Below are 72,089 nucleotides of genomic sequence, written 5' to 3'. Positions count from 1 at the left end.
TACTAAAAATACAAAAATGATCTGGGCATGGTGGCACATGCCTGTAATCCCAGCTACTCGGGAGGCTGAGGAAGCAGAATCGCTTGAACCCAGGAGGCTGCAGTGAGCCGAGATCGCACCACTGCACTCCAGCCTGGGCAGCAGAGTGAGACTCTGTCTCAAAACAAAACAAAACAAAAGTAACAGGCACATTTTATATCCCACTAAACAAGAGCATCATAGCAGAGTGAAGTCTATTTGTTAATTATATTGAATACAAACAATGCAAGTGGCATTTTCTACTAAATAAATAAAGAATGTTACATATCTCTTGAAACGAATCGTGCAAAGCCAGACATTAAATCATTGATTCACACAATTAATGATATGTTTGTTTATTTGTTTTTCTGTGTGATTTTAAGGATTCTCCTGTGCTGTAGAAGTCATAATAACCCTTGATCTTCATAGATGACAGTCTCCAAAGTCTTTTTGCTCCATGTATTCTGTCTGTCACTTACAGGAGGTACAAATAAAGCCAGTACCTGGGCAGATAACATCTGACCCCCACGTAACTCCTTGATCTGATTTTTGTTCTTCTTGCAGTGGATGATCCTCTGAGTAAGGAAAAGACGAGTCACTATATGAGCCTTTCTGAGGATGTGAGAAATGTGGTATTTGGAGATGACCATGATGGTGCACCCGGGGAGTCCCAGAGAGCAGAGAACTTTGCAGCATGGGGAGCTCAGGCCTTCTCCTCTGGCAGGCATTACTGGGAAGTGGATGTAACCCAGTCCTCCAGCTGGATTCTAGGAGTCTGTAAAGATTCCAGGACAGCAAACACAAATCATGTTCCTGCTTTTGAGGAAGCATTTTTTCAATTTTCTTCAAAGAGAAACAGCCTTTATAGCCTCTCCAACACCTTTCTTCCCTTAACTCACTATGTGCAAAGACCTTTGGGTCGGGTTGGGATGTTTCTGGATTATGACAACACAGTTGTGAGCTTTTATGATGTTTCAAAAGGTTCCCTCATATACAGCCTTTTCCCTTTCTCTTTGTCTTCCCTTTTGACACCTTTCTTTTGTTTTGGTTCCCCATGAAAGTCAGGTTTCATTATGATTTCCTAGTGAGCTCTCTTGCCTGAAAAATCTTCTAATCTCGAGACCTTCTCATGTGAGACAATAGGACAATGTGTGAGCATCTTTGAGCTCACTGTAACTTGAGGAAACAAAATTATTATCTGGGTATGAAATGGGATAACCACATTGACATTATACATTTGTTTCCTAAATTTTACTTTAATAAAGAGTTGTGAAAAACCATAACTGTCTGATTCCTGGACATTTTATATACCCCAAAATGAAACCCAAAACTCTTTATCATTACTCTCTATTCATTGCGCCTTCCCCACCCACTCGACTCACAATCCCTTTTGTACTTTAGATCTTTGTGGATTTGTGTATTGTAGACACTTTATGCAAAGCAAATAATACAAAATATGGTCTGGATCATCAGTTACTAAAAATTGCAGATTTTTGTAAATGTGCAAAATATATTAGTTATAAGAGTAAACTGTACTGTCTTACTGACATATATGCTTAATTATAGTTCTTTGTTTCAATGGCCCTTGCATGCTTTCCAAAGTAGCATCATAAAATGTAAACTTAGACTGGAAAAGCTTTGAAGAAGTTTGTTTTGATGCAAATAATTTTTAGCTGAACAAATTCTTCTTCTTCTTCTTCTTTTTTTTTTTTTTTTGCTTCTAGCGTAGATTATTTATTTATTTATTTTATTTTATTTTTTTGAGACGGTGACTCCCTCTATCCCCCAGGCTGGAAATACAGATGCCTGACATGGGCTCACTGCAACCTCCGCCTCCCGGGTTCAAGCGATTCTCAGCCTCCTGAGTTGCTGGGATTACAGCAACCCCTGGCTAATTTTTGTATTTTTAATCGAGACCACAGGATTTCACCATGTTGGCCAGGCTGGTCCCAAACTCCTGATCTCAAGTGATATGCCCGCCTCAGCCTCCCAAAGTGCTGGCATGACAAATGTGAGCCACCAAACGCGGCTGATTCTTATCTTCAATATTCTCATAAATGCTGGATTCAGAAAAACCACTGGTTTATCAAAGTCATTTTATTATCAGCTATGTTTTCTTCAATGTTAACTTCAAATTGGGAGTCTTGGTAATAAAAGATCAGTAATTGTGCATTGTCTTTCATGATAAATTTGGTCCATCCTGACTATGTGCCATTCTTTGCAAAGGATAAACAGCTTGTGAGTCAGATCTGGAGTTAATGAAACCTTCAGATTCCGTAAGCAAATAAGTAGAGACGCTGTGTTTAAATTGTCTGAAGCCATCCTTGCCTCTGGGATATTTCCCTCTTATTGGGAAGCTAACTCATATGGCTCTAGAAATAGTGTACTCCTAAGTGTTGTTAAGAGTCTGCAGGCAGGTAAATCTTTAATGCTTTCAACGAATTTCCCTTTTCTTAAAAAGTCTGTGAAAACCATCCTTTAAAACTTCTTGCATCAACGTAATTTTAGAAAAAAAGATGGAACCAAAGCCAGAGGTGGTGGTAAAGGCTACAGCCAAATTGAAGGGTCACAGCAGCATAGGAGACAGGAGGCTCAGAAGAAAGCCAGGCAGAAAACATAAAAACCTCTGGAGACTATGCATGAGCCTTGTGCTTCTCTTGAAGCCCGACGCCAGCGGTGATTCCAGCACATCTGTGGTCCTTCAGTCTTGCAGTCTCCAGATCCCTCAGTCCCCTATTACAAAAGTTTCGGAATCTGTTTTCATTTGGATAGAAAAGAGGGGTCAGAAAATTAAGAACTTTACCAGGTTTGGACAGAGCAAGCTGGGATAGAGTGGTAGGTGTTGAAATTAGCTGTGGATACAGAAACTTGTACTTGGAGAATAGTGGTATTTGTTGTGAATTTCCAAAAGACAATATTGAACCAAGGTCATACATCCCAGGTTAAAAGTTTGTAAATAGACTATTTTACAGGACTCTCCCTGAAAAGTGAAACTTTGAAGAATGACCTGTTGGTGGTATTAGGAAAGAAATAGAGGCCATAGTGAGGGAAGGAAGGAGGGATGAAGGGAGCAGAGAATGTGAACTGGCATGCCAGACAGATTAAAAAATAATGAAAACAAAAGCAAAAATTACAGATTCCATACATTTCTCAAAGGAAGACATTTATGCAGCCATCAAACATATGAAAAAAAGGTCATAATCATTGATCAGTAGATGCAAATCAAAGCCACAATGAGATACCATCTCATGCCAGTTAGAATGGCAATCATGAAAAAGTCAGGAAACAATTGTGGCAATTCCTCAAGGATCTAGAACCAGAAATACCATTTGACCCAGCAATCCCACTACTGGGTATATACTCAAAGGACAATAAATCATTCTACTATAAAGACACATGCACACTTAGGTTTATTGCAGCACTGTTCACCATAGCAAAGACTTGGAACCAACCAAAATGTCCATCAATGATAGGCTGGATAAGGAAAATGTGGCACATATACACCATGGAATACTATGCAGCCATGAAAAAGGATGAGTTTGGCTGGGTGCCAGGCTCACGCCTGTAATCCCAGCACTTTGGGAGGCCGAGGCAGGTGGATCACGAGGTCAGGAAATGGAAACCATCCTGGCTAACACGGTGAAACCCTGTCTCTACTAAAAATACAAAAAAATAAAAAATTAGCTGGGCATGGTGGCTGTCACCTGTAGTCCCAGCTACTCGGGAGGCTGAGGCAGGAGAATGTCGTGAACCCGGGGGCGGGGTTTTCAGTGAGCCAAGATTGCACCACTGCACTCTAGCCTGGGCGACAGAGTCAGACTCCTTCAAAAAAAAAAAAAAAAAAAAAAAAGGATGAGTTCATGTCCTTTGCAGAGACATGGATGAAGCTTGAAACCATCATTCTCAGCAAACTAACACAAGAACAGGAAAACAAACATCGCATGTTCTCACTCATAAGTGGGGGTTGAACAACGAGAACACATGGTCACAGGGAGGGGAACATCACACACCAGGGCCTATCTGGGGGTTGGGGGATAGGGGAGGAATAGCGTTAGGTGAAATACCTAATGTAGATGACAGGTTGATGGGTGCAGCAAACCACCAAGGCACATGTATACCTATGCAACAAACCTGCACTTTCTGCACATGTATCCCAGAACTTAAAGTATAATTAAAAAAAAAAAAAAGTAAAACACAAGCAAAGAAACAAACAAAAACCCTACAGATTCCAAGACAAATTGGCTTAGGTATTTGATATGTAGGGGGGAAAATGCAGGGGAAAATTATCGTAAAGCGACATTAACTTTGGAGTTTGAAGAAATTGGTGGGTCTTGCTTTCAATATGTCAAGGATGTGACTTCTGAAGGTGTGAATAGCAACATCCCTCAATAAATCCGTGTGCTAATTAATAACAGACACTCCCACATTTTTATCATTAAGATCCCACCTAATCCTAATTCAGATACTCATTCTAATTAATGCAATCATCTCAGAATTTCAAAGATATTTGTTGGCCAGTTAGTGACTATTAGTTATCCTTAGAAAGAAACTATTTGAGAGGAACATTTAGAGGTACTTATCAATTTTTAAGTGTACATATATTTTAAACCTATAATATCATTAGTATGGAAATTTCCATAAAAATGCACAAGGATATATATATATTACGTATATTGTGGCAATATTTTCAATATAACAAGGGAGAGAATATAGTTCAACAAAACACTGCGTAATCTATTGTACTCTCTATAAATATGAACAACATCTGCATATACTCATAACCAGCCACTTGCTTAACTAAAAAAAAGTGATCTCATGGAATTAAAAAGTAAAACAGAGGATACTAGTGGCTAGGAACGGTAGAAGGCAGAGGGTATAGGGAGAGGTACAAAATTAAATATAATTAAATATAATGAATACTAAAAGAGAAAATAAATACAATTTAAAAATACAAAATTATAGGTAGATGGGAGGTATAAGTTGTAACGGTCTATAGCATTGCAAGATGATTATAATTAACAGTAATATATACTTTCAAATAGCTAGAATGAGGATATTGCAGGTTCCCTAAAAAAAAAGAAATGGTAAATGTTTGAGACAATGTGCTAAATACTCTGATCTGATTACTATGCATCATATGTATCAAAACATCACTATCTACCCTACAAATATGTAAAATTATGTGTCTATTAAAAATAAAATTTTAAAGTACTGATTCCTTGATATCCTCTGTACAGTGATAGCTTATTTTTCTAATATTCTTTTAATGGGTAATCAAACACAAAAAATGGTTTGACCTGCAAGATAACATAAGAATAAATGTAAAAATATATGAGTCAGGTTCAGAGTTGGAAATTTGTGTCCACAATGTCATTTTAAAATTAGCAATACTACATAGTTGATAATTGAAAGATATAATTAATCATGGAATAATTATCAGATGCATTTTCTCTCCAGGAATGTCTCTATAACAAATCAATTAGAAGGAATCAAATCAATCGGTTCTGTATTTATAAAATGGTACGTGACCTGATGCATTCATCTCTAGTGTAAGGAAAGAATATTTTTTAAATCTCATGGCACAAGACCCCCTCTATTTCAGAAAATATTTTTGAAGGCATTGCCAAAATGTGTGTTTTGTATAATGTTATTATATAAAATACAAAAACTATGCATTTAATAATCCTACCCCTCAGTAACATAAATGTAAATTATTCTATTTTAAATGGTCCAAGGAATGAACAGATTATTTATTCTATTTATTCTATTAAAGAGGAAGTAAAGAGAACCATTAAACGTTGGAGAAAATGCTTAAATTGATTAGTATTTCAGAAGATGGAAAATCAAAGAGTACATTACCGTAAATATGCATTAGATTGTCAAAAGTTAGTTATTTAATTGCATCCCATAGTAACCAATTCAAGTGACCTTTTCCAGCAAAACAGTGACAATATAAAAGATCCGGGTTTCGGTGACTTCCTCCAGATAACCTCCATCAGAAATGTCTTGGATATTTCTATATTAAGACAGAAAACTTATATTGTTATACTTACTTATTTGTATATCTGCATAATCTACTTGCAGTGACACAGGATATTAATATTATTTATCTTTGATATTGTGCAATGGAAGAAGTGTTGCACATAGACACAAATAGAAACAAACTTTATTCTTTACACTTACTAGTAGGAAGAGGATAAAGGTTCACAGAACTTTATAGGCAGTTTGGATGCTATGAATGGTAATCAAAGACTTAGAAACTAAGGCTTAGTTTTAAAAAGTGTTGCGTGAATTAAAAATCTTACATATTTATCTATGCAATTACAATTTCTGGTGCTCTTCAGTGTGTGTGTGTGTGTGTGTGTGTGTGCTTGTGTGTTCGTGTGTATGTATTGCAATGTGAGTCTGATTTTTTTCAGCTTTTTTGCGTCTGAATAAGGACTTTATTTTTCTTTGAAAAAATGTATTGTTTTGGAAAGATTTTCCTTGGGTATAGAACTCAGATTGACAATATTTTTCTTTATTGTTACTTCAAGGATGTTTTCCATTCCTAGTCACTTGCACTATACCTGACAAAAAATTAATTGACATTTTTTTCTTTTTTTCTGAAGATTATGTCTGTTTTCCTTTACCTCCCACCCTCCCTCCCTCGGTCCCTTTCTTCCTTTTTCCTTCCTTTATTTTATTCTTTCATTTTTTGTCACTGATTTTAAGCAATTATTAGAGTGGGGCATAAGTAATTGTGGTTTTTACCATTGAAAGTAAAGGCAGGCCATGCACGGTGGCTCACGCCTCTAATTCAAGCACTTTGGGAGGCTGAAGCAGGTGGACTACCTAAGGTCAGGAGTTCGAGACCAGATTGGCTGATACCGCAAAAACCCATCTCTACTAAAAATACAAAAATTAGCCGGGCATGGTGGTGGGTGCCTGTAGTCCCAGCTACTTGGGAGGCTGTGGCAGGAAAAATCGCTTGAACCCAGGAGGTGAAGGTTGCGGTGAGTGGAGATCGCGCCACTGCACACCAGCCTGGGCGAGAGAGTGAGACTCTGTCTCAAAAAAAAAAAAGAAAAAAAAGAAAAAAAAAAGTAATGGCAAAACCGCAATTACTTTTTGCACCAACCTAATAGATTATGATGAATATTGCTATAGCTCTAGTTTAACTTTTTTCCCCTTCCTTTTCTTCACACTTTGTAATCTAATACGATGCAAATCTAATCAGCCTGTAATCCCTGTCAATGTTGTTCTCATTTAAGAAGTTGTAGATTGTATGTCTCTTATACAAATTTCTCTTTTTACATCTACCGTATCTCTACATACTTTATTTGAATATAAAAAAATATAAAAAATATAGTTATTTCAAATGTTGTAATGTCCTGATCTGCTAATTCTAGCATCTCTGTCAATCCTGTTTTAATTTGTATTGATTATTTTTTTCTCTTTATGGGCATTTTTTTGTACTTCTTTACTCTGTTGGTAATTTTTTACTGTATTACAGACATAGTGAATTTTTTTACTGCAAATGTATTTTTAAAAATATTTTTGAGTGCTATTTGTGAGCACTGTTGAGTTTTTTGGAAATAATTTGATCCTTTTGGATCTCTCTTTGAGAGTTTGTTAGCCTAGTCTGGAACAAGGTTGAAAAAGGATCTATCTGGACACATTTATTTCCTACTGCTGTGCCAACTATTTTCTGTCTACTCTACCCATCATCCTAGAGAATAGTTATAAATAATTTTGGGTAATGTGTATTATTAATAAGCACACATTTATGCACTTTACTGAGGATACTATGCTGCTAAAAACTGATAAAAGAAATCTTGTTAATGTTTTTGAAATCATTTGCCACAGGAGAGATTAGTTGCGTTTTAGAATCTAAGCTCGTTTTTAAAAAGCACAGTGGTAAAAAATTAACAGCACCTTAATAGGGTCTACCTGGAATATATACACTCATATTGTGGAAAGCTTAGAAAGGCATTTCTTCCAAAAACTCTTCATGGCTAGAGCTGTATCTAGGTAAGAAACACTTCAGAATAGGAAGGCATCCAGATTTCATTATTCAGTTTTGGTAGAGTTGGGAAGTGAGTTTTTCATTTAAAATTACTCTTTATTATTTTCCCACGTTTTTGCCTTTTTTGTTTGAATACTATTTACAAAATTTTGTAAACTAAATATTAAAATGAGGAAATAAGCAATAATCAAAGTAGATGACTTGGGAAGAGTCAACGGCCTAGAAAAATGTGCATGTCAAAACATGGCTTCACTTAATTACCAGTATTCTTTCCACACAGCTCATCCTTTTGACTGTTAAACTTTTGGTAATAACTTTTTTGCAGACATCTTCTCATACTTGTAAACCACTACAAGGAAATAAATAGAGGCCCACATACAAATGTCCAAATGTTTAAAATGTATAACTGTAGCTAACAATCTGTCAATAAATATTTTGCATCCTTTTTCTTTAAAAAACAGTATATGACTTCCTCATAACACAGAAGGCTGTGCTGGAGTTTAGAACTGCCAGATTGTTATAGGACCAACAGGTTGTACAGTAACAGCCTACTGTGCAGTAACATGCCAACCACACTAAGACAGGAGATTTGCAGCAGATAATAACTTTAATGATCACAGTGTTCTGAGTGAGAACATTGGAGGAGACCCTCAAATCCATCTTTCCAAGGAGTTCTGGGCTGGAATTTTTAAGGGGATTGTGGAAGGTGAGGGGCTGGAAAATTCTGCTTGATTGGTCGCTGCAAGGGGGTATGAAATTATCAGGATGTGGACACTGCATTATTTGGCGAGTCAGTTGCTTCTGGGGACTGTCAGCACCACAGAGTCTGTAGTTTAATTGGGATGCAGGATAGAACAGTCGCAGAGAACTATAAACTGGGGTCTACCTGATTCTAGGAAATAGGCAATAAATGACTAGGAGAAAGCAGTTCAGAGATCTAGCTCACCTAATAATTTATTCTAAAAATGTTGCAAGCTTGGTTTATTTTTATTTCTCCCAGTCTCTTCTTCCCTGATTAATTTTATGGCGTTTAAAAGGATGGTTTCAAGACCTCAGCATGGAGCAATATTGGCTCATCTGCTCTGGAAAAACTGGGAAGAAAAAGGTAAGAAGCTCCTCGTTCAGACAGGGAATTTGGGATTTAGAATTCCAAGAGGAACTCTAGGAGCCAGAAAACCTCACAGCCTTCTCCTCCAGCAGGGTTAGATTGGGCAATTTTGGAAGGGCCATTAGGAAGTGCTCTATTGTGTTGGTCCCAGAGCAAGGGCCACTCTGTCTACCTTCACTCCTTCTTTCTGAAGCTAAGAGTTTGCTCTGTCCAGTGAGCAGTAAAAGCTTGCCCTTGCAACTTCTACTCTCTAACATTCCTTCTTCCAGATTTTACTTGGCTTCTTCTCCTGCTTTTGGATGGCTCTATCTACTGGTGTTGAAGAATTAGGAGATTTCTGCGACTTGAGGACTCCAAAAGATTATTTATCCCTCTGCCTCCACTATGCTTATGCATCCAGGTGCATGATCACTTGGATATTACAGAGATTGTTTGTTTTTAGTCTCTGCCTTCTGTCTTATCTCTGAATGGATTAATTCTGGAAAACTCCCAGATTTCAATGAAGTCCAGCAAACAAATAGATACGTTTTGGTGGAATCATCCAGATTACCTATGTACAAAGCGAGGCATCCTAGAAGCTCAGGCTCCTTCTCTTTCTTCTCTCTTCTTCTTTACCTTAACTAGTTTGCTACTTTTTATTTTCTTTTTTTGTAAGAGAAAGGTAAATATTTTTGAGAGCTGTCCCTTTCAATTTAGCAAAATGGACCAAAAAATAATATGATAGAACCATTCATCTAAAGACAATGTCTTGGTACTATTTAGTTGCAGACTTTTTATTCTATGTGGTTTATGCATTTATTTTAATAATATAGTTGCACCTATACATAACAACATCAGTATTTTTCCATATTGTCAGAAACTCATTATTATAATTCTTAACAGTTACTAATGTGCAGATATCATTCCTTGTTTTTGCCAAATTATGGTTTAGTTATTTACTTCTGTTTAATGGACATTTAATATATCTGATTTCTATGTGTTCTCTTTTTCCTTTTAAATTGTGTAGCTGCAAAGCCCCAGTGAAAGATTTGAAGGTAAATCTCCTTATGAAAACTTAACTAAAAAAAAGTCCTTCCCCGGAGTTCACTGGCATGTCTAGGTAAAGAATCAAATACAATTCCCCACTGAATTCAATGTGGGATTGTTTTGAAAATAAAAGAGCATCGTCTTTCAACCATTATGTTAAAGATTAACTTTCAAAATGCTCTAAAAGCTGATAAAGGAAAAGCATTACTTGGGTTCATAAATAAAATACTACTGTGTGTCTCAAAATTAAATCTGCAAGACATCAAAACATGATGTCTCTTTAGAATATGTAATCTATACATATGATACAATTCAACAGATTATAAGGTTGATTATCACTTATATAAAATGCTTGAGACTGGAAAAGTTTTGGATTTTTGATTTTTTCAAATTTTGGAATATTTGCAGTATACTTATTGGTTTAACATCCCTAGTACATATCCTAATACATATCCTAAAATATCCCATCTTTTAGGATATGCTAGAATTATTTGCTTAAATTAATGCTCCAATTAACATTTTCTTTTAATGTCATGTTGCTGCTCAAAAACTTTTAGATTTTGACCCTTTTGTAAAAAATTTCTTAATTTTTTATTTTTGTGGGCACATAGTAGGTGTATACATTTGTGGGGTGCATGAGATGTTTTAATACACGTTTTGGATTTTTAAATGACGAATGCTCAACTTGTAATAGAGAGAATAGTGAAAAGTAATTCTGATAATTCTGTGCCCTCATCATCTTGTCTTTATGCTTTTTCTGAATATCATATAGTTAACAAATATTTTTGGTACTCTAGTAAAAAAAGCATCTTTTCAGCATTGGTTGTATCCTCACAAGCAAGGAAGGGAAAATAAATATCTCAGTAATCTGGGATTATTTATTTAAACAGTACAAATAATTTATATTATTAAGGACAAAATTTACATTCAAATTATCTGAAAAATGTTTTCTTCATATACCTATAATAGATACAATTAAAAAGAAATGTTAACTAACATCAGTGTTGCTGAAAGAGACTTGGGAAGTTCTTGCTGTGATCAGTCTCTGAACTCTGGCATCTGCCTCTCCATTCTAGTGCATCCTATGCAGGGCTGCCCTATCTCAAAAGACCTATTTTTGACATAATAAGTTGGATTTGTGCTGCTCAGAAATGTCAGTGCATCCCTACTACCAACTGATTAATTACAACATACTCTGCTTAACACTGAAAGCCCTCCACTCTGTGACCCTGGCTTTTTCTAGTTTTATTTCATGTTGTTTTTAGTATCTATGTATCATATTCAGCCAAACAATTGAATTTTCAAAGTCTGATTTCTTTCTACCTTTGTATTGTCATTACCTTTACATAGAGTTCCTTATTTCCACTTTCATCTGGCAAAACTCTATTTATCCAGAATAACAATATTATGAGGCCATTAATTTTGAAAATGTTAAACATTTGTGATTAATTTATGCTTAATTCTGTGTAAAATCAAAAAAGTAGAACACAATTTGAACAACATTTTAAGATGGAAGGAAAAAAATACTTGGTGAGAATACTAAGGTAATTTCTTTAAAGTAGAATTTTGAGGGTAAACATCTGTGTATTAAATAGAATATCATTATATAAATATCAAATCCTGGGAGCTGATGTAAGGATACATAGAAAGATAAGAGTAGATGACCCAGAAATAGGTTCAGTGATATATAAGCAAGTATTAGTAACAAAGAATACAGCAAAAATTGATGGGGAAAGATTATTCAACTATAGTATTGTATAAGCTATGTTAGTACCTGCTATAAAAGTAAATTCAGAATTGCAGTTCACGTTGTATGCTAACGTAAACAACAGGTGTAAAGAATCCCTTTATGCCAGGAGTTCGAGACCAGCCTGGGAGACATAGTAAAACACCATCTCTACAAAAAAGAAAAAGAAAATTAGCCATGCCTGGTGATGTACCCCTGTTGTCCTAGCTACTTTGGAGGCTAAGGTGGAAGAATCACTTTATTCCAGGAGTTTGAGACTGCAATGGGCTACAATTGCAATGCTGCTCTTCAGCTTGGGTGACGGAGTGAGACTTTGCCTCAAAAACAACAAAAAGCTTTAAGTAGCCGTTTTATTTTAGAAGTATAATTCTTTCTTCTACAATTAATAAATTTACATATGACTAGGCCAGATGTATCAGACAGAGATTGTTCTCTACTACTTATATCTCAAGAAAAATGGAAGACACTTAGAAGGAAGCTCTAAGAAAAACATTTTTTTTCATCATTCTGGACTTTGAGATTATAATTCTTTAGACTGATTTTCTGTCTCGGTGGTGGATATCATCCTGGAAGTTAATTTGTTCAAAAACCTCACATAATCTGATATTTTAAAAAACATGAAATTCATAGGATCCATGAATTATTGTGCCTTAAAAGTCTTCAGAAATTCAGGGATAATTTCTGTAGGATCTCAGGCCTTCTGCATTGTTGGGACTGAGACTCACAGCACTGGGTTGCAGACGTCTGTTAACAGGTCTGGACAAGGAATGATGTCAGCCCAGATAATTCTAAGGAAGGCTTTCTGCTTTGTTATAAGGAGAGTAATCATTGAAGTCTCTAGACAAGCTCACAATCATCATTCCAGCATATGCAAATACATCAGAACAGTTTCAGTATGCTCCTGGTTTATGAATCTTCATCTGCCTCTTTTCCATATTCCTATTTATTTATTTATTTATTTATTTATTTACTGAGATGGAATCTTGCTCTGTCACCCAGGCTGGAGTGGAATGGTACAATCTCGGCTCACTGCAACCTCCGCCTCCCAGGTTCAAGCACTTCTCCTGCCTCAGCCTCCTGAGTAGCTGGAGTTACAGGCGCCCGCCACCATGCCCAGCTAATTTTTTGTATTTTTAGCAGAGAGGGGTTTCACCATGTTGGCCAGGCTAGTCTCGAACTCCTGACCTTAGAAGATCCGCCTCCCTGGACCTCCCAAAGTGCTGGGATTACAGGCGTGAGCCAGCGCACCTAGCCCTTTTTCCCTATTCCTAAATGTTTTCTCATAATTTGTTCCTTACATACTTCTTTGCTGGAATACTCAGACCCTTCTTTGCCACTCATAAACTACAATGAGGGTCCAATTCAAGTATCATAGGAATGGTTCAAGTAAACTTTTCTATAACTAGCCAAGAAAATAAATTGTTAATACACAGGGACTAGAGAAGCCCAGAGGAAGTGCTGCTAGGTCAATCACGGGCCCCAAGGCAGACATTCCATGGGTTATACTTAAAAGACACTCTATTGAGCCCAGACGGGGGGAGCTTTTCAGGCAAAGACTCACAGGTCCAATTGATGAGAAAGGATAGAACATGAAGTGCATTGGAGGAATTGCCAGAAACTGGGTAAAATTGGATCAAAGGAATGTGACCTCGTGGTCTCCCCATGGGACTGAGAATGTTAGAGTGCTTGTTGGAAAGACGCTATTCTGAAGGCAGAAAGACATTTAGATACCTATTGTAGAAATCCAGATGAGAGCATAGAAAATAAAAATAAAGTAATAGTCAAAAAAAATCATGAAAGATTTGTAAATCAAGAAAAACATGATTATGGAAATATTTTCTTATAGACAAGAATAAATAATTATTTAAGGTGATCTCCTATACTGTAACTTAAATCCCAGACAGATGACCTTGTTCCTCAGGTTTTGAGATATGGAATAAATGAAGAGATAAAACGCAACATGTTGAATGTAAATGATTATGGAATATACAGCTGATGATGATGTGAGATGATACGTTAACTACATGATGAATTGAAATGAGGTGAATGATGTAGGCACTGACATGAGCTTTAGGCTACTATTGACCTTCTGTTTTCATGAATCTGTGTTACTGTCCTTACTTGCAGTAAATGGCTTAGTGTCACTTGTTTTAGGGGATCTTTTGCTAAAATCTTCATATAGGTTCAATGCTTTCTGGGGAAACATGTTGCCATCCATTGGAACACATTTCTTGTTCATGCTTTCTACATACATTTAACGACCGTTTTTATAATCTTAAATAAGCACTTATTATACACTGCGGCTGTAACGTCTGCTGTTTGAAATGCAATGCAAAACTTGTTTGGATTTGTTTTTCTTCCTTCACAATTTTATGAGTAAAAGATTCAACCCACAACCTCAGCATATTTTTTTTCATTTCTTTTTGAGTAGAAAACTTTTACCTTTTCATTTAAAAGAAGCACTTTATTATGGCTTCTCTTTAGCATATTTGAATGACCAGCATCACTACTTGTGTGATTTGGGGACATTATTGAGTAAGAAATGAATTACTTCAACACAAGCACTGCCATACCATAGCAGTTGAATAAATTGATATCTGAGAGGTTACTGATGATTGTGCTGGTATAAATCATGTCCTAGGTGGGACAAAGTAGGACTGAAAAAGATTTCATCATGATATTCAGAACAGCAGGGAACTTAAAACTTAGAAACTGTTTATTTGTAGATTTTTTTAATTTAATATTTTTTGGCCAGGTTTTGATCCCTGGTAACTCAAACCTCAGAAAGAAAAACTGTGTTCTCATTGCACATGCACCCTAGAACTTTAAGTACAATTATATATATATATATATTTTTTTATATTTTATATATAATATTTTATATTTTATATATAATATTTTATATATTATATATAATATTTTATATATAATATTTTATATATTATATATAATATTTTATATATAATATTTTATATATTATATATAATATATTATATATAATATTTTATATTTTATATATAATATTTTATATATTATATATAATATATTATATATAATATTTTATATATTATATATAATATATTATATATAATATTTTATATATTATATATAATATTTTATATATTATATATATAAAAGAAAAAAGAAAAAATGTGGATAAGGGGGACTATTGCACATAACCATAGATACATTTTCTCCATGATTTGTATGTGGTTAAACATAAAATAAGCTGAGAAAATACATAAGCACTCTTGACTATAAGTCTTGTGGGGGCTATTGGCAAAGAATTCCTCTGTCAGAAAATGTTTGAGTAGCCGCTTCTGAAATCTCTTCTTTTTTTAATTGTCACATGACAACAAAAATATTTGTTATAGAAAGAAAAATATAATCCATCCCTATCATTTGGATTCTGTATTTGTGAATTAGCCTACGTCCTAAAAGTTGTTTATAATCCCCAAATTATTACATTGCATTTCTAGTCATCATACAACATCATGCACTATGTGGAGAAAAGCATTAAAATAATAATTTATATTTCACCCATGAGATTGGCAAAGTTTTGTAAATTCAATAAGAGACCTCAAATTAGTGGGGTTATTTGGTTAATCAGTGATTTCTCTTAGAGTGGTGGAAAATAAAAAAAGTTTTATCTTCCTGTTGGACTTCTCTGGGAATAGCCTATAAATGTACTAAAGCAGCATTTAGGGTTGGAAGAGGTGGTTTATGCCTGTACTCCAAAGCACTTTGGAAGTCCAAGACCAGAGGATCATTTGAAGACAGGAATTGGAGAACAGCCTGGGCTACAGAGCCATACCCTGACTCTATGAAAAGTTTTAAAAAACATTAGCCAAGTGGGATGGTGTGAGACTGTAGTCCTAGCTACTTGGGAGGCTGAAGCAAGAGGATCCCCTGAGCCTTGGAATTCAAGGCTGCAGTGAGCTATGATTGTACCACTGCACTCCACAAGGAGACAGTTTCTCTAGAATAAATAAATATGCCCTTAGAGGAATGCCTGCATCTTGGATGAAACTCAATAAACAGTATAAAATGCATCTTAGTTAATTTCTAGTGTATGTGTAATCTCATAGGATTTATGTTACATATGATTCACTTCAGTCACGGTTTTTTGGAATGAAGGAGTGATGATAATTTAATCAGTGGTGCAAAGGTGTGTTCTAAATACTGCATAAACCTAATCGTCTTATCCTCTACCTTTCTCAATACTCCACCCTGTTAAAGAGGTGGGTGTGGTCTTCACAGATTCTTATAAAAGGACATAGAAGAGACAAGCTCAGTTTTCTCCAAAGGAGAAGGAGCACACTTAGAGGGAGCTGTATTTTGGTGACCTCTAAAAGTCAGTACTGCGGTGAATGAGCTCCAGAACTTGAGGAGTACTTAACAGAATTATTTCTGGAAGAATCACTGTGGGAACCATTCAAAGAACCCAGCGGTGAGTGAAACTTATATTGATAAAATTATATCTTCTTTCCTTTATAAAATAATAAATTAGAGTGTTAAAAATATCTCATTATCTTAAATCTACACAATGATACCATTGTAATTCATATTCTTACTATAGATTTTATGAATTATGAGGATACTAATTGTTGTTATTTTGCATTTTCTATCTTCAATATAGTTTTGAAAAAATGGAAATATCTAGTGTTTGCTGCAACAGATATGTATGCATAATGAACATATGGAGTTGATATTAATACATATATGTGCACATAAGTGTGTGTAAATATATGTGTAATGAGTGCATTAATATTAAACAATTGAATTGAGAAGACATTAATGAATGTTAATTCATTCATTCAGCTTTTAGACATAACTTTAAATTAGCAAGGTAATGATGAGAGATGCAAAACAGTGAAACTGAAAAAAATGAGAAAGCTCCCCAAAACATCCTGGTTTGGAAATCAAAACAGTTTTTTGACCAAATAAATTTATAAGATATAATTTGATACGTGATGGTGGTTGCCATCTCACTTGAGTCTTAATCTTATTAAACTATGAAAAATTCCTTAAAATGACTTAGATGACCTCTGGAGAATATTTACAATTCTAAGATTTTTCATTTCTTTCACTAAAATTCAGCAGTGTTATCAAATAAAGGAGAGTAAAGAAAAGGACTTAAAATTGCCAAAGACCATAGTTTATATATTAGTCAGGGCTCTCCAGACAGACAGAATGATAGGATGTATATGTATACATGTAGAGATACATTCATGAGCCATTTCAGTCAACCACAAACCACACATGGTGGTCACATAAGATTATAATACCAGTGTGTTTACTGTACCTTTTCTGTATTTAAATATGTTTACATACTAAATAATTACCACTGTGTTACAATTGCCTACAGTATACCGTACAGAACATGCTGTACAGTTTTGTAGCCTAGGAGCAACAGGCTGTACTGTATACCATAGGTGTGTAGCAGGCTATACCATCTAGGTTTGTGTAAGTATAGTCTATAATGTCAAAACAATAAAACCGCCTGGCTGGGCACAGTGGCTCATGCCTGTAATCCCAGCACTTTGGGAGGCTGTGGCAGGCACATCACTTGAGGCCGGGTGTTCAGGTCCAGCCTGGGCAATATGATGAAACCTCGTCTCTACTAAAAAAAGGAAAAAAAAATGAAAAAATTTACCAGGTGTAGTGAGGTGTTCCGGTAATCCCAGGTACTCAGGGGGCTAAGGCAGGAGACTCGCTTTGACCCTGGAGGCGGAGATTGCAGTGAGCCGAGATTGCACCACTGCACTCCAGCCTGGATGATAGAGTGAGACTCCATCTCAAAAAGTAAATAAATAAAACCTCCTTACACATTTCTCAGAACATATATCTGTCATCAAGCTACACATGACTCTACCTGAGAGGGAATTCATCAGGAAAATTCGTTTGCTTGATTATAGAGTCTGAGCAGTTCTAATATAGGCTGTCTTTAAGCTGATGTCCTGAGGATACCGGTATCTTGACTGAGCTCAAGGCTGAAAGCCTCAGAACCAGCTTCAGGAGAAAGAAAGAGGAAATTGCCTTTTCTCTGGCTTTTTCCTTTTATCTGAGCTACCAGCTGATTGAATGGTGCCCACTCACATTGAGGGATGATGGTCCCACTCAGCTCACCAACTCACATGTCTCTCTCCTCTGGAAACACCTTCACAGACTCACCCAGAAACAATGCTGCACCAGTTCCCTAGGTATTGGTTAATCCAGTCACACTGATACCTAAAATTCGCCATCACACCATAGAGATGTAATTACACCTCTCTGAGTTTAACAAAAATCCTACTATATGTTAGTTCAGAGTTTGGGTATCCCTAGGAGAAGTTAATATAATCCACGAGAAAATAAAAAGGCCCCATATCTTTAATTATGTTTTTCTCTTCTATTAAACCAAAATTGGTTTAATTGCTGTTTTTTTGTTTATTTGGTTGGTTGATTGGTTTTTCTATTTTGTTTTGGTTTGGTTTTTTATTTTACTTTAATTTCATATTATTTTAAGTCCTAAGATAAATGTGCAGGACATGCAGGCTTGTTACACAGGTAAACATGTGCCATGGTGGTTTGCTGCCCCACTGTTGTGTCTCTAAAAATATGCCATAGGACCCTCTAGCCATCTTCTCATATTTCCTTGGCCAAGGCAGTTTTTCCCAGTCTTTCATACTCAGCAGTTACATGAAAGAAGAATAGGAACAACTACAATTTATTCTAGGCCACTTAGAATCAAACCCAATTTCCAGATCAACATTCAGAAAACGGGAAATTGAATAGATTGGTATTGTGTTACAGACAGGAAATAAAAGTATAAAGGGTTGTGAGTCATCTAGTCAGTAATATCTACTGTAAAGCCGAGAGACTCTCTCTGTGTGAGATTTTTATTTTTGTTACAGAATAAATAGTGTGCTGTGTTTTAATGAATACTGTCAAGAGAAGAAAATAGGGCTATCAGGTATCTCCACATGTTCCGAAACTTTTCATCGACCCAGACCCCAAAATGACATGTTGCTCTTTCTTCCTCAGAAACATGAATTCTGGAATCTCGCAAGACTTCCAGATGGAAATTACCTGCCCCATCTGCATGAATTACTTCATAGACCCAGTCACCATAGACTGTGGGCACAGCTTTTGCAGGCCCTGTTTCTACTTCAACTGGCAAGACATCCCAATTCTTACTCAGTGCTTTGAATGCATGAAGACAACATGGCAGAGAAACCTGAAAACTAACATTCATTTGAAGCAGATGGCTTCCCTTGCCAGAAAAGCCAGTCTCTGGCTATTCCTGAGCTCTGAGGAGCAAATGTGTGGCACTCACAGGGAGACAAAGAAGATATTCTGTGAAGTGGACAGGAGCCTGCTCTGTTTGCTGTGCTCCAGCTCTCAGGAGCACCGGTATCACAGACACCGTCCCATTGAGTGGGCTGCTGAGGAACACCGGGTAAGTGATGCCTCTGAAGATCTATTTCTATAAATGACACATGAAATTCCTGTGGGTCTATTTTCTTGGAGATTGGGTAAAGCCAAACCTGAGTCCCTTTAAGCAGCTCACTTTTGGGCTTTCTTAGCTTCAAACCTCTGAGATTTGACGAAGAAGAAGGGAAATAGAAGAAATGCCATTTCCTAGGGACTTACTTGTCTCTCATTCTCAGCCCGCTCCCTATGAAACGGTCTGCATGTTACTTTATTGTTTTCACTGGTGATTCAATTTATGGCTCTTTTGCAGGAGAAGCTTTTAAAGAAAATGCAGTCTTTATGGGAAAAAGCTTGTGAAAATCAGAGAAACCTGAATGTGGAAACCACCAGAATCAGCCACTGGAAGGTTAGTTCTGTACTACTCTACCTTCTACCTTCTCCAGGAACTTATGGTGGGCAAATGGGTGACTCTTAAAATAGGAACTTGTTATCAAACTCTAATGTTTCTGGGAGTCAATAAAAAAAAAAAAAGAAAACACTGAGAAAAAGTGACCTCATTTCTTATATAGAATAGTATGACTGTTAGAAAGGATTTCTAAGAAAACTACTGAAGTCACCCAAAGCATGCTGGTTTGTTTTCATACAAACCTGTAGCTATACACCAACAGATACCAGAAACTGGGCCATCTCACAGCATTCTATATGTGCTGGTTGGATAAATGCTGGGCACAAGATTCATTTGGCAGTCATGGAAAGCTCAAGTGAACCTTCTGAGCCTGGGTCAGCATTAATCTGAATGCTGGTGGACAAGTAGTATTTGGAATTGTATGGAAAATTTGAGGCAGAAAGAGTGACAGGGGAAATCTAGGGCAACCATGAAATTAAGAATCTCAACTAATTAATATTGAATACTACATAACATATGATGAGAAAAGTGGTGAGAAATATGGATTTGTGTCTTGAGGGAGACATGCAAACATGCTCAAAATATGGGAACTAGTATCTAAATATAAGGAAAACTCTAAGGACTTCAGAGAAATATTAAAAATGATTTTCTCTTTGTGGATGTATACTTTGAGGGTATGATAGCTAATATTAGTGTTTTGAAAAGTATTTCATAAGAACCTAGTCTATGTTGAATATTAAATTAGAAAATTTGACAGTATAGAAGAAAGAAAGCATCTTTGTCCTCACAAATCGTACAATCCAAATGAGAGAGGCAAAAATGGTCAACATGCAAATATGTGCAATACATGATGTGTTCGAGTGTGGTAGGTTCTTTGTTGGAGAATAATCAAGCAGGGAAGTAGAAAAGGACAATAGAGGCCAGAAACTGGAGATTAGTGTCTGATTTTTAAATAGGGTGGTCAGAAAAAAGACTCACTGAAAAATTCAATTTGAACGAAATTTTGAAGAGGAGAGGGAACACGAATGTGTGTATGTATATACATATATGTGGACCATGAACGTGTATATATGTATATGTGTGTGTGTGTGTGTGTGTGTGTGTGTGAAATTCTAGTTGGAGAGAACAGCATATGCAGTAATTTTGAGTTTGTGTATATTTGGAGGCCTGAGGAACCACAAAGAAGTCTATGTTTCAGAATGGGATAACTTAGAAAAAGAATGGAAGGAAATGAATTCAGAGAGACAAAGATGGCCAAATCATAAATGCAGCCTTATTAAGATAGGTTTTGCTGGGTGAAATGCATTTAGCTGGACATGCTAGTCTAAGGTCATTTCACATATAATGAGTTTAAGCAACTTGTTACGTATCTCAGAAATAGAAATAATTATTTCCTTTCTAGTAACTATAGCTCTATACTCCAACTCTTAAGCATGAACTGTTCTTACTTTTCCATAAATATTGGCTGGAATAGCGAAATTCAAATTGTGTTTTTTTATTTCCAACTATCTGAGAAAACACATTATCTTGAATAAATTTAATGTAATTGGTCAGATACATCTATGTTGATTTTTATACAGAAAGAAAGGAAATGAACAAAATTTTGTGGATTCTAAGAACTAGCAAGACTGAGGTTTAAATTATTGGATGTTCGAGTGACAAACAGAATCAGTGAGATTTAGTAGGAGATGGATATATACATTTCTCTTTTGACTAACCCATTATCACTGCAGGATTATGTGAATTTAAGGCTAGAAGCTATGAGAGCTGAGTATCAGAAGATGGCTGCATTTCACCATGAAGAAGAAAAACATAATTTGGAGATGCTGAAAAAGAAGGGGAAAGATATTTTTCATCAACTTCATTTAAGTAAAGCCAAAATGGCTCATAGGAGGGAGATTTTAAGAGGAATGTATGAGGAGCTGAAGGAAATGTGCCATAAACCAGATGTGGAGCTACTTCAGGTACAAACTCACAATGTGGTTTCAGGTTTTTGAATATTCACATGTGTAAGTATATTCCTCATGGCTGAAATCCATCTCCCTACCTTTATTTCCATGATGTGTTTCCAAAAACACATTCGCATAACTAATGCTACTTTGTTGGGAGAGTATAGCCCCGCCAAGGGATTCTACCAGGCCAAAGGTCCCTCCTACTTTATCCACCAGCCACAAAACTTTGTGGAATGGTCAAGCTGACAGCCCCAATAACTATTCCCCATCTAAGTCAATAATATATTTTGGGTTGTTTAACATGTATAAAATAGTGAGTGATTCATTTACATTTAGGTTAATTTGAGGACATGGCAAGATCAGAAGTTTTGGGAATCTAGGCTCACATCAATATTATTTTGAGGTCCACTCATTTGGGTAATAGGTTCTGGGAAAGATGACTGGGTAGGTTATTTGAAGTTATCACAGAGCATAGACTCTCTGGGCCTCTTCTCCCTTCACTTCTGGAGAGAATGTCTTCAAGACTCAGACTTTACCAGGACATTAATTAATGACAAAACGACTAACTGGGATTTTCATTACAGAAGAAACAGAAAATGCTTTCCAGATGGTAGGGAAATAATATCTTTAGATACTGACTCGAAATTTCACACTGAACTTAGTGAAAGGTGCATCTTGTGAAATGTCCTACATATTTCTATTTTTTTTTACAGGGTTTCGGAGACATATTACACAGGTGAGTGTTTACCTAGATTTTAGTATATATTCTTTCAGTTTCCATGAATATCAAAGCAGGCTCTACCAAAGTCATGGCATAAATGATTAAGATATTGATACTACCTTTTTTTTGCATCTGCTTTCACTCTCACACCAGAAAAGACAAGAACACTAAATAAATAAATAAATAAATAGTGAAATAAAAAAAAATGTTTATTCCTGATTTTGTTTTATTGCTTAAAAGCCTGCATAGGTGAAAGATAAAGTTTTGTTTTGTGGATGGTGAGAAAGTCACCAGAGGAAGCAGGAGAGAAGTGGGGGAAGTATTTCAGCAGTGAAAAAGTTGATGATTTGTTGTTCATACCTACATACATATCAGTTAACAGTCCTGAAAAATAGGTTGAAAAAACTGTGGAGTATTAGAACTGTATAAGTCTCTAGGGAGGCTTGTTTCTAAAAGGCAGATCTAGCTGCCTAGAACAAGTTTCACATTCTTTATCTTGAAAAGGAAGCAGCAGATGCAGCAGTCTCCCCAGAACCCCGCTATTTCAGACAAAGATGTCAGGGGAGTCTGCCAAGAAGTGGAACTCAGAATTTCATTTCCAAATATTCTCAAGGCCATAAGGCTAAGGAACCTTACACATGTGGGGCAGAAAAAAAAGAAGGATCAGACTGAATTCTGACTCAGACTCTCCCACTATGCTTTAAAATTTGGAAACTGTAAATAGAAATTAATTCCAAAAAGGAAGGAATAATTTTTGAGTAATCAAATTTGTGGATTCAAAGGATTCTCATGAACTGTCTTTTAAATAGAAATAGTGGTTTTTGTTTATTTTATGGCTGTAGATGTTGTAACTGCAGGTTTTTCCTTCCAGGAGTGAGTCCGTGCTGCTGCACATGCCCCAGCCTCTGAATCTAGAGCTCAGTGCAGGGCCCATCACTGGACTGAGGGACAGGCTCATCCAATTCTGAGGTAAGTCTCCACCCACAGGCAGCACTCCCACTATCTAAATATTATTATTGTTAGGACCACATGGGTAATACTTCACCATTTATCAAATATTTTACTTCTTTATAGACATAAGTGAACAACATAATCATGCAACCCTTTTGTATCTGTGTCTGTATAGTCAGATTTATAGCATTAAGTTTGAAAGATAGTGAAAAACAAATACATTTTGGCCTCATATGTACTGAGTAATGTAATGGGAAAAAAGAGTAGTGTAGCAAATTTAAAAAAGGAGCAAATGGAACAATGCTCAGAATGAAGGTGAGTTATTTAATGTTAAATACAAAATTTTACATTTCCTTAGTGTATTCATTTGAACAGCTAAGAACTTTTTTTGGGATTATGGTTTACTGGGGATTGCTGAGGGTTTTTAATTTTTTAAATGGATATGTATCATGTATTGCAAAAAAAAATAGTTAATGGGTAAACATAAAAAGAAGAAACCATTTTGTGAATACAAGTAAAATTACAAACAAGAAGAACTTCAGTTTAATTGCAATATGAAGAGCTACATGATAAGTTTAAAATCCAGCTTCAGCCCCAAGCTAGCATGGAGGACCACAGAGAGACTGGTAAAAGATTTTACAGAAATCTGCTTTAAATTGTCACTTACGACATGTACTTACGGATTTTTATCCAGTCATCAAGAGCAGTTCTTGAGTAACTGAAAATCTTCACATTCTTTCCAAAATGATAGCACTAGTTTTTAAGAATAAGAAACATTTCTAAATAATGATCTTGATAATAGCATAGCATTTAGGGCATATAATGTGCAAATTTTGCTTTGAAAATTGGATTGAAAGAAGTTGGTCTTACATTTGGCTCTCAATAAGTAAGTTTTCAAAACATTTTTAATACCTGTGGTTAGTGTTTTGTTTGTCTTGTAGTTAATCATCTCTATGCTTTATTAGAAGTTAGAAGCAAAAGTGTCCTTGTGACTCTACATTTCCTGGTAAATTAACTTCTTGATAGAACAATTTTTGCTTATTGACACATGTCTATGCATGTTTTGTTTCTTTCTCTTTTATTTATTTATTTATTTATTTTGCAGTGGATATTACTCTGCCTCATAATGAAGCCAACAGTCATATCTTCCGATGTGGAGATTTGAGAAGCATGTGTATTGGATGTGACCGTCAAAATGTGCCCCATATCACTGCAACACCTACAAGTTTTCTTGCATGGGGTGCTCAGACTTTCACCTCTGGCAAATATTACTGGGAGGTCCATGTGGGGGACTCTTGGAATTGGGCCTTTGGTGTCTGTAATAAGTATTGGAAAGGGAAGAATCAGAATGACAATATATATGGAGAGGAGGGACTCTTTAGTCTTGGATGTGTCAAGAATGACATTCAGTGCAGTCTCTTTACCACCTCCCCACTTACACTGCAATATATCCCAAGAACTACCAGCCGCATAGGATTATTCCTGGATTGTGAAGCTAGAACTGAGCTTCGTTGATGTTAACCAAAGCTGCCTTATATACACCATCCCTAATTGCTCCTTCTCACCTCCTCTCAGGCCTATCTTTCGGTGTATTCACCTCTGACCAGAGATAAATCAGAAATGTGTTCATCTGCTGTGAGAATCCCTTTATTCCAGGAAGCCCTCTTCCTTGTGCCTTATCAAACAGGACAAATAGGTTCTGTTTTATGTCTTGAATTGCCTCCTAATGTTATTAAAACTCATTTATTGTGTTACTATTAAAAATGGTAAAAACACTAAAAGTATATGTATTGGTTCTTTATTAATTTTTGAGAAATCATTATTCGTGATCATGGCATACAGTATATTCTGTTTTTTTTTTTTCTTTATTTCTGACTGCCACTGAGTGAAATAATAGATGACAGACATGTCTGAATGGAGTTAAAATCAATGGAAGAGAGTCGGGATCTTTTGCTTCATGCAAAAGCTTGGAGTGAAGTCTTGATAGCTGGGAAATGTTTTTCTTTCTCTTTACCTAACTATATTGCACTTATCCATCACATTTCATTTTACTAATCTATCCTTTGAGTTAATATTATTTGATCTTCCATGCTGGGCTTCATTTCGGAATTCTCACCACATAGATAAACAATCCTGCATTAGTGTGCTCTTCTACATTGAAATACACAAGGTGGTCAGAACAATGCTGGATTAATTGAATTTTAAAAAACAACTAAATATTGACTCCTACCTCAAAACACACACAGTCATTTCCAAATAGATTCAAGTCCTGAAGATTCAAGTCCTGATACAATATTCTCATAAGGATTTCTTAACCAGGACAAAAATTAACAATTAAAAAAATTAGTCGGTTTATATTAATAACGACTTCTGTGTTTCAAAAAACATGATACAAGAATTGAGATGCAAACAATTAGTGGAGAAAGAGATTCACCCGAACTATATAAAATGAAATACAATACATGTGCATGATGAATACTTAAAATGTATTTTAAGTATTTTTCCAGATTCTTCCAGAGTGGCATAGAATAAACTTGGATGGCAGAGTCAATGATGAGATTAGCTGTGGAAATGGGAAACCGTTTTTTGGAGGACAGTAGTAATGCTGTGAACCTATGAAAACAACCAATTATTCAGTAGCAACTAAAATGTGTCTCCATAAGATTATTTTACAGATGCGTATCTGAAATCTGAAATTTGGAAGAACATTCTACTAGTGTTCTCTAGTGAAAAAATACAGCTGGAAGGAAGAAGGGAGGGAAGATGAAGGAGAGAGAAACAGAATGCATTTGAGAGAAAATGCTATTTAGACTAAAATAGAATACTGCAGATACCATGACAAAGTGGTTAAGGTGTGTCTTATGGAGCAGAAATGGCAGAAAATACCACAGTGAAGAGATTTACAATTGGATTGTTAGTTCCGGCTTTTATCCTGTCAATGTTGTGGCTTCTAAACACATCAGTAATCTCCTTTGATCCATGTGCTAATTAACAACCAACACTCTGCCCCCTCTCCCAGATTCTTTCCATCGCTTTAAACCTAATCTAATTCTAATCCAGCTGGTCACTGTAACACATGTAATCACCTAATAATTTTAAAAATATTTTTGATGAATAAATGAAAAATTAGCTAGGTGCAATGGCATAAACCTCTAGTCTTTTTTACTTTGAAAGCTGAAGTGGGAGGATTACTTGAGCCCTGGAATTCAAGGCTGTGGTGAGCTAAGATTGTGCCACTGCATTCCAGAGGGTGAAACTTTCTTTGGTATAAATAAATAAATGTGCACTTAGAGGAATGCTTGTGCCTTGGGAAGAAACTCAGGAAACAGTATTAATCAATTTTAGTTAATTTCTAGCATATTTACTCTGATAAGATTGATGATAGATATGCCTCATTCAGGCAGTGGTTTTTACAATGATAGTGTGATGCTAATTTAATCAGTGATGAAAAGGCGTGTACTAAATATTGCATAAACCTAATCATCTCTGCTGTCTCCACCTTTCTTAATACCCTAAATATCACTAAAGAGGTGGGTGTGGTCTTCAAAGATTCACATAAAAGGAAGTAGAAGAGACAAGCTCATATTTCTCCAGAGGAGGACAGCACTTCGAGTTAGTTGCATTCAGGTGACCTCTGAAAGTCAACTCTGCAAGGAATGAGCTCCTGATCTTGGGGAGTACTTAAAAGAACTTTTTCTTGGAAGAATTACTGCAGGAAACATTCATAGAACCTTGGGGTGAGTGCAACTTATATGGAGAAAATTATTTCTCTCTTCCTTTAAAATAGTAAATTACAGTGATAAAAATATCTGACTAAACTTACTTAATGATCTTATTTGTAACTCATAGTATTGCTATTCATTTTATGACATGAGGTTATTAATTGTTGTCATTTTGTGTGTTCCAAAAGTGTTTAATATATTTTTGAAAAATTTTAGATATCTAGTGTTTGCTGCAATAGATTTGTATGCATCATGAATATATGGAATTCACATTAAAACATATATATGTGTACTGCATGTACTAATATTGGTACACTTAATTAAGTAAAAAAGGATAATTATTGAATACTGTAAATGTTGTGCTTTCATAACCTTAAGCTTTTAGACATGATTTTAAGTTACTGAGGCAATGGTGAGTTAAAAATGGTGATACTAAAGGAAATAAGAATGCTCTCCAAAATGCCCTAGCTTAGAAATCAAAACACAATTGTTTAGCAGATAACTGTATAAGGAATGATTTGATACTTGATACTAGTTGTCATTTTAATTGAGGCTTACCTCAGATGAAACTATGAAAAATTCCTTGAAATGGCTCAGAAGACCTCTGAAAAATATTTGCAAGTCTTAAATTTTCACTGTTGGCACTTAAATTCAACAGTGTTTAGTAAAAGAGAGTAAGGTAAAGGACTTCAAACGGCCAAGGCAAAGATTACAGTTTGTATTGGTCAGGGTTCTCCAGAGAGACAGAACCATAGGATGTGTACATAACTATATATATATACCAAAAATACTTACAATTGTGGTACAATTGCCTATCGTATACCATACAGGTTTGTAGCCTAGGAACAATATGCTATACTGTATACCATAGGTGTGTAGTAGGCTATACCATCTAGGTTTGTGTAAGTGTACCCTATGATGTTCAAACAATAAGGAGACTGTCTAATGCGTCCCTCAGATCATATATCTGTCCTCACTCTACACATGACACTGTACAGGAGAGGAAGTCCACTAGGGAAATTTGTTCCCTTGATTATGGAGTCTGAGAAGTTGAACATAGGCTGTCATTAAGGTAGTATCCTGGAGATACCAATATCCTGGCTGAGTTAGAATAAGCTTCAGGAGAAAGAGAGGAAACTGCCTTCTCTCTGCCCTTTATCTTCAGTCTGAGCTACCAGCTGATTGGATAGTGTCCACCCACATTGAGGGCTGCTGTTCCCCACTCAGCTCACCAACTTACATGTCTCTCTGGAAACACCTTCACAGACTCACCCAGAAATAATGCTTTACCAATTCTCCATGTATTATTTGATCTAGTCAAGTCAACACCTAAAATTAACCATAATACCATAGTAACATAATTATATATATTTCAGTTTTTAAAAAACTGACTATATGTCAGTTCATAGTTGGAGTAGCCCAAAGAAGAAGTTAATTTAAGCCATAAGAAAAATAAACCCAATATTTTTCATTATTTATTTTATCTCCTAGTGATCCTAGACTGGTTTAATTGCTGTGTTTTTGTTTATCTGGTCGGTTGGTTTGTTCTGGGGTTGTTTTTGTTTTAAAGAGCCGGCTTCTGGGTCCCTCTCTCTAAAAATATGTCATAGCGCCCTCTGACCATCTTCTCATGTTTTGTTACCCAATGTAGGTTTTCTACTGCTCTCCCATAGTCATTCAGTAGTTATTTGAAAGAGAAATAGGGACAAGCATGTTTTATTCTAGACCACTTAAGATTAAAACCCGAGTTTCATATCGACATCCAGGGAATAGGTTTTTGAACAGATTTGCATTATGTTGCGGGCAGGAACTACGAGTAGAAGAGGTTGCGAGTCATCTAGTCAGTAGTGCCTGCTAAAAAGCCTAAGGACTCTCTTTGTGTATGAATTTTTCATTTTTGTTACAGAGGAAATAGTTTGTTCCGCTTTAATGAGCACTGTCAAGAAGAAAATATAGCTACCACATATCACCACATGTTCACAGATTTTCACCAACCCAGACCCCAAAATGACATGCTGCTCTCTCTTCTTCATCAGAAACATGAATTCTGGAATCTTGCAAGTCTTCCAGAGGGCACTCACCTGTCCCATCTGCATGAACTACTTCATAGACCCAGTCACCATAGACTGTGGGCACAACTTTTGCCGGCCCTGTTTCTACCTCAACTGGCGAGACATGGCAGTTCTTGCTCAGTGCTCTAAATGCAAGAAGACAATACAGCAGAGAAACCTCAAAACTGACATTTGTTTGAAGAACATGGCTTCCACTGCCAGAAAAGCCAGCCTCTGGCAATTCCTTAGCTCTGAGGAGCAAATATGTGGGATGCACAGAGAGACAAAGAAGATGTTCTGTGAAGTGAACAAGAGCCGGCTCTGTTGGCTGTGCTCCAACTCTCAGGAGCACCGGAATCACAGACACTGTCCCATTGAGTGGGCTGCTGAGGAACGCCGGGTAAGTGATGCCTCTGAAGATCTATTTCTATACAGGACACATGAAATTCTTGTAAGTCTATTTCCTTGGAGATTGGATGATGCCATCTCTGTGTCCCCTTAAGCATGTCTGTTATGAGCTTCCTTGACTTCACACCTCTCAGATTTGACAAACATGAGGAGAAACAAAGCAAACTCTATTTTCTGTGGGCTAATTTGTCTCTCATTTTGGGTCCTTCGTATATCAGAGTGTGAGTGATACTTTATTGTCCTCACTTGTGCTTCAATTCATGGCTCTTTTGCAGGAGGAGCTCCTAAAAAAAATGCAGTCTTTATGGCAAAAAGCTTGTGAAAATCTCAGAAACCTGAACACAGAAACCACCAGAACCAGATGCTGGAAGGTTAGTACCGTATTACTCTACCTTCTGCAGGAACTTATAGTGAACAAATGGGTGACTCTTAAAACAGGAACTTGATCTCAACCCATAATGTTTCTGGAATTCAATAAACAAGGAAAAAACACTTGAGAAAAAAACACCCTAATTTTTTATATAAGTTAGTGTGACTCTTTGGTAGGATGTCTAATCAGACCACAGATGTTACCCAAGCATGCTCATCTGTTTCCATACAAACCTATAGCAATACCCCCAACAAATACAAGAAACTGGGCCATTTCACACTGTTCCCAATGGGCTGCCTGGATAAATTCTGGATACAAGTGTTATTTGTCAGTCATGGAAATTTCAGGTGACCCTTCTAAGGCTGAGTCAGTATGAATTTGAATCCTGGTGGGCACCTATATTGAAATGTGAGCTAAATTTCAGGCAGAAGGAGCAAGAGCACAACCTTAGGGAAAGCATGAAATTAAATATCAGCGCTAATTAATATTGAGTAAGTCATAACACATAATGGGAAAAGTGGTGAGAAATGTAGACTTGTGTCTTGATGAAGACATAAATATGTGAGAAATATGGGAACTAGTATTTAATATAAGGAGAACTCTAAGGACTTGAGAAGAATTCTAGAAATGATTTTCTCTTTGTGGATGTTTATATTGAGGGTATGATATCTAATATTAATTCATTAATTTATTCTAATATTAATTCATTGAAAGATATTTTATGAGTACCTAGTCTATGTCAAATATCAACTTAGAAAATTAAGGATTAAAGAAGAAAGAAAACACACAAATCTTGCAATGGAAATGAGAAAAGCAAATGGTCACCATGCAGATATGTGAAGTACATGATGTGTTAGAGTGTAGTAGTGTCTTTGGAGAATAATCAAGCAGGAAAGTAGAAAAGGAGCACAGAGGCCAGGGACTGGGGCTGAGGGTTTGAGTTTTAAATAGGGTGGTCAGAAAAAAGGCTCATGGAAAAATTCACACTGAAACAAAATCTTGATCAGGAGGAAATATACATATCCTCCTGTTTGCCTTCCTCTTCTTCATAAATATATGAATATGTATGTGTATCTGGGTGTTGGTATATATATATATATATATATGGATATATTTGAGGAATATATATATACACACACACAGATACACGTATATATTCCTCATATATCCATATATACCTATATTTGAGAAATATATATATGAGTACATATATGAGAAATATATATATATATGTATATATGAAAATAATTCTAGGTATAGAAAACAGCATGTGCAGTAATATTTAATTTGCATTTATTTGGGGGTTTGAGGAACCACAAAAAAGTCCATGTTGCTGATTAGTGTGAGTTTGGAAGAGAATAAATGAAACCTTATTAGAATATGTTATGCTGGGTGAAATGCATTGAGTTGACAATGCTAGTCTGGGTCATGTCATCATTTGTCGTATAATGGTTTTACATAACTTGCCCCAATTCTCCAAAATAGAAATAATGGTTTCTTACCTAGTCAATATAACTCGATAGTTTGATTCTTAAGCAAGAACTGTGTTTTCTTTCTATAAATGTGGTGTGGAAGAGAGAAATCCATTTTTATATAACTATCTTAGAAAGCATTTTATCATTAATCAAGTAAATGTAACTGGGCAGAAACAACTATGTTGATATTAGTACAGAAAAAAAAGGAAAGGAATAAAATTTTGTGGAATCTGAGACTTGACAAGATTGAGGATTAAAATATTGGGTGTTCAGAATGCTAAGAGGAATCAGTGAAATTCAAGAGAAGATGGATAAAACATTTCTATTTTGACTAATTGTCACTGCAGGATTATGTGAGTTTAAGGACAGAAGCAATCAGAGCTGAATATCAGAAGATGCCTGCATTTCTCCATGAAGAAGAGCAACATCACTTGGAGAGGCTGCGAAAGGAGGGCGAGGACATTTTTCAGCAACTCAATGAAAGCCAAGCCAGAATGGAACATCCCAGGGAGCTTTTAAGAGGAATGTATGAGGATCTGAAGCAAATGTACCATAAAGCAGATGTGGAGCTACTCCTGGTACGGACTGACCATGGGGTATCATGATGTTGAACATTCACATACATGGGTGTTTTTCCTCTCTCCTGAAATCCGTCTCCCCCTTCACTTCCATTATTTGTTTCCAAAAACATGATTCGATAACTAATGCTACTTGGTTGGGAAGGTATAGCCTCTCCTAGTGATTCTACTAGACCGAAGGTCCCTCCTACCTTATCCACCAGCAACAAAACTTTGTAGAATGGCTAAGGTAACAGACAGCCCCAAGAAATATTTCCCATCAAAAGTCAGTGATTTATTTAGGATTTTTGAAAGTGGATAAAATGAGAAGTGATTCATTGGCATTTAGGCTAATTTGGAGACATGGCATGATGGAGAAGTTGGGGAATCTAGGATCACACTAATATTATTTTGGGGTCCACTCATTTTGGTAACAGGGCTTAGGGAAGATGACTGAGTAGCTTCTTTATGGTTACCACAGAGCATAGACTCTGTGGGCCTCCCTCCTCTCCCTTCACTTGTAAAGAGAATGTCTTCAAGACTTAGACTTTATCAGGACATTAATTCATGACATATGATAGACTGGGATTTTCATGAGAAAAGAAACAGAAAATGCTTTCCAGGAGGGAACATTGTAGGAAAATATCTTCAGAAACTGTCTCCAAATCTCACACTGAACTTAGTGGAAGATGCGTCTTGTGGAAAGCACTAAGCCTTTCTATTTTTTTTTTTTTTTACAGGCTTTTGGAGACATATTACACAGGGGAGTGCATACCAAGATTTTAGCAGATGCTTTCAGTTTCCACAAATATCAAGCAGGAACTTTGATATTGAAGGTATAATGGATTCAGATAGTGACACTGCCTTGTGCTGGTTGTACTTTCTCCATCCCCCACCCCCATGTAGTCATCTATTTTGTTGCCATACTCAGTGACTTTATTAAGCAGCTCAATGAAAGTTCTGCAAAACCAAATAAATAAATAAATAAATAAATAAATAAAACAAAAAATAAATAAATGAAAGAAAAATCAAGGAAGTGAGCATCTCTATTCCTAATTTCCTTTTTATTGCTCAAAAGCCTTCATATTTGAAAGAGAAAATATTACATTTACTACATGGCTACAAAGTCAACCAGGGGAAGCCAGAGAGAAGAGGGGAAAGTATCTTAGCAGTGAAAAGTGTTGATGATTTCTAGTTTATATTTAAATATATAATTCTGAAAAATGGATGAAACAAACTATTTGGAATGTTTGAACCGTGTAGGCCTCCAGAGAACCTCAACTATAAAAGGCAGATCTCCCTGCCTGGAGCAAGTTTCAACACCCTGGCCTTGAGAAGGAAGCAACAGATGCAGCAGTCTTAAAAATAACCCCACTTTTCCAGACAGTGATTTCAGGAATTTCTGGTGAGGTCTGGAACCCAGAATTTCATTTTTCAATATTCTCCCAGTCTTAAGACTAATGATCCTTACTAATTTGGAGCAATACGAAGAAAGATCCGAATGAATTCTCAGTCAGATAGACTTTTCCATCGTGCTTGAAAATCAGGAACTGTGAATAAGAATGGATTTGAAAAATAAAATGATAATTTTGGAATTAGCAAATGTGTGGGTTAAAGGGATTCTCATGAAATGTCTTTTAAATAAAAGTGGTGATTTTTATGTATTTTTTTTGGCTGTAGATGTGGTAACTGTATCTTTCTCCTTGCAGGTATGAGTCCCCGCTGCTGCAAGTGTCTGAGCCTGTGAATCCAGAGCTCAGTGCAGGGCCCATCACTGGACTGCTGGACAGGCTCAGTGGATTCAGAGGTGAGCGTCAGCCCATTGGCAGAATTCCCACAGTGTATTACTTCTTGTTAGAATCATGGGGGTAATATTTTACCCTTCATCAAATCTTTATTTCATTTCAGCAGGAAGTGAACCATATGACTATGCAACCCTTTTATATCTGTGTTTCTATTTATAGACCAATTTATAACATGAAGAGTAAAACATAGTGAAAAACAAATATGTTCTGGGATCACATGTATAGAGTTATATATTGGGTAAATGGAATGACATAAGAAATAAAAAATTGAATAAATGGAACAATGCTCAGAAGGAAGCGTAATAATCCAAGGTTACATAAAAATTTTGGCACATGTTCTCAGGATCTCCTGAGGGCTGTGTCACAGACCATGGTCACTCATATTTGGCTCAGAATAAATTTCTTTAAATATTTTACAGCTCTCCCTCTCCCTCTCCCTCTCCCTCTCCCCACGGTCTCCCTCTCCCTCTCTTTCCACGGTCTCCCTCTGATCCCTAGCCGAAGCTGGACTGTACTGCTGCCATCTCGGCTCACTGCAACCCCCCTGCCTGATTTTCCTGCCTCAGCCTGCCGAGTGCCTGCGATTGCAAGCGCGCGCCGCCACGCCTGACTGGTTTTCGTATTTTTTTGGTGGAGACGGGGTTTCGCTGTGTTGGCCGGGCTGGTCTCCAGCTCCTAACCGCGAGTGATCCGCCAGCCTCGGCCTCCCGAGGTGCCGGGATTGCAGAAGGAGCCTCGTTCACTCAGTGCTCAATGGTGCCCAGGCTGGAGTGCAGTGGCGTGATCTCGGCTCGCTACAACCACCTCCCAGCCGCCTGCCTTGGCCTCCCAAAGAGCCGAGATTGCAGTCTCTGCCAGGCCGCCACCCCATCTGGGAAGTGAGGAGTGTCTCTGCCTGGCCGCCCATCATCTGGGATGTGAGGAGCCCCTCTGCCTGGCTGCCCAGTCTGGAAAGTGAGGAGCGTCTCTGCCCGGCCGCCATCCCATCTAGGAAGTGAGGAGCGCCTCTTCCCCGCCGCCATCCCATCTAGGAAGTGAGGAGCGTCTCTGCCCGGCCGCCCATCCTCTGAGATGTGGGGAGCGCCTCTGCCCCGCCGCCCCGTCTGGGATGTGAGGAGCGTCTCTGCCCAGCCGCGACCCAGTCTGGGAGGTGAGGAGCGTCTCTGCCCGGCCGCCCCATCTGAGAAGTGAGGAGACCCTCTGCCTGGCAACCGCCCCGTCTGAGAAGTCAGGAGTCCCTCCGCCCGGCAGCCGCCCCGTCTGAGAAGTGAGGAGCCCCGCCGTCCGGCAGCCACCCTGTCTGGGAAGTGAGGAGCGTCTCCGCCCGGCAGCCACCCCGTCCGGGAGGGAGGTGGGGGTCAGCCCCCGCCAGGCCAGCCGCCCCGCCCGGGAGGGAGGTGGGGGGGTCAGCCCCCCGCCCGGCCAGCCGCCCCGTCCCGGAGGTGAGGGGCGCCTCTGCCCGGCCGCCCCTACTGGGAAGTGAGGAGCCCCTCTGCCCGGCCACCACCCCGTCTGGGAGGTGTACCCAACAGCTCATTGAGAACGGGCCATGATGACAATGGCGGTTTTGTGGAATAGAGAGGGGGGAAGGTGGGGAAAAGATTGAGAAATCGGATGGTTGCTGTGTCTGTGTAGAAAGAAGTAGACATGGGAGACTTTTCGTTTTGTTCTGTACTAAGAAAAATTATTCTGCCTTGGGATCCTGTTGATCTGTGACCTTACCCCCCACCCTGTGCTCTCTGAAACATGTGCTGTGTCCACTCAGGGTTAAATGGATTAAGGGCGGTGCAAGATGTGCTTTGTTAAACAGATGCTTGAAGGCAGCATGCTCGTTAAGAGTCATCACCACTCCCTAATCTTAAGTACCCAGGGACACAAACACTGCGGAAGGTCGCAGGGTCCTCTGCCTAGGAAAACCAGAGACCTTTGTTCACTTGTTTATCTGCTGACCTTCCCTCCACTATTGTCCTATGACCCTGCCAAATCCCCCTCTGCGAGAAACACCCAAGAATGATCAATAAATCAATAAATCAATAAAAAAAAATTTTACATTTCTTTACTGTATTTCATTTGAATTGTTAAACACATTTCATTAGAGAATAGAGTTCACTGCAGTTTGTTGGAGTATTTGTACTTTCTTAAAATAAATATATATTATTGATATAATGTAAAATTTTGATTTAACATGTAAAAAGAAAGAAGAATTATTACGTAAATAGGAAGTAAAAATGGAAATGATAATTTCAGTTTAGTTACAACATGAAGAGCTACGTGTAAAATCTAAAATTCGGTTTCAGTCTAGAGCTGGCAGGGATGTCCACAAAGTGACTGGTAAAAGATTTTGCAAAAATCTGCCTTAAATTACCACTTATAATTTGAATATATGGACTTTTATCCAGTTATCTAGAGCGGTGCTTGAGGAAGCTAAAATCTTCCCATTCTTGCCAAAATTATATCACTAGTATTTAAGAACAAGAAATATTTTAATAATAATGACCTTGATAGCTAAAGGGCATTCAGGGCATAAAATATTTCACTTTTACATTGGAGACTGGATTAAAACAGGCTGGTCTCATATTCGACTCTCAATTTTTAAGTTTTCAATAAATTTTCAATGTCTGTTTTTAGGGTTTTGTTCTTCCTATAGAGAATATTAATCATCCTTATACTTTATTAAATGTTGTAGTCACAATTCTCCTGTCCTTGTAACTTCAAATTTCTTGGTAAAGTAAACTCTTGGTAGAACAACTTTTCCCTCAAGAATTCTAATTTCTATTAATTACATGTATCTATATTTTTTAAAAATTATTTTTGCAGTTGATTTTACTCTGCAGCCTGAAAGAACCAATAGTCATATCTTCCTGTATGGAGATTTGAGAAGCATGAATGTTGGATGTGACCCTCAAGATGATCCCGATATCACTGCAAAATCTGAATGTTTTCTTGTAGGGGGGGCTCCGGCTTTCACATCTGGCAAATATTATTGGGAGGTTCACGTGGGGGACTCTTGGAATTGGGCTTTTGGTGTCTGTAACAATTATCGGAAAGAGAAGAGACAGAATGACAAGATAGATGGAGAGGAGGGACTCTTTCTTCTTGGATGTGTTAAGGAGGACACTCACTGCAGTCTCTTTACCACCTCCCCACTTGTGGTGCAATATGTTCCAAGACCTACCAGCACAGTAGGATTATTCCTGGATTGTGAAGGTAGAACCATGAGCTTTGTTGGTGTTGATCAAAGTTCCCTGATATACACCATCCCTAATTGCTCCTTCTCACCTCCTCTCAGGCCTATCTTTTGCTGTAGTCACTTCTGACCAGAGAAAAGTCAGAAATGTGTCTATATGCTCTGGGAACCTGTTTATCCCAGAAAGCCCTCTTTTTCGCACCTCATCAAATGGGACAAATAAGTTACATTTAATGTCTTTAGTTGCATTCTAATGTCATCAAAACTCATTTATAGTGTTTCTATTAAATATGGTGAAAACACTAAAACCATGTGTATTGGTTCCTTTTTAAATCATTTTTGGAAAATCATTACCCATGATGTATGGCATAGAATATATTCTCTGGTTTTTAATTATTTCTGAATGTCACAAAGTGAAATAATAGATGACAGAGTTGTCTAAATGAAGTTAAAATCAATGGAAGAAAGTAGAGATCTTGGGCTTCATGAAAAAACTTGGAGTAAAAAGACTCAATGGTAACCTGGAAATATTTTCTTTCTCTTCATCTAACAATATTATACTTATCCATGTGTTTTATTTATGAACCTATACTTTGAGGTAATCTTATTTGACCTCCTATGCTGTGCTTATCTTTGTAAATCTCATCTTACATACAAAATGCTCATGCATTATTAGAGTGCTGTTCTACAGTGAAATTTACAAGGGGATCAGGACAATGCTGGATCAATTAAATATTCAAATAGACATAACTGAATACTGACCCCTACCTCAAACCATACACAGTGCATTTCCACATGGATTCATGTTCTGAAGGTGAAGGGAACACAATAAAATATTTTCACACAGAAAGATTTCCTAACCAGGACAAAAAAGTAACAATTAAGAAGAAAAATTTAGTTAGTTTGTATCAAAAATGATGACTTCTGTGTTTCAAAATACACCATCCAAGAATTAAAATGCAAACCAAGAGTGGAGAAACATATTTATCCCAACATATATGCAATAAAATACAATACATGTGATTAATGAATGTAATAAACAAAAGAAAATGAACCCAATATAAACTTGGGAAAATATTTGAACAGCCGGCCTCTGGGGCTGGAAGGTGGGCACGGGCGCCTTGCTGAGGCGGACCCGGGGCACCACCACGCCGGGCCGCAAGCTGCTCCGCTGCAGGCGCTGCAGGGGCAGGAGGCTGGCCTTCCGCGGGGCGGGGTCGCCAGAGCCCCAGGACCCTGGCAGCGGGGCAGGTGGGAGGCCGGCTCTTAGGGAGCCCTCCCGGGAGCCCGCGGCCTCTGGGCAGGGCGGCTTGTGCTGCTCTGCGCTCTCCGCTTCGCCCGCCTCCTGCGCCTGCCTCCTCACCCCCAGCCGCGCCGCCAGAATTTCCTGAGCCGCCAGGATTTCCTGCACCGCCAGCCGCCTCTTCCCCACGCACAGGGAGCTCTGGGGGCACACGGTCTGGCACGCGAGGGCCACGGCGGGGCTGTTAGAGGCTGGTGGTCATCCTGACCATGTGGTCCAGGGCGCCCCGGTCCTCCGGGCCACGCACGGAGCGCGGCGTCAGCGTGGACAGCTCGCAGTCCCTGACCCTCTGCAGGCAGTTCTTCGAGCCCTCGGGCTTCCGCACCCTCTCGTGGAGCGGAGGCAGCTCAAGCTGGTACTTTTTCCCCAGTCGCTCCTGGCAGGGGCGCTCCAGGAGCCTCTGCATGAGACGGACGTGTAAGTGGCCACTCCTTTGGCGACCTCCCACGGCGGGGGCCCTCGCGTGGACACCCGCCCCTGCTAGCTCAGGGCTCGGATGCGATCGGTTCGACCCTGCATGGCGGCTTTCAACCCGAACGCGTCCATCCTTCAAGGTCAAGACCCAGGACATAGTTCAGCAAGTAGTTGGTGATGATAGCGTGCCCTGACTGGGCCAGAACAGCCTCTTTAGTAAAACAGCGCAGGAAAGTCATGAAACAGATGCTCAGCTCCTTTCTTCATTTTCACTTTAATTCCGTGATGCCTCTGTGTCCGTCTGACGACATCTCTCCTGGGGTCTGGGACTCTGCTGGTCTTCAATGCCTACTGAGAAGGGTTCCTGGCCATCATCAGGCATGAAAACCTCAAAGCCCTCCTTCCTCAACGTGGGATCCCTGGGCCAGCGGCATCAGCCTCACCAGGAAACCTGTTCTTCTGCTCATTCTTGGGCCCCACCCCAGGCCTATTCAAAGAAAGACTCCAGGGCAGGGCTTGGCAGCCTGTGTTTCCACCAGATCTGTGTTAAAGCTCAAATGAACCAGCCCAGGTGATGCTGACGCAGGAAGCGCAAGGCTGAGAGCCAGCGTCTAAGGCAACTGTGCCCATGGGGCCAGGGGCAGCTCCTGCCTGTGCAGCTATGATTAGGGTTGCGTTCCCCTCCCTGTCCTGCCAGTTGACTTCAATGTGGGGGCACTCAGCTAAGGCCACCACGGTATATCCACAAAGCCGTGGTAGCAGGCGACATTAAGGCCGCTCTGGCCATTGTGGTCAGTCTCCTGAGCCTTCTCAACGCTCACCCCCCGCCGCACCAACGTCTGCAGCAGCCCCACGCCTCCAGGACGCCCTCCTCCAGGACGCCCTCCTCCAGGACGCTCTCCACGCCCTCGACGCCGTGCTCCTCCTCCTCCTGGAAAGGGTACAAAGAGTCGTCCCAGGCGATGCTGCGGGTGTCGGGCAGACTGGAGAAGTCCTGGAACTCTTTGTAGTCAGCGCGGTCCTCCTCGACCTGTGTGCCTAGGAGTGGGGACGGCGGTGGCGGGGTCATGCAGCGCGCCCCGCCACCCTGCGGCTGGGTCCCAGCCAGCAGCACCACGCCGGCGGCCGGAGGCGTGGGCGGGAGGCCGAGGCTCTGTCCCGGAAAGCCTGGTGCGCGCCAAGGTCCCTGCTTCTTGCTTCTGCGTCCCCAGGGAAGCCCTAGCTCCCGCCCCCAGCCCGGTGGAAACCTCCCTTCTTTTACATTATTAAGTTTGTTTTTATTTCAATTTTTTAGGACATTGATAAAATCACTTTCAGATTTTTGAGATTAAAAATTAAATAATTTTCAAGTTTACCCTTTTAAAAATTTGTCACTATTTTAATACTTTTATTTTTTGTGTATTTTAATTATTGTAATTTATATCTTCAATTATTAGGGAAGAATTTTAGGAAAGTCTTTTCACATAATAAAGTCTAAGTAATTAACTATTATTTATTCTCTCTATCTCAAATACGTACTTTAACCTTTTAGAACACTTTATGTTTTGAGACTCTTGTTACTTATGTGACATTTTAACTATTATTCTTCACTCTTCTAGCGAATTTTTAATGTCATTCAAAGGGTACATCTTTCTATAGTGAGAATTAAACATAGTTCTCAAAAATATTCTCAAGTATTAGGAATTTCACCTTCCAATGGCATGTTAAGTATGTTCTCCTTCCCTTCTAATGCATATTCCCCACCCCCCGCCCCCTGCTAATTGTGTATTTTAAGTAAAGACAAAGTTTTACCATGTTGAACAGGCCAGTCTTGAACTCTTGACCTCAAGTGAGCCACCTGCCTCGGCCTCCCAAAATGCTGGGATTACAAAAACAGCAACTAAATGCTGGAATGATGACTGGGAACTTGTCTAGAGTCTCCACTGATTATCCTCCTCATAACAAGGCAGAAAGCCTTCCTCAGAATTATCTGGACTGACATTACTCATTGTCCAGACCTGTTAACAGACTCCTGGAACCAGAGCTGTGAGTCTCAAATGTGCTCCTTCAATAATGCAGTAGAAGGCCTGAGTTTCCACATAGTGGTATCCTTGAATGCCTGGAGACTTTTAAGGCATAAGAACGTACTGATCCTATGAACTGTATGTTTTGTAAAATCTCAGGTTATGTGAGGTGCTTGGACAAATTAAGTTTCAGGGTGATATCCACTATTGAGACAGAAAATTAGTCTAAAGAATTAAGACCTCAAAGTCCAGAATGAGAAAAAATTGTTTTGCTTAGAGCCTCCTTATAATTGTCTTACTTGTTTTATAGATATAAGCACTAGAGGACAAGCTCTACCTGATCTAGCTGGCCTAGACATATGCAGATTCATTAATTGTAGAAGAAAGAATTATAGCTTTCAGGTAAAATGGCTACAAAAAATAATTAGTTGCTGTTTTTGAGACAAGTTCTCACTCTGTCACCCGTGCTGGAGTGCAATGGCACAATCAGAACTCACTGCAGTTTTATAGTCCTGGACTCAAGCAATCCTCCCAACTCAGCCCCTGAGAAGCTGGGACAACAGGTGCACACCACCACTCAAGGCTAATTTTCTGTTTATTTTTTGGTAGAGATAAGGTCTTACTATATTGCCCAGGCTGATCTCAAACTCCTGGCCTCCAGTATTTTTCTGCCTTGGCTTGCCAAAGCACTGGGATTATAAGTATGGCCACTGTAACCAGCTTTAGATCAATTTTATTTAATACAGATACCTTCCCAATTAAAAATATGTTATTAGAATTCTCTTAATCCAGCAAAGCAATGTTATTACTGACCCAGTCTTCACTTATTTTCAGCTTACATGCAGGAACAAAATTACCTTTATTTTTTAATTTGTTTTATTTTATATTTTCAAGGTGCACAATATGTTGTTTTGAGATACATGTGCATAAGGAAATGATTACTATAATGAAGAAAATTAACAAATCGATCATATCACTTAGCTCTGCTTCTTTTTTATGATAAGAACATCAAAAATCTAGTCCCTCAGAATATTTCCCAAAAACAATACAAGATTATCTATTATACCTACAGGTTGTACATCAGATTCATTTATTCTACATTACTGCACCTTTACAACTTTTGCCCTTCATTTACCTATTTTCTTCCCACCAATGTAACCACCTTTTTTAATGTATTAAACTTATAAAAATAGATTTCAAATATGAGTGGGACCATGAAGTATTTTTCTCTGTGTGTCTGTCTTATTTCACTTAGGAAACCTACCATTTACATGTCTCCTAAATTTAGTACAGAAATAAAGTGCTAGTCAAGAATGTGTCTCCGTTTTGTAAGATTAATTTTTTTCCAAGTTATCCTCTTTATCAATTTTTACTTTTTGTATTATAGAAGAGTGAAAATTCTTGTATTAAAAAAACTGTAACCAGGCTATTGATAAATAACTTCCTTTAGGGATAAAAATCTCAGGAAGTTCAAGATTTATGTATTAATGATTGACGATGTTCTTAGTGGTCTCTCTTTGATTTATTTCAATTGTAAGTAATTCTTGGTGGTATTCTAACATAAATTCTGACAGGTGAAGAGAATAAATAAAGTAAGTATCTCTAGGAGAATCAATACAATAAGATTATCTTGGTTAAATGGCTAAGAAAATATGGTAAATAGACACAAAAACTGTTTCATCTTCCAAAATCAGAGTCAAATACTAAGTGATCGTAAAGTAGCTAATTCTGTCTTTCCGCCAAAGTGAATCTGAGCTAAATTAGAAGAATGTCAGGAATAATTTTTCCTTGAAATCTAGCAACAAATAATGTAATTAAATTATGAGGCTTTGACTGTTGCATAGAGTTTTAGCATCAACAGAAAAGCTCACAAAACATAGGTGAAAATCAAAAAGGAGTGCTGGGTTGGAGCCCTAAGGTGAGTAATTTTATCATCTCAGATCACTTGGAAAAAAGCAGCGAGTCCAAAAGAAGCTGGGGATAAGCTTTCTCTCTGCTAACCCCTAATGTTCTGCATGAAATATGTGGAGGCAGAAGAGAGACAGTTTATTATAGTCTACATGGTATAGAGTGAAGGAATAAGAGAATATTTCTGATAAGTATTTTCAAAATTTGGAGAATCATTCCTATCCAAATCATTCATTTAAGGGACTAAAATACAAATAAGATGTTTCTTGCCACATAACCCTCAGCTAGCCAGGCTCTAAAAAGGACAACACTGGACACCCCGACAGTGGTAAAAAGCAGGGTTTACTCACTCTTGAATAACTAAGAACTGGTGCTAACCTTAGGCAGCAGCTTATCTATTTGGTTGAGGTTCAGCTTTGTTTCATTGAACAAATCTCTTGGGTTATTTTCAGTTGTGCCAGTCATTTAATTTGTTTTCTGAATCAAATGATAAGAATAAATATGGTTTAGAGTGTAAACAGCATTCCCAGATACATTACAACTTGGTGTCCCATCTGCCTAATTTTGTAGCTATAGGACGGGAACAAAAGCATTGTGAGGAACACCAGGTGCTTTCCTTAAAGCCAAATACTCTTGTCCCTCCTACTTTTCTTCCGGCTTTCCTGCTGCATGGGACATGGCAATAAATGGGAGTTTCCTGCACACAGAGATAAAATTCACTTGCTGAAGATGTCAGTCTTCTTCTTGACCAACTCCTATGTTGGTACAAACATGTGAGAGAAATGCACCTTCTGAATCATTTCAAATTCGTGGTCTTTGTTAGAGCACATAAGCCGGTGCGCTAGGAGATGTAGCTATTACATTCTATTATAGAATTTTCCATTCTCTATCATCTGGATTCTTATTTGAAATGTAACCAAAGTTTGTTCTTTCTACTGCATAAGAAGGTTTATACCACTTTATGCTTAGCAAGTAATTATATGTCAGTTTAAATAAGGACAGCCTCCATTATTCTAAGTCCTGTTCCTGTTCCCCATCATCTTATATAGGAACCTTCCTCTTTCCATAGTTTATATGAAAAAACCTAAGACAATTGAAATCAACCCTGTAAAAATTATGCTACAATTATTTTAAACCCCAACATAATAGTGTTATCTTTGATATGAATCTGAAAATCAATTTATTTCTTATCTTTTGATAGATATTCATTAGTATGTTCTGTCCTATTTTGTTACTTATATTTTGGAAAAGTTTCTTAATGTTAGAATAGTATTTATACATGTTAACTCCTCTACTTATCCATTTACTCATCTTATTTACTGTGTAATCTATTCTAAAAATTGCATTGAATAATTGTAATATATTAGCAAAGAAGACAAATACTGCCATTGCCCCCTTGGACTTTTCAATCTGGTAGTAATAAGTATAAGAGTTTTCTTAATATTATAACCTGATATAATATATTCAGAGAAGATGTAACAGCAGAGCAACCCAGCACTGAAAAACTGTTGTATGAGCTGAAATGTGATTAATAACTAGGTTGTTGAGACATAATAAAGTCTGTGAGGTCAACCTAACTTGCTCAGACTTAAAAAGAAAAAAAGCACTCCTTTTATTCTTTGTAAGATGAGATATCCACCACTTCATTATTCTACCCCAGCCTGGTTGAAATATACGACTAAGACAAATGGTTTACAGTGTGTACAAACTGAAAACATACTCTCTGAAAAAGAAATCAGATTAAAAAAAGAACTTACATTGTATGATTTTATTTACCTGAATGCAAAAACATAAAAAGTAGATTAAGTGCTGTCAAGGAATGGGGGAGGGTAAAAGGAGAATTAATGTTAATGTGTATTGGGATTCTTCTGGAAGTGATAAAAGTTCACAGGTAGTAGAGAGCTCTGATGGCTGCTCAAGTGTGATATACTAACAATATCTGAATTAAATACATTAGAACATGACTTTTACAGTAAATGAATGAATCTCAACAAAACTAGTACGAAAAAACCATTATTGATGTTCTAGTAAAGATTCCACAATAACTTATTAATTAAAATAATTTAATTAACAAAAGTACACATTCAAGGTGGTTATCCCATTCATAACCACATAGTAATTACATTCCATGAAGTTACAATGAGCTCACAGGCTCTCGCACATAGTGTCTTAGGACAGTATTTGCCTCATATGTGGGAGGTCACAATAAATCATCGTGAAACCAACTTTTCATGTACAACCAAAGCAAAAGAAAGGCCTCAGAGGGGAAGAGAAGGAGGAAGGAGGAAAACCATAGATAAGAGAACCTTTAGAAACATCAAAAAAACTCACAGATCCATTATCATAATCCAGAAACACCCCAACTTGACCCAGAGGCCTTTGCACATACTGAATTAAAGGTGGAGAGTTGGTGGAGAGACTATAGTGATTGCTCCTCTTTGAGGAAATTAAAAAAAATCTTTCATCAGAATCAATAACGAAATTGGCATCTGCAGTCCTGGAATCTTGACAGACTCCCAGAATCCAGTTGGAGGAGAGGGTCACATCCACCTCCCAGTAATGCTTGCCGGAGGTGAATGCTTGCGCTCCCCACACAGCAAAGCTGTCCACTCCCTGGGGATCCGTGGGAGCACTGAGATGGTCATCTCCAAATATCACATATCTCACATCCTCAGAAAGGCTTATATAGCAAGGAATCATTTCCGTGCTCAGAGCACTATCCACTGACAAGAAAAAAATATTATATTAGTGAGTGTTATGAGGGACAGAGGCTCTGTGGCCCAATTATTCACTTCATTTGCTCTTCTTCCAAGAAAATACAGAAAAAAGGAAGCCAAGAGGGGTCAGCCCCATGCATTCATGAAGATGAAATGTTATTACACCTCTACAGCACATACAATTATGTATTATTCCTTAAGTAATAGAGAAAAAACGTGACCATACCACAGGGGAAATAATGATTTAATGTCTACATCTGCATAGTTGGTTTCAGGGCATATGCAAAATGTTTTTTTTTTCTTCAATAGAAAACTCTCCTTGTATTATTTGTTTTTAAGATCATCAACAGGTAGACATCAATTTGCTGTGATGTGAGTATTTATTGGAATGTAAGTTATGCCTGTTATAGTCTCAAACATCAAAAATTTGGTAGAAATTAACACATGTAAAATTTATAAGTTTCTGAAAAGAATATTCTGGCTTTACATTATCTGTTTAGCTCCTGATTCAATCTACTCTGGGTTCCTGCCCTCTGCTACCCAGACCTGCTCTCTAGAATGGGCCTAACATGGTTAAGCCGTGTTCACAGATCCCTCACCTTTCACTTGTTACTAGATGTATCTGATGGCATTAGAATTGTCCTGATTATGGATATTTTAGTCATTTTCTTTGTTGATCAAAATGTTCTGATTTTGTAAATAATAAAGGTTACTTGTAGAATGCATGTAAATGCACATAGAATAGAAACAATTAAAAACCATTATGCCAAATCTAAGCCTTCAAAATTGAATTAAATTGAATAAACATGAAATACTGATGCCGCCATGAGAACTAGAGTCTTCATAACTACATGATCTGAATATTTTGTCCTCTTATTCTGCAGATAAAGTATGTATCTTGCTTTACATTTTCGTCAAACTGTAAGTCAGGAAATTGAGTTTTGATCATTGTAATATTACTATGCAGGTAGGGAAGATGCACATGTTTCGGAAAACTATGTATTACCTACATGTCAAAACTAATAAAACTTAAATGGGAAAATCCTCAACCAAGGGACCCAATAAGGAAATAATTTGAGGCTGGAATGCCAAGCAGCTGGCTCTTACCTCTGAAGTTGTTGAGCATGTCTAGGACTCCAGTTATGCACCATGAAGTGAGCTCTGGGTTCACTGGCTGGGGCTTTTGCATCTGTGCCAAATCAGTCCTGCAAAAAAAAATGGCCTCAGTTATATTTCCAGGCCCAGAGCTAATCACACAGTCATACAAAGATATCACATTTTCATATAAGATGTTTCCTCAGAATTCTGCCAGTTTTGGTTAACTGGGTGTACATTTTATTCCACACTCTAGGGGCAATAAGGATGTTACTTTTTCTAAACTTTGCTTCCAATTTCCCCAGATACGTTATTCTCAGACATTATACAACTTCTAAAGTCATTAAAAGTCATTGCCTCCCTCTGCCCATCACACCCCTTGAGGGTATGCAGAAATCCTGGAAATATTTCAGAGAGCAGAAAACTCAGACAAAAACCTTTGCGACCTCAGCCTGCAGTTATCACTAATGCTAGTCAGTGTCTAACAGAGAATGTTCACTGAGACAAAAGGCTTTAATCTTTTGTGCAAAACAAAGGAGTCTAATTCCAGCCTGAGAACCTTGCTGCTGAGGGGCCCGAGGCAACCATTTCCCTGAGGTCTTTCCTAGAACTGGGTGTATGGTGATGGAGCAGGCCCGGGTCATTGATGCTTTTAGGAGCAAAACATCCCTCCTCAGCCCTTCCTTAGGGAATCTCTCTCCTCCCTCTGTCTTTTTTTTTTTTTTTAACCTCCCACCCCTCTAGAGTAGAAGATGCCTCTATGATTCCTCAGAGTAATTTTGTATTAAGATCTGTGGGGTATGGTTGGTCAGGACGGATGGACTGGGAAGAACAAACTTCCGAATGGCAAATTGTTTTTATGTATATTTTAATTCATACAAATTTTAAGATGAAAACTTTCCAGACCAAAGAGAAGAAGACCTCAGGCCCTCTTTTGAAACAAAATTGGAAATAGCCACCGACAACGATGTTAGTACTCAAAATGATACATCCCCTTCATTCGCAAGAGAACAAACTTTTCAGAAATAGCATTTTTTTAGTGTAAAATCACCTTGCTGATACATTTCTCACATCCTGCAAAAAAATGAAAGATAATGTTAATTATGAGAGATTTTTCCTTCTGCATCTTTTCTCATACTCTTGTTTCTTTCTGTTTTAATAATGTATATCTTTTTATTTCCTGCTAAGGAATCATTCAAGACTACATTAATAATAGAACCTCAACTAAACAATAAAAAGCTTCATCAGTGGGCATTAAGAAGAAAGGAGCTCAGCAAGAGACAGTGGAGTAAAGCAAAGATATCTAGGTTTCCAGTGTCATTAATTTCCTAATCTTACTTCCAAGGAAAGGTCTGACCACACATGACAACGATTAAAACAAAACAGAGAACCATATGAGAAACAGAGTACATGGACATTGATGAGCAGCTTTGACAAACCTTGCCCAGGCAAGGGGAAACCCCTCAATGTCTTCAGCAAATCACTGCTGTGTGGGACATCAGAGAGAGGAGGAACTGGGGCATATAAATGGAGTATTACTAACCTTCCCCTGGCCTAGAGTTCTAACGATTTTAGATGATCTCTCTGTGTGGATAGTACTCCAAATTATATTGAAGAGAACTTTGTTATATGTTATCTGCTAAAATGGCAAAAATTTCCCAAAGATTACCAAAGTATGCAGTAATACGTGAATGGAGAAGTGTAATGGTGGAAGTCAGACAGCATGTGTCACTTAGCTTAGAGCAGTGACATACGCAGGTGATATTTGCATGTCCTGGCAGCACTGTCCAGCAAAGGCTTCCTGTCTCTGAGGATGGACCCTCCCTCCTCACCTGGAGCAGCTCCACGTCAGGCACGTGGCATGTCTCCCACAGCTCTCTGTACATGTCTTTCATCCTTTCTAAATGTTGGGTCATTCTCACTTGACTGTCTTGTAGTTGTTGGAAAAGCTCTTCTGCTTCTCTTTCCAGTGCCTGCAGATGCCGTTGCTCCTCCTCATCGAGAAATATAGGCATCTTTTGATATTGAATAGTGATTATCCTCTTCCTTACTGACACATAGTCCTGCAGAGATGTTTGGTTAAAAGGATTACATGTTCTCACTCTCAATAGAAAACTTCAAATAATTATATGCTGGGTGTAATCAAGCAACTTATAAACTTTCTGCCTCACTCTTGCAAGGAGTCTTGAATATTTGCTATCTTCTTCTGTCCATCTTTTTCAATGTTCCTATTCTCTCTCCCTCTTTAAATCAAACCTATATAAAGACTCCTGGTTTCTGTCACTGTGATGCTTCTTCACAGTTGTTACTGAGTCAATTGTTTCCTCTACTAATCTCTCTTTTAGGATTTTTCCATGTCTGCTTTGCCTGCATGCTAAAAAACATTTAGCCATACACCATATTATGCAGTTTTTTTTTACTTTTACCATATTTTTACTCTATATACTATTCTATTTCTTTCGTCTTCCTCACACCCAAACTTAGTGAAATGTTGTCTCATCTGCAGTGTCTGAAAAGGTTTATACCAACCTTCAAATTTGAACTAGAATACACATCATGCCGTTTATCCAATATACTAGAATTCATTTGGCTAGCTTGTGTGGGCTTCTCTGTTTGCAACTCCTATTACATCAATTGAAATCACTACATTTTCTTGGGATGAAATCACTATCTTGCAACGGGTAGTTTGAATTTAGCTAAAAAGTATAAGCTAACATTGTGTTTATTTGCATAAAAACAAAGAAAACATTTTCATTCTTACCTTTAACGAATGAAATGTTCTAGTTTCCTGATTTAGATTGTTTCTTGTCTCTTGATTGATTTCCCATAAATAGTCCATTTCCTTTATAAGTTTCTCCTGCAAAAGAAGCAAGAAGCTTAGCAATAATGAAGACAGTATAGTAGATTTCATACCCTTATCAATTAAAAAAAAAGGCTGTAATTGAAAGAAACATAAATTAAGTTGGAGTGAAGTGGTCAGATTTTTCCAAGTTAAACACATTTGGTTCTAATAATTTGGATGTGAAAAGTGATAGAAACATAATAGAGAGTTTTAAGGGACCCTTCAGATAATATCATCAATATTCTGAGAAACTGGCTTTCAGATAACCTGACTTTGAAAAGTGTTCTTGGTGCTGGCCACCAGCTCCACAGCTCCATTCTACACGTTTGAACAATGTTTCTAAGGAAACCTCCTTTAGCGAAGTCTCAACACAGCTATGATTAGAGTGCCAAATTAGCCAGCAACATTGAAAGGACACATTTATGTGTTATGATTGACATGGAATAATCACCACCTCCACCATCTGCATTCTCATCACCATCATTATCACAGGCCCTCATCATTCTTATTTGGGATTCTGTATAATTCAAACTGCCTTAGAGGCATCACGTACCCTGCATTCCTCAGCAGCCCATCCTATTGGGCTGTGGCTGTGAGCCATGTGCTCTGGTGACTCAGAGCAGGGCCCACAGAGCAATCTCTTGTCAGCCTCACAGAAGAGCTCCTTAGTCTCCTCATGGAGCACACAGATATTGTCTGAGCTGTTGATGTTCTGAGGTCTGGTCTGTCTGGCTAGGGAAGACAGCTTTTTGAGTACCACATTGGTGTTGAAGTTGGGCTTCTCTGAGATTTTTCTGCACGAAGGGCAGCGCATTGGTGCTCTGCCTTCTTCTGAGCAGAGGCAGAGGCAGGGCCTGCAAAAGCTGTGCCCACAGTCAATGGTGACCGGATCTATGAAGTAGTTCACGCAAATGCAGCAAATGAGCTCATTCTGGAAGACTTGCAGGTCGTCTGAATCCATGTTTCTGGAAATTAAAAAAAAAAAAAAGTGAGAATTTCTTTCTCTTATTTTTATTTACCCCGATGAAAAGGAAAGAAAGGCCGGTGGACAATTTTCCTTGTCTACTTGAGCTCTGTCCAGCATGTCTAATAAGTTAGCTCCAGCACAAACTGAGACATAGTAAATTCATACATGCTGGATTTATAAAGTTTTCCCTCAATAGCCATCGAAGATTCGGTCAAGGACTCCCTGAGAACCAAGATCCTAAGATGTTCAAGTCTCTTATTAGTAAATGGTGTGAATTTGTATGTAACCTAAACCTATCCTCCTGAATACTTTATGTCTAGATTACTTTGAATGCCTAATACAATGTAAATGCTGTATAAATACTTGTAATGCCATACTGTTTAGGAACAGCAAGAAGATTAAAAATATGTACATGTTTGGCAGGGCGCGGTACTCATGCCTGTAATCCCAGCACTTCGGGAGGCCGAGGCGGGCAGGTCACGAGGTCAGGAGATCGAGACCATCCTGGCTAACACCGTGAAACCCCGTTTCTACTAAAAATACAAAAAATTAGCAGGGCGTGGTGGCACGTGCCTGTAGTCCCAGCTATTCGGGAGGCTGAGGCAGGAGAATCGCTTGAACCCAGGAGGCGGAGGTTGCAGTGAGCCGAGATCGCACCACTGCACTCCAGCATGGGTAATGGAGTGAGACTCTGTCTCAAGAAAAAAAAAAAAGTACATATTCAGTACAGCTGCTTTTTTCACCCTGTAAATATTTTTTATCTGAGATTAGTTGAATCCACGGGTATGAAACTTATGAATATGAACAACGAACAACTGTGATGCAAATGAGAAAATGAGACAACAGTCCTCATGGCATTTTTGTTAAACAAGCCGTGCTCTCAGTCATTCCCAGTTACCTAGACAAGCTTAAAGCCTGGGTGGAGGGTAAAAGCTGGGATGATTTCTGAGTCACTTATGTAAGCTAATTAACGAAGAAGCACATTCTGAATGTCATCCTGTTTCTGTCATTCTATCTCTCTCAATAATTCCATGATGATAATATATGAAAGACACTTAGTATCTATGGTATTATTCTATACTCCCTGCCTCCAAACTCACCTATGAAGTTTGCTCAGACAATTATAAATAAAGTAGCTTTTATCTAAGATTGAGTAATCACAGTGGACTGTCAACTCCTAAAATTATCAACCATTAAATTTGTCCTTTTAACTTTAATATCAAAACTCTTCCTTTCAATACATTAAATGTAAATAATATCTATTATTTTTAATTAGGAAAGTTTTTTCCCATTGTCAATTCTGATGATTAGAGAGAACACTTTCACATTCTGAAATAGCCAATATTTCAACTATAATTAACAAGAATTAATCAACAACTAATTATCTTCTAAAATAACAAAAAAAAAGTGAAGATATGTATTAGGTTTTCCACTCTACACTAGAAAATCCAGAAATGCAGTTAATGGAAGCATGGCCGCCAATTCACCTTTCGCTTAGTGACTTGGAAGTTGCAGCTTCTTGGGAGCCCTTGCCAGTTGGTTAGATCTATTGATCTATTTTCTTTCTTTCTTTTTCTTTCTTTTTTTTTTTTTTTTTTTGTTGCTGTTGTTGAGATGCAGTCTCACTCTGTTACGCAGGCTGGAGTGCAGTGGCACGATCTCGGCTTACTGCAAGCTCCACCTCCCAGGTTCAAACAATTCTCCTGCCGCAGCCTCCTGAGTAGCTGGTATTACAGGTGCCCACCACCACGCCAGGATGATTTTTTTGGATTTTCAGTAGGGACTAGGTTTCACCATGTTGGCCAGGCTGGTGTCTAACTCTAGACCTCAAGCGATCTGCCTGCCTTGGCCTCTCAAAGTGCTAGGCTGCAAACATGAGCCATCATGCCCAGCCGATTAAATCTATTTTCAACAGCTTTCAAATCTAGTCTGCAAATTGCAAATTTTGAAGAGACAGCAAATAAGACCTTTGCAACAAGAATTTTCAAAGTAATTCAACATTTTTAACGTTCGCTTTGGCTTACGTTATAACCACTACTACATGCCCACATTCTGGTGAACATTTTAGGTATTTTATGGGTTCTATCATTGCATGAAACTATGGAAATATATCTTTTCACACTTAAGAAAAATCTAACAATACAGAAAACAGTCACATAGTCAAATAGCAAGGGAACACAAACCATATCTTACAAATTGAAGATACTTTATATTGATTTTCTGTAAAATCACTAAGACAGTCATTTGTTTGCTTAGAAAAGACCCAAGCATGCTGCCAGGTAAATTTAAAGCATGTTTAAGAGTAAAAGTGAGCATGATGGTTTTGCTGCACACTGTATACTCACAAGGCTACTATGAATGGTCTCAGTCTAGAAACTCTGTAGATATCCAGATTAGAAGTCACTCCTGGCTCTTCAAAGCCCAGCAGCCACAAATCCAGTGGGTCCTCACTGAAGGAGAGAGAAATCTCTGGACAAGCATCCTTTTAAAGTGTATGGGCCCACGAAAGACCACACCCACTTCCTGAGGTTGATTAGATTGCGTAGAAAGGGGTAAATTGGCTGATTAGGTTTATAAAGTATTGAAAACCAGACTTGAGGGCTCAAAGCTCAACAGACAAGTTTGGAATGAGATGCAAGAAAGTTGACTTAACACTGTTTATTCAAAGAAATATTTTAAGTGTAACAATTATTTCACTACATATTATCACATGCTTTTTTTTTTTTTTTTTTTTTTTTTTGAGACGGTATCTCGCTCTGTCGCCAAGGCTGGAGTGCAATGGCTCGGTCTCAGCTCACTGCAACCTCTGCCTCTGGAGTTCAAGCGATTCTCCTGCCTCAGCCTCCCAAGTAGCTGGGATTACAGTCGCCCGCCACTACCCCCAACTAATTTTTGTATTTTTAGTAGAGACGGGGTTTCACCATGTTGCTCAGGCTGGTCTCAAACTCCTGATGTCAGGTAATCTGCCCACCTCGGCCTCCCAAAGTGCTGGGATTACAAGCGTGAGCCACTGCACCGGGCCACATGCTAACTTTAAAATTTTGTTTCTCACTCTGTTTTAAAATTATAATTGCTTAAGTGCCTAGCCGTTATTTGTCTGAATATGTTCAAAGATAAAACATTAACTGGGATTACCAACATATCTGTGCTGTGTCACTCTCTTGTTTAAAAAAGTATAACAAGGAACTCAATTGTGTTTCACAAAATTGTATATATAATGGTTGATATAATTAGCTGTATCGGCCTGTTTAACTTATTTTTACTATTTTATGACTATTTCCTAATGATGGATTTATATGAAAATAAAATCTGTTTTTTATTTATCCACCCTTTTCAATAATTTTAAAACTGAAACTTTACATATATATGTACATAACTATCTATAACAATGTTACGTATTCATATTTTTAAAATTATATAATAATTATTTACACAATAATAATAATTATTGTTACTTTTTTTTTGACATGCAGTCTCCCTCTGTCACCCAGGCTGGAGTGCAATGGCACGATCTCGGCTCACTGCAACCTCTGCCTCCCAGGTTCAAGTGATTCTCCTGCCTCAGCCTCCCGAGTAGCTGGGATTACAGGTGTCTGCCACCGTGACCGGCTGATTTTGGTATTTTTAGTAGAGATAATGTTTCACCAAGTTGGCCAGGCTGGTCTCGAACTCCTGACCTCAGGTGATCCGCCCATCTTGGCCTCCCGAAGTGCTGGGATTACAGGCATGAGCCATGGCACCTGGCTGCTATTTATACAATAATTATGTGCATAATTATCTTTAATGGTGCCTGAAAGTTATTTTTAACATGGTTGCCATACTAACCGATTTTGTTGTCGTTTACCATGATTTAATAAATCACCAATGTTTATACATAGTTGTATTCATAAATTATCTAATGTTTGGGGAGTTAGGTCATTTCTGTAAACTTAAAATTAACAAACCTTGCTAGAAGTTGAAAAAGTAAAAATCTATATAAAGTCACCATTTGCAGATTAATAGACATTTAAAAAATTATAAAATTCATAAAAGCCAGCATATCCTAGAAAAAGATGAAGTGGCTGTCTTTTTAATCAGTCCATGGCATTGCAAATTAGTATGTTTTCTGAAGTGTCATTTGATCAGCATTATGCTTCAAAAAATATATCCAATAAAGATAAGAAAAGGTAATCATAGATATATATATATATGCAGACTTTTCCACAAACGTTATTCTTTGAAAACAGATTCAAACACTTCTTAAAATGTTGCATATTATCTACTAAGTGTAGAGAAGAAAGACTTTCTGGTATTCTCACTTCTCAGTAAAAATTCAATTCTACATTTTGTAGACTGCCCCGTATTAGACAGAAACAAACAATAAGCAACTTATGAGATGCATATAAAAGAATAAAAAATAGTTGCAAATTTTAGTGCTGGAAGCTGAAAAAGTTATTATCTATTTTACTACAACTGTGTTATCATGCAGGATAGGTAAGAGAGAAAAAGTAGTATTTCCTTACCTAACTAAAAAATACTCTGTCATTCAAGTGAAAATATCAGACATTTATTGATTACCAATTCTATGCTAAAAACTGTTCTAAGTGCTTCACATGTTCTAGCTTACTTAATTGTTACAGCAACCCCATAAGATAAATAATATTTTATACTCATTTAAAGATTAAGAAACGTAAGAACAGGAAGCTTTAATAATTTGCCCATAGGCATACTCTAATTAAGTAGGAGAACTAGGGTTTGAAACCAGGCAGTCTGTCTCTGAAAACTGTCTTCCTTTCAGTGACGTTAAATATGTTGCCAAAGTATGTTCCTAAGCCACCAAATTACATACAATATTTTGGGGGGATGCTTCTTGCATGCTGGCCGAATTGATTGAACGTTGACAAAGCTTTCAAGTATTGTGCAGGTTTTGGTCCACTTTTTTGAATAGTAATATGTACACTGTCCTACATCTACCATACTGTCCAACTCTCTATCAATGACATCACAAAAAGCCTGTGAGCATGCTCAGCCAAACCCCATAACAAAGGCATTGTGGAAATCCTAGTGTGCAGCGCAGCTCTTCTTTTCAAAGCACAGAATGTCTCAGAGGGTCTCTTATGTGCGCTACTCTGATCACTCACAAAACAAGTGTCTGCTATGGACTCTCCTTACTGGTAGAGATTGGAGCCAAAATTGTAACAAACCTGCACGTTCTGCACATGTATCCCAAAAATTAAAGTAAAATGTTTAAAAAAAGTGTAAAAAAAACCAAGACTAAGTCCTTAAGGAGCTCATGGTCTAGCAGTTGATACAAAGGAAGGGACAGTCATCCTAAAAGTCTTCCTAAGAGAAATGACACCTAAGCTGAAACCCAAAGGATGCGGGTAGTCTTATCTTTTCTGATAGTAAAGTCTAAGTGACAGCAGTTGTCATGAGAAAAGATTTTGGGGCCTGGCATGGTGGCTCATGCCTGTAATCCCAGCACTTTGGGAGGCCTAGGTGGCTTGACCGGTCAAGCTGAGAAGTTCGACACCAGGCTAGGCAACATGGTGAAACTCCATCTCCACAAAAAATACAAAAATTAGGCAGGCATGAGGGTGCACACCTGTAATCTCAGCTAAGTCTTAGGCTGGACGATTGCCTCAGCCCAGGAGGCAGAGTTTGCATTGAGCAGGGATTGTGCCACTGACTCTAGTCTGGGTGACAGAGTGAGACCCTGTCTCACACACACACACACAAAATATTAGTTCTGTTCTCTTCCTGGGTTGATATCCTTCTATTCTATCTAGACCAGAATGCTTTCTGAAATGGAAATGTGCCTATATCCCTACCTGCTTTACCTTATTATGGGATTTTGATAAACTACAAGAAAGTAGTTACACTCCTCTCGATGTCTTCCAAAACGTACTTGATGTATTTGATGCTCAATGTATGAATTGTTCTTCCCACAAATGCCTTGGTTTCTAGTAAGGGTGAGTTCCTTGTATTTCTTTAACTTGCCACAATCATCCATACTTCTACCATTTTGTATAACATGATTACCTTGTCAGTGGAAATATAAATAAATAAAATTACTTTGAAGCACTGTGGCAGTGCCCAGTAGAATTGACGATCACAAATTTTATAACCCAGACATTCCAGCTATCAGAAGATACTGTCCGAAAAGAGAATCTATTGGCTATTTACATTAGGAGACATGTTCACAAAATCAAAATACAAAAATCATTCCAAATGTACAACAGCAGAAAATGAACAAATATATTTTATTATGCACCATTTATCCAACTTTGGGTTTTCCACTACAAACTCACTCTTGATTGTTTACATAAATAGATCTGGACCCTTTAAATATTTTTTTCTTTGCCACGTGTTAAGATGTCAGTCTTTGTGAGTAGAAAGCATTGGAGAGAAATTCCAAAAAAGCGCTTCCAATTTGCTTTGGAAATGACACCTCCAGTGTCTGGCCCGGAGGGCATACAGGGATACACCAAAGCCCAGATTGTGTAGTTCAGGCAGCTGCTATAGCACCCACTTCCTGAAGTTCATGGTGGCCAGGAGAACTCAGCAGCCACGAGCTTCTCCTGATCACTGCCCTTTGCCAAATTTGCAGTGGAGCCTGTCTGGCGTGACATTTCTTCGTAAACAGCTTTACAAGTGGCCCAGAAGCCAAGTTTCTGGGGAGCTCTAAAGTGTGGATTTAAAGCAAGTTTTTCAAGCGCAACAGCACAACAACTTCTTAACATTTAGTGAGGCCAAGGGGTGAGGGGACTCTTCACTGGCGACTCCAACTTCACCCTGGAAACAATGGCAATTCCTTTTATGTGCTCATCACGTATTATTTAGACTTCTCCTTACATTCTACTAGACAATATTTCCTTGCTCAAATGTTGTTATAATTAATCATTCTTTATATTAACTTTCCCTATTCACATTATTATATGTTTTCTCTGTCTTGACGGACCCTGAATCTTCCTTTCATTTGAATAAATGCTATCCATCTATCTATCTATCTACTTACCTATCTATCTATCTGAACACTTAAGGACCAGTGGAAAAAAATCAAGTACCATAAAACTACACATGGTATGATTTTACTTAAAAAAGTTCAAAACTACCTAAAGCCAAACCATAAAACATGTAAATAATATAGCCATGTGTGATAAAATTATAAAGAGTAACAGAGGAAATAAAGATAAACACAAAATTCAAGACAGTGAAAAAGCACAACTGTCATTAGTGCATGGGGAACCCAATGATATTGGAAATGTTATTTTCTTAACATGGCTAGTAGGTTCACAAATGTTCATTTCATTACTATTTTTCTCTATACTTGTGTGTTATATTATAGTCTTTTACATAAATAAAATATTTTAATAAAAAATAATGATTTCTTATGCTATAGAGTGATTACATATACTAAAAGTGTAATTTAATCAGTGTCCCAACTAGTGCGCTGAGATAGTGATCCTCTCAGCCTTGGAAGGCCAGGCAGGGCGTGAGACCTCTGGCTTGGAGCAGTTGCGCATATTCTGCAGTGTGCTCTATGACAAACTGATGATTTCCCATGTGTGAAGCGACATGAACACATTAGACTTGATTCCCCGAAAATGCCAGATGAGAGTTTTACGATATTTGTCCATTCCCCTTGGATTTAATACTGACTTTGATTCTTCCACTTCAGAATAACCTTGCATAATTATAAATTTTGATTTTTTATTTTTAATCCACAACGAGAAAATAAAAGAAAAAATATATACACAGACAAATATATGAACACTCACATAACTGTATATACTATCCATCTTTATTTCTAATATACTAATTTTAAAATACATCAATATACCCATCATGACTCTTTCTGAGTGACATACCACACAAATTCAATATAGGTTCTCTAAGGAATCCTCTTAGGCTTCTTGTTTCAAAGCCTCTGAAGCTGCCTGCACAGTGAAGGTTGCAACAAAGCTTTCTCTTCACTTCTCCCTTAGCCTCGCATGGGTCCACTTTCCTTTCAATATCAAACAGAGCGTTAGAAACTCCTGGAAATGACTCCCCTGAATACTTGCTGTGGCTGCTTGGAGCATAAATGACATACCTGTTGATAAAACAGTATACTGTTTACTAGTTGCCCAAATGATATGGAAGAGAAACACAAGGGCACTCTACAATTCTAACATTGAATATTTCTAATTTAACAATCTGAACCAGCCACTTGTCAACTAAACTTCCACATTCAATCAACTCTAAAGACTAGTATGGCCAGGCGCAGTGGCTCAAGCCTGTAACCCCAGCATTTTGGGAGGCCAAGGTTGGCGGATCACGAGGTTAGGAGTTCGAGACTAGCCTGGAAAGCATGGTGAAACCCCGTCTCTACTAAAAATACAAAAAATTAGCCGGGCATGGTGGCACGTGTCTGTTGTCCCAGGTGCTCAGGAGGCTGAGGCAGGAGAATTGCTTGAACCCGGCAGGCAGAGGTCACAGTGAGCTGAGATCGTGCCACGCCCTGCAATCCAGGCTGGGATACAAAGCAAGGCTCCATCCTTTAAAAAATAAATAAATAAATAAAATGGAAAAGACTAGTTTATGAAATATGTATTAATTAATAATATTTGACTTCGAACAAATAACCTAAGAGGTAAGTGGTTCGATGCTACAACAGTAACAACGATTAAGTAACCACAGCAATCATGCTTGGTAATAAAGTATTTACTTACAATTTTTCTAATTCTTCAAGATAGACTACACGCAATTGATATTAGTATTTCCCAGAGGAGGAAACTGAGGTCTGAGAAATCAAGTTGCTAAATGATTTGTCTCAAGGCACATTACAAGTAAGTGCTGATTTTTTAATATATCATAATAAATGATAGCACTACTGTGATCGTTAAAGTCCTGTTTGTGATTAGTCAACCATCTGTTGTGTTTTTTTTTTTTTTTTGTCCTTTTTAAAAAAGCCACACTACCATGTTGGAGTACTTAACATAAAACATGAAGAAATATCAAAAACAATTTTGTAATGCTTCATATGACCACGACAGATGAATGTTTTACAGAACGGGCAAAGACATTTCATGTCATAGACCTAGAAAGGAAGGACAAACTCTGAAGTGATAAATAAGGCCAGGAGCGGTGGCTCATTACTGTAATTCCATAAATTTGGGAGGCTTAAGTGGGAGAATTGCTTGAGGCCAGGAGTTTGAGACCATCCTAGGCAACATAGGTTACACCCTGTCTCAACAAATAAAAGTACAAATATGAGCTGGGCATTGTGGCACGTAACTGTAGTCCTAGCTATTTCAGAGGCTGAGGTGGAAAGATTGATCAAGCCCAGGAGTTTGAGGCTGCAGTGAGCTAAGACTGCACACTGAACTCCAGCTTGGGAGACAGTGTGAGAACCCGTCTCTTAAGAACAACAACAAAATAAGCTGGGGCGATGGGTAAGTTAAAAATATGCTGCCATTGGCCAACAAATCGAGCTGTTTAAAACATGCTCTTACTCCCAAGCCAGACAATTTGATAATCGCTGGACAGAAAGATGGAGCCATTTCTGGCTGTCCAATGACCTAACCCCTTTCAATACATATAAGATCAACCTGGGGATAGTCAATGTTTGGCAATAGTCAAGATTTAGGAATTAAAAAACCTCTAAATATCAAAAATATGAAAAAGAACAAATAAGTATGTGTTTATTATATACCTTACATATAGAGAGATTTACTGGGTTTTGTGTATATGTAAACAAAAATACATTTAAAATAGGAAAGGGGCTAGAATTACACACACAAGAATATAACCATGATTTTATATTTTTCTGATGGAATTAGGCAGATGTTTATTTTCTGCCATGGCTTTCTTGATCTTTACAGTTTCTAAAATAAACATTATTTTAAAATAAGAAACAAAAAGATACTGAAAATAAAGATATGCAAAAATTATATTACATCGTATGAGAGAATATTACATTTATCATTTACTACATATATCTTGAAATTTTCTATTGGCTTGCAAGAAATCAACTATGATATTTTTCCACAGTACAAAAAAAAAAAAAGGAAAAAGTGATATTATAACAGGGAATCATTTTTTCTTTTCCTACCTATAAAAACATCTATCTGGTAACCCTAAGGATCAATAAATGCTCATTACAGAAACATTGGTTGATTATTCATGATTCTCAATAATACTGGAATGAGAAATAAAATGAATATAGTTATAACTTCATGAAAATGTATTTCTATACACAAAACAAAAATTTCAGAACAAAACTGAACTTAATCAGTCAGCTCTGGGGACTGGTTCCAGGACACTGATAGATATCAAAATTTGTGCACACTCAAGTCCTGCAGAAAAGACACGTATACATGAAAAGCAGGACCCCTCTTCTGTGGAATTAACAAGCTGAATGTGGAAAAAACCACTAAACAAATCAAATTGATTTATCAGAATAATAATCCAGATTTTAGTAGAAATTATTTAATATTTCATCTTTTCAAGTGATTTTCCTCATAATGTAAGTACAGCACTCTCAGAGTCTGAAAAGACTTTCTGGATTACCTTGCTCTGCCTCGGTGAGGAAAGGTAGCTGCCTACGTGGAATCTGAAGCCACATCTGACCTCCCTTGGGTTAACTGGCCATAATATAACTCACCACATGCTTAATGCCCTTTGACATCCTGGTCTTCATATTGTTAAGACAATGAAGTAGGCAATAATAGAAAACAAAATATTTCTGAAAAACATGGCTAAGAGTCCCAGTGGGATGTAACAGTTTTGCTTTATTTTGTTTTGTTTTCTGGAAAAACATTAATAATTTTCTTACTTTACATTTTTCATTAGTTCTTTATTGGCCACATCTGAGGTGCTCAGAGTCAAGCTCATGTAATGAGTATCATTCTGTGAAAAAAGTTCTAACATATCAAAGCTAAAGGAAAAATAATTGTTGAGGTTTGTTCCATAGAAATAAATTTACTCACTTAAAAGCCTTTTTTCTGGATTTACGTCCTTCCTACTTTGTGATATTTTTAACAAAATCATTTTCTGTATGCAATACTAATATTTAAAAAGATAAGTTTGAAAAAAATAGTTTGGCAAAATAAAGTTTACCATCTTTAAAAATAAAAAGTTGGCCCTCTATATACATGGGGTTCTTTCCTTCAGTAATGTATTTTATTATGTTTTCTTAAGACATGGAATTTCTTTGCCATGTTGTCCAGGCTAGTCTGGAACTCCTGACCTCAGGTGATCCACCCACCTTGGCCTCCCAAAGTGGTGGGATTACAGGTGTGAGCCACCTCACCCAACAAGAATAACAACTTTCTAAAGAAGTCAATTTTTTCTCTCTCTCTCGCTACAGGATTTGGGAGACATGGTGGCAAGGTATGTTATCGGCCATCAGTGCAAGCTGGAGCACAAGGCATGCTATGAAAAACATCAAGCTGCTTCCAACAAAGTGAAAACATAAGTTACTAACACCATAATGTGTCAGTGTGATTGTGTGTGTACTCATGTGTTTGTGTTTTATGTTGAATGTTACCTATGCCTTTTATCAGACATTAACCTTTTCTTACTTTTCCAAGTGACTCAGGGGGTTATGTTTGGAAGAGTTCAATGCAGAAGTTGCTAGAATACAATTGCCTCTTTTTAGGATTCAGAATCATAATTAGAGATCAACTATTTGGTGGCAGATAGGGAGAGAGGCATTTATCTTTCAGTGGCAGTAGGTTAGAAACGGAGTGAAGAGTTAGAAAGATTCCCTAAGAGCCACAAACCCATCCTAGGATTGTGGAGGTACATTACAATATCAGAAGTGGGTTTGAATGAAACATTTTCTGTTGGAATCTATTTCTTAAACACAGACATCAGAAACTTAACCAACTCAACCTACTTCCTTGCAGGAGTGAGTCCGTGCTGCTGCACATGCCCCAGCCTGTGAATCCAGAGCTCACTACAGGGCGCATCACAGGACCGGTGGACAGGCTCAACCACTTCCAAGGTGAGTGTGGCCCTCTTGGTGGGATCAACATGCAATGCCTTCAATTATGGTTTTCTATGGGCAGCCTTCCCAGTGTAACGATCTTTCATCTAGAAGAAGAGAATAGTCTGTGAATAGGTATTTATATTTATAGTTTCACTATCATCAAACAGACAAAACTAAATAAAAGATGGTGGAATCAGCCATATAGCAAATGTATTAGAAAAGTAAAACATGCAGAAGGGCTCTTTAGGATGTAGAACCATTCATGTATGCTTCAACCGTGATACAATTTCATGTATACAATTATTACATGAAGTATACAGAACTGAATTAATCCAGGACATTTCAATTTCAAATTCAGTGCAGTTAATGACTGATTTGAGTGACAGTGTTTTTTTAAATACATTTCAGGTGAAGTTTCACAGCATTTATAATTTTAATCATGTGCATTTTAATCAACTAAAGCATACACGAGTAACTTATATAACAATGCAAACACTGAGAATCTGTGAAAAATAGGAACGTGATTTGGTGGTTGATGAGGCCTTAGATAGAACTCCAGGATAGATCATGATAAATCCAGCAGATAAAAGAAGTCTGTGCCTGAATCTGGCATGAAAGTCAGATAATTCTTGCAAGGAAGCTGCACTTTTCAGAAGGCAGATTCAGATTTTCTCTTTAAGTATGAAATGACTAGTTTAAGTGGCAGATTATAATATTTCTGGCAAAGTGATAACTTTTTTATTTGGGTCTAAGGATGGCTCCCCACCTCATCTCCTATCCGCAGCCTCCTGCTCTGCCCTGACAGAGAAGAGACAATGAAGGTTAATTTTATTGCTGTGGACTTGGCTGCAGTGCAAGAGGTGCCAGTTTTTCAGTTGTTATGAAAGGTCACTAACTAGACATAGACATGACCTTCCTCCCCTTTATAATTTTTGAGTTTATGGAAATTGTGATCATTGAAGTTGAGCCATTTACTTGTGCAGATATCCTAACACCCTTTGATTCCAACATTTTTCCAGACAGAAGTTTCTTTCTAATCTTGACCTGTGTTTTCTAGTGAGAATCTCTTTCTTATCTGAACATAAGAATTTATAAACTGCTTTTCAATGGATCATTCTCTTTTTTCTACAGTGGAAATTTCCTTCACTTGGGAAGTAACCAATTACAATATCAGGCTGTTTGAGGATGCGAGAAGTTTGATGTTGAGACGTGAATCTTTGCGTTCTGACAGATCTGACTATTTTGCTGCATGGGGAGACTGGGTCTTCTCCTCTGGCAAACACTACTGGGAGCTGGATGTGGAGAACTCTTGGGACTGGGCTCTGGGAGTCTGTAAGGACTCCTGGATAAGGAAGAATAGCACAATGGTTAAATCTAAGGATATATTTCTTCTTTTATGTGCCTGCTGTCCTGACCCACATTTCCAGGGATAACCTGGCATACGTAGACACTATGTAAAGCCCACATCCATTAGAAGTTTATAACACTATGTTTTCGTGTGACTGTTTTCTTGTTCCTGCAGTGCATATTTCCTGGGATAATAAAATAACCACTTGGTACATTCCCCTTGTTTGAAGTTCTGAGACAGCTACTCTTTGGTTCTGATTATCTCAACATTGCCCCAACTCCAACAAAATCTAAGTGTTTTCTTGATGGCGAGCCCTGCCATTCACTTTTGGAAGATATTACTGAGAGGTGGACGTTGGGCAGTGCTGGAACTGGGCTGTTGGATTTTGCAATGATTCTTGGACAATGAGAAATGACATGCTGGTTAACTCCAAGAAATTTTTTCTACTTTTTTGTGTCAAGAAGGCTACTGGTGTCATCTCAAGACCTCTTCCCCACTATTATCTCAGTATACAGAAAGGCCTCTAGGCCAGATGGGGGTGTTTCTAGATTATGAATGTGGCATGGTAAGCTTTGTTAATGTGGCCAACAGTTTTCTCATCTGTAGCCTCTCTGGTTCTTTCCCTTACCCTCTTACAACTTTGCTTTGTTTTGCTTTGCTTTGCACTCACAGAATCAGAGAGAGGTCAGTAACGTGACTAAAGGTATCAGAAACACCAACTTCTGAGAATGCTAACTACTGACTACTTGACATTCTTTATCTTTTTCTATGAAACTTTGTACCATTTTTAAAAGTGTGGAGGTATACATTTGTTTTGATTTTCATTAAACTACTACTCTCTCTTAGAATACTGCGCATGTCTTCTCTTATATGCTGTATCTTTTCTTTCCCTTGATTTCCAAGCCAGCCCAGGTATATGAATACCTGAGTGTGTTTATCCAAACTGATGGGTTAATGCAAGAGCACAGGTTTCTTCCCCCTGAACTGGAATTTTCTTTTCTCTGTTCCACATCTGCTAAGTCCCATTTCATCAAGTGTAAGTTCCAACATTTCTTCAGGGAATTCTTTCTTTAGCTCCTGGACTAGATTAGGCTATTTGTTTTAAAGACTCAGAAAGCCTTATACTTTTCTTTGTAAAACTCACGGTGTAATAGTAGGCATCTTTTCTGCTTCTCAAATTACAAGAAAAGGATTGTGTTTGTACTACACACAGGTATATTCCACGAAAGTACACAATGCTTAAAATATAACTGATATTCATTAATTGTCTGTTTGAATAAAAGAATAAATGCACAAAATAATTGATAAAAACATATGATGCAACTGTTTAAAAGGCTACCAAATTTACCCCTGTATTCCTATTGATTTTGGCAACTGAATGTAACCAAAATCAACAGGGATACTGAGAAATATTATTTAATAAAGTTATAAATTGGACTGCTTATCAAATTGATAGGTTCAGTCAATTTTCTTTAGCTCAAGAACAAACTATCGATGGACACAGATCTTAAGAGAGTGAAAATGATACAGATAAAAAGACTGAAAACCTGTAAGACTTTAGTAATTTCACCGATGGCATCCTGCAGACAGTTACCTGGGAACATGTCATTACCAGAATAGAAAGTAAGACTCACTTTTTGCTTCAGAAAATACAGAATACTCAGAAGCCTCATTACATTTTAATAAAACTCCAAATTTATTTAGGTCTTTGAAGTTTTTAAAATACATGTGCAGTAAAATATCCTTATTATCAGAAATACCTATATTTTGATCATGTTAATTTTGTATGAAGCCTTTCCTTAAGTATCGACTGGAAATTGGTTCCAGGACTCCCCGCAGATACTAAAATCCTTAGATGCTAATAATCCTCAGATGTCCTTACATAAGATGGGGAAGTATTTACATGTAGTCTAAGCACATCCTCCCATGTACTTTAATTATCTCTAGATTACTTAAAATACTTAATGCAATGTAAATGCATTAAGTGTAAGTAGTTGTTACACTGTATTATTTAGGGAATAACGACAAGCAAAAAAAGTCTGCACATGTTCAGTGAAAATGTAATCATTCAATTTTTTTTCCTGAAATGTTTTAATCCATGATGAGTTGAATCCATGGGTGCAGAACCCATTTATATGGAGGTCCAACTGTATATCAAATATCATATTTAATGGTGTATTTTCTAGTATTTAATTTAATTACTGGCAATATGGCACACCACAAACATATCAAACGTTTCTGATATGTGTTTTTTGAATTTATTTAAAGCAATCAGGGAATGCCTCCTTTAATGAGGGTTGCTGAGAACAAAGTCTAAAAAAGGCTGACTCCATTTATAAGGATTAACTCTGATCCAAAAGTTTAATGACAGATGGGTTGCATAATGGGTTATTTCAATGATAGGAGTAATGCAAACATACAGTTCTGTAGTCATTTATATTTTAATAGCATTATACTGTTTTAACCATCCTCATCTTGCATATAATCTCATTGTATATTAGAATACTACTATTAGAGCAGTAAAGAAGAATGGATAAATACGGTCAGCTTTTTGCTTTTGTTTTGTTTTGTTTTTGAGACAGGCTCTCACTCTGTCACCCAGGTTGTAGTGCACTGGTGAGATCACGGCTCACTGCAGCCTCGACCTCCCCAGATCAAGCAATCCTCCAACCTCAGCCTCCCAAATAGCTGGACTACAGGCTGAACTGTCATGCCCGAGTAATTTTGTTGTTGCTGTTGTTGGAGAGACAGGGTCTCACCCTGTTGCCCAGGCTTCTCTCAAGCTCCTAGCTCAAGTCATCCTCCCACCTCAGCCTCTAACAGTGCTGGGACTATAGGCATAAGCCACTATGCCAGGCCTAAATACAGCCAATTCAACTGAAGTTTAAATTATTTGTGTTTCACTCTCTTTCATTATAAGAATAATCTGTGTCTTAAAATGTGTTCTTGAACGTGAATTACTTTATGATTGCCCCTTCATAAGAATAGTTCTTAATGTTTAAGAATAATTCACAAAAATATGAAAATTCCTTCATAGAGAATGACTTGAATTAATAGAAGGAATACTAGATACAGGAAGTGGATAATCAAATTTTAAGTGAATTATCTTATTCTGTCCTACACTTGTAAGAGAAAGTGATCCTCCAACCTCAGCCTCTCAAAGTACTGGGAATTATAGGCATGAGCCACCATGCCTGGCATAAATATGGCCAATAATGTAAACTTCAGTTTAATTGGCTGTTCTTATAAGTTTTTGAGAGAAATATGTTTCTCTTCTAATTGTGAGGACTGGATGAGATAATGCACATACAACCTCCACTGATAGGGTAGAATCTCCACCCCGGAACAGCAGGTCTAGGGTTGCTATGCCCAAGTTTCCCACTGGCTGTATCTTCCATCCCTCAAGGGATAAGACAAAACACCGGGAGACACCATCCCCCTACCTACCCCAGCACAGACTTGTAGAGCGTGTGTGAGTGCTGGAGAAGCCCCAGTCAACTCCTTTGCAGTGATGCAGAGATTCATCTAGGAGGACTGACAGGCTGTAAAAACTGAGAGCTTTGCTCAATGCCTCACAGTAATGATTGATTTTGAATCGGTCATGAAGAGGTACATTCCCAAGGGCGTTGTCAAAAACAATGGAGACCTTGGTTGGGAACATTAAAGAGGAGCTTGGAATCTTTAGCATGCTTTGTAGCAAGAAATAAACTTCTGACAGCCAGCCAGAAGTTTACCAGAGAAAACCAGGCAAAGAGAAAGCCAAGAAAAAGTGTCTTAGGATCTCTAATTTCTGGAAATCTGGAAGGCTGTGTATCTGTGCTAGACTGCACCCACTCAAGAGCATCAAGGCGGAATGCGGACAAATTTGTAAGCGCTCCCCAAGCTAACCACTGATTCATCAATAAAGAGCCTTTAGCCCTCCTGGCTGAAGAGCTAAAGCACAAATTCTGAGTGAACACTGGGTGAACAATAAATTATTCTGTTCCAGGGAGTGATTCCTAGAAGCTAGACTTAAAAATAAAATCACAATCATCTCCGGTGATCTGGAAGATTGACCATGCACTGTCATAGCAGTAACCAGAGAGAGGATCTCTGAGCTGTTAGTCCACTGAATGTGGGACATAATTGTCAACTTCTTGATCTGTGAAAACAGTCTCCACGCCACACACACATTGAATGGTAAAGGATAAAAATCTAACTAACTAAGAAGGCTTAGCCACAACTTTCGAAATACAGATTTGGGTAGAAATAGAGATAAATAGATACAAAGATTGCTGAGTTTCATGTTTAGCTGAATTCATGGTAAACATTTATCATCATGAATATGTTCATCTCAGAAGCCAAAAGCATACCTACCCTCAGATGAAGGTTGCATATATATATACGTATATATGTGTGTGCATATATATAATATACATATATATTTCAAAGCAGTCATTCATATGTATATTTTTCAATCAGTAAGCTAATTTTCCAAGCACTATTTTTCATATATATATATATATATAGTCCTAGCACTTTTAGAGGCTGAGGTGGGACGATCACTTGAGCCAGGAGTTGGAGAGAAGCCTGGGCAATAGGGTGAGACCCTCTCTCTCCAACAACAGCAACAACAAAATTACTCAGGCATGGCAGTTCAGCCTCTATCCAGCTATTTGGGAGGCTGAGGTTGGAGGACTGTTTGATCTGGGGAGGTCGACCCTGCAGTGAGGCGTGATCTTACCACTGCACTCCAACCTGGGCGACAGAGTGAGAGCCTGTCTCAAAAACAAAACTAAACAAAACAAAAACAAAAAGCTGACTGTATTTATCCATTCTTCGTTATTGCTCTAATAGCTGTATTCTAATATACAATGAGATTATATACAAGATGAGGATGGTTAAAAGAGTATAATGCTATTGAAATATAAATGACTATAGAATTGTTATGTTTCCATTACCCTTGTCTTTGGAATACGGATCCTGTCACCTTAGTAGTCAGCATAGTACCCAATAGGTAGTTTTTAAAAAATATATCATAATCATTTATTAATGTGGAGGAGATCCTTCCAAAGACAGCTCCAATGTCCTTGTCACACAGAGGCAGCAGTGGTCAGGAGCTCTGCTGACCAATGCTTTTGGTGCCTGTTTAAAAGGAAGACATTCTGGAGAAAAAAGTCAGGAAACTTCATAAAATAAACAACAAGAACAACAAACACCTTTTCTTCCAGAATAAGTATTTTCTGACACTCACACCTTCAGGCTGTTGCCCCTGTTGGAAGTGAGAGAATGACTAGTTTCTGGCAGTGTGACACCATGAGCATGCTCCTAGGCTAATGGAGCAGATGGAAGAGCTCCCTCCAAGAGAGGCTCCCTGCAGCCCTCCCCTTTTTTCTTCTGAAAATGTGTGTCTTTCTTTTCAAGCCACGACTTAAAGTCTTATTTTGTTCCTACTCTTAGAAACAGTCAAAAAGAGCCCCATACCGTACCGGCCATTTTATGAATCAATGTAATTTTAATGCAGAGGGATAGTAAAGCATTATTTGTCTCTCCGGCCTTGGTTCCTTTTCTGCATACTGCAACCATTCAACTACATCTTACACTCTACCATGTCCACGACACTGCTTATGACTAGTGACTAGAAGACTGAACATCATTTGTGCCTGCGTGCAGATAGGGAGAATGTTGTCTGGTCACATTACCACTTTAGTGGAAGGCACTCTTTTAAAATTCATCAGCCAGGTCTGCTATTATAAACACTGGGTCAAAACCGTGGTTGACTTCAAAGTGTTCTCAGAAAGTTTGATAATACACTATTAAAAGACAGTTTTCCATCTGAAAACCTGACTGGTGTCAACCTTCAATTGGCCCCTGCATTTCCTCTGAGCTGAAGCAGCCAAGAGATGGAATCGTTTGCATGAGGAGTTCTTACTGCCACTACAGTTGTTAGAAAATATGGAATGATCCCTCTGCCCTCCAGGTGATTGAAAGCTATGCAAAACAAGGTTGTTTCTTACTGAGCGCAAGGAAGCAATGGGTAAGAAAACTTTTAAGGCATAAATAATACAAAAGGGCACACATTTTTAGGATACATTCACATGACATTATACTGCAAAAAAAATAAAGAATGATTTTCTCTGATTTGAGTTAAGATCCTTCACACAGTTCACTCCCAGGCCTGTTTTGTGCAGTTGGTTACAGGCTTGAAGTCAGAAGATGACTGGTTGTTTGCACATCCTCCAGTTTCCTGGGGCTGCTGGAGGACCCCTGAGGGGCTGTCCAAAGGAACACCAGGCGGAGGCCATGTTGTCTTTTCAGCACCGTCCTCTGAGATAGGTGGCAAAATAAGAGGATTCCAATGTAAATTGTTGCTGTCTGTTTCTGAATAGACACAGCTGTCTCCTCTGCTGAACTCTTCTGGATTTTCTGTGCGATCACAGCTGACATCGTTTCTATTATCCTGACAGCACTTTTTTCCTCCTCTGTAATAACACACTTTGTGGATGAACCAAGATCACCAAAAACTGCCACGGATACTGTTACAGGGCCACTCAAAATAATACCAACGCTATTGTTGGCAAGGGATTGGTAGAAACCCAAAAGAGAGGAGTTAAGAGAAAGAATTGTCAAAGTCCCCTGATGAATCTGTATATGTTCCATGTTTCTATCCTACTTTTTTACATTATGCAACCATGAGCTATGAGTGGTCACAGGTTTGGCAGAACAATGTAGTTCTGCAGGTCCACCATGTTTCTGGACGGTAGAGAGTGGCTCAGAAGTAAAATAAGGCGCCAAGTCTGAACTCATGGAAGAGCAGAGAATCATGACAGTAACATACAGCAGTGTCCATATGGGTCCAAGATTCACATGCAGAGTGCCAGATTACAGAAGCAGGCAAGGCAGGCTTCCAGAGCAAAACCCAGGCCTTGGTTCACTTTCCAAGGTACTACAATTCAGGGTAATCAGACGCATTCCTTAACATTGACTCCTTCCTGCTTACTAAAGACTTTGATCAGTCTTCATGCTGTCCATAGGGAGTCTCCAAAACTCAGAGTAACAGTTGGCTTACATCTTCAGTGATTCAAGTCTGCAAGGTGTATATGATTGTGCTTCGGGGGGAAAGCAGAGAAGCCACTTTCTGTACTTACAACGGAGTTCACTTCAGTGCTATAAACGTCACCGCAGCCCTGCTTGTAATAAAGTCCAGACTAGCAATCTGCCTTTGGGTTGAGCTGTTCTCCTACAAGATAAGCTGTTAAGTCATGCCTTGATTTTAGGTCTCTCGGCCGAGCAGGCTAAGCATCCGGAGTTCCTGTGGGGCAGCCGGCTGGGAAAGCCACCCTCAGGTCCTTCCCTCCGACGCCACGGTGGCTACTATGGAAGCGGCTATGGTGGCAGCGGCTGCGATCCGAAGGGGCCCCTCCATGCACTACGCAGGGCAGAGGAGGGCGCGCGGTGTCTTGCAGGCCAGGACGCAGGCGCTGGGTAGGTCAGGCGGGCGCTGGGTCCTGGTTCTTCTGGCACCTTGACTCTGGATCCGGGCATCAGGGCTCTGGATAGGGGACCTGGGGCGCGCCCCCGCGGCAGCGCTCCTCCAGGCGGAGGGGAGTGGACATGTAACTGGGCGGGTTCAGGGCTGCCCGGAGCATGCCAGGAGCAAGAGGAGGGATCCTGTGAGAGACAAGCGAGGCCAGCTGTAGAGGCCGCCTCCCATAAGTAGTTTTTTAAACCCATCCCTCTCCCTCCACTCACAAGTAGACCACAGAGTCTATTTTGCCCATACTGATGTCTCTGTGTGTTCAATGCTTAGCTCCCAATTATAAGTGAGAACATAACAGCATTTAATTTTCTGATCCTGCATTAATTTGCTTAGGATTACAACCTCCAGCTCCATTCCCATTGCTGTAAGAGAGTTGGTGTGCCCAGAGTAAAGTCCTTCATTTAAGCTCCCATTCACAATTACACTGACTCCATTGAGAACCTTATGGTGAAGGTGGGAACAGCCACTGCTGAGACCGACATGGCTCAGTAAACCTCCATGAACACTTCCATTTATCTCATTTGCTCCTGAGAGAGTGGTGTATTACATCATCTGCCCATTAATATCTGATCCTTGATAGAGGTATCCTGGAGGGTCATATTTCTGTATGATATTCTGCTGGCGATTCCTCCGCAGGCACATTTCAATGAAAACCATAAGAATGAGGCCCAAGACACCCAGCATACAGCCAAGGATCAGATAGAACAGGTCACTGCTTCTGTCAGGGCTGGTTGCTGGCCTCACATTTCCTTCACTTCCTGAGGAATTCAGACGGGTACTCAAGTCTTTCGGATACTCAGAAGCTCCAGGAACGCATTTTACTTTAGTCTCGCAGATCATCATACTGCTAAACTCATTTCTTCTCCTTCACTGAAGCACTGCATTTTAATGCCATAGGAAGTTTCTGACAGCAGATGGCCAATCATGTGCCACTCCTTTGAACCTTCTGTAACATCCCTCTTATAAACATTGTCATTGTCATTATCTGTGGGTCGGTAATAGATATAAAAGAATGGAAGCGTTATTATTTCACGGAATGTATGTCCACTTTAGCACAATCTGAGTAATGCTGACAGCCTCCGTGTACAC

The 72,089-nt window shown here is 38.2% G+C and overlaps 1 protein-coding gene and 4 pseudogenes across 3 annotated transcripts, besides 1 other annotated feature; 2 read left to right on the top strand and 3 right to left on the bottom strand.

Annotated features, from left to right (window-relative positions):
• The first annotated feature begins 16,166 nt into the window (after positions 1-16,166).
• Positions 16,167-25,134, top strand: TRIM53AP (tripartite motif containing 53A, pseudogene; annotated as a pseudogene). The gene is made up of 7 exons (NR_028346.1): positions 16,167-16,357; positions 18,934-19,348; positions 19,634-19,729; positions 21,463-21,693; positions 22,395-22,417; positions 23,274-23,371; positions 24,459-25,134. The product of NR_028346.1 is annotated as a tripartite motif containing 53A, pseudogene (transcript).
• A 1,870-nt stretch (positions 25,135-27,004) lies between these two features.
• On the top strand, positions 27,005-37,230 carry TRIM51EP (tripartite motif-containing 51E, pseudogene; annotated as a pseudogene). The gene is made up of 7 exons (NR_146921.1): positions 27,005-27,090; positions 29,112-29,526; positions 29,810-29,905; positions 31,727-31,957; positions 32,677-32,772; positions 33,646-33,743; positions 36,559-37,230. The product of NR_146921.1 is annotated as a tripartite motif-containing 51E, pseudogene (transcript).
• Positions 33,854-34,851: an enhancer, noted in NCBI's record as "H3K27ac-H3K4me1 hESC enhancer chr11:89716992-89717989 (GRCh37/hg19 assembly coordinates)". NCBI's record gives its function as "activates a minimal SCP1, AML or CMV promoter by ChIP-STARR-seq in primed H9 embryonic stem cells {active_cell/tissue: H9 hESC(primed)}" and the evidence as "EXISTENCE:reporter gene assay evidence [ECO:0000049][PMID:30033119]".
• Positions 38,014-39,893, bottom strand: ANKRD33BP9 (ANKRD33B pseudogene 9; annotated as a pseudogene).
• On the bottom strand, positions 44,603-52,638 carry TRIM64 (tripartite motif containing 64). Its single transcript, NM_001136486.2, has 7 exons — positions 52,523-52,638; positions 49,764-50,175; positions 49,130-49,225; positions 48,201-48,431; positions 47,420-47,442; positions 46,381-46,478; positions 44,603-45,279 (listed from the first exon to the last, which is right to left on the bottom strand). The coding sequence occupies exons 2-7, from the start codon at positions 50,169-50,171 to the stop codon at positions 44,786-44,788; spliced, it is 1,350 nt and encodes a 449-aa protein (NP_001129958.1). The 5' UTR covers positions 50,172-50,175; positions 52,523-52,638; the 3' UTR covers positions 44,603-44,785.
• Positions 71,355-72,089, bottom strand: part of CDONP3 (CDON pseudogene 3) — a 3,221-nt pseudogene continuing 2,486 nt past the window's right edge.

The sequence above is a fragment of the Homo sapiens genome, chromosome 11 (genome assembly GCF_000001405.40).
Source record: "Homo sapiens chromosome 11, GRCh38.p14 Primary Assembly".
NCBI lineage: Eukaryota > Metazoa > Chordata > Mammalia > Primates > Hominidae > Homo > Homo sapiens.
Note: the sequence above shows the minus strand (reverse complement) of the source record. Positions and strands in the feature narration are given on the sequence as shown.

Excerpts from the sequence above, each read along its gene's own strand:
- TRIM64 (NM_001136486.2), bottom strand. The coding sequence starts at position 50,171 with ATGGATTCAGACGACCTGCAAGTCTTCCAGAATGAGCTCATTTGCTGC. Across the intron at positions 48,432-49,129 it reads GAACATTTCATTCGTTAAAG|GACTATGTGTCAGTAAGGAA; the intron begins GTAAGAATGAAA and ends ACATCTCTGCAG. Across the intron at positions 45,280-46,380 it reads CATGCTCAACAACTTCAGAG|TGGATAGTGCTCTGAGCACG; the intron begins GTAAGAGCCAGC and ends TTTTCTTGTCAG.